This window comes from Oncorhynchus masou, chromosome 3 (assembly GCF_036934945.1).
Source record: "Oncorhynchus masou masou isolate Uvic2021 chromosome 3, UVic_Omas_1.1, whole genome shotgun sequence".
Taxonomy (NCBI): Eukaryota; Metazoa; Chordata; class Actinopteri; order Salmoniformes; family Salmonidae; genus Oncorhynchus; species Oncorhynchus masou.
In genome coordinates, this window is record NC_088214.1 from 41,819,237 (window position 1) to 41,891,325 (window position 72,089).

Genomic DNA, 72,089 nt, shown 5'->3' on the forward strand with positions numbered 1-72,089 from the left:
AAGGTAGCAGTTAGCGGACCGGGGCTAAACAAGCTGGCAGTTAGCAGGCCGAAATAGCAAGCAAGGAGATAGCAAGGGCTAGAGAGTTAGCCTATGGGGGACGTCGCGATAGGGTGAGTCTGTTTATTCCTCTTCATGCGGTGACATCGATAGACCGGTCGTGGGTCCGGGTAATTGTAGCCCAGGAGTATGCTACGGTGGTAGGTATTGTAGCCCAGGAGTAGGCTACGGTAGTAGCACAGGTGCTCTGGCGGGGCTAGCTTCAGGCTAAGTGGGTGGAAGCGCTAGCCAGCAGTAATCGTCCGGGGTTGCGGTTTAGCTAAATAACTAGTAGTGAAGATCCAGCTGAAAGATGTTCCGTTTGCGGCGGGAATCCGGTGATAAAAAATAAATAGGTCCGTTATGCTCTGGTTAGAGTCGCGTTGTTCGAACTGGCGAGAGCTTTCCGAGCTAAAGGTTAGCTGAAGACCGCTAGCATAGCTGGTAGTTAGCTGGCTAGCTTCAGTTGAGGAGTTCCGGTTCCGAAGTAAATATAAATACTAAATACTTTAGGGAAAAAAAATAGCTACATTGGGTGAGGCGGGTTGAAGGAGAGTATTTAGCAAAATGTTTTAAAAGATATGCGAAGAAAAAATATGTAAAAGACGAAATATACACGGGACAAGGGACATGACATGTCTTACTGCTACGCCATCTTGGATCAGAAGTTATTTTTTGCATTGTAGAGTAATAAGTGAAGAGATCAAAACTATGAAATAATGCATATGCAATAATGTAGTAACCAAAAAAGTGTTCAACAAAATATGTTTTCTTTTTTAGATTCTTCAAAATCTAAATATATTTTAGATTCTTCAAAGTAGCCACCCATTGCCTTGATGACAGCTTTGCACACTCTTGGCATTCCCTCAACCTGCTTCACCTGGAATGCTTTTCCAACTGTCTTGAAGGAGTTCCCACATATGCTGAGCACTGTTGGCTGCTTTTCCTTCACTCTGCAGTCCAACTCATCCCAAACCACTGTGATTGTTATTTAACCCTGCTGGTCATCTGTGAACATTTAAACATCTGGAGGAACGATCTGGCCTTAATGGCCATGTAATCTTATAATCTCCACCTGGCACAGCCAGAAGAGGACTGGCCACCTCTCAGAGCCTGGTTCCTCTCCAGGTTTCTTCCCAGGTTCCTCCCTTTTTAGGCAGTTTTTCCTAGCCACGTGCTTCTACATCTGCATGCTTGCTTTTTGGGGTTTTAGGCTGGGTTTCTGCATAAGCACTTTGTGACATCTGCTGATGTAAAAAGGGCTTTAATAAATACATTTGATTTTATTTGAGTATCATTATTGTGTTTGAGTGGTTGAACCGACAATTTTTCCACATCATACAGCAATCTGTTGACAAGTTGGCAGTAAGTAGTCAGTTTTAAGACAGTTGGCAGGTGTCAGACACATGAAACACAGATTTTTGACAGAAGGCCCAAATATTCGGTCACAGACAAGGGATAGCACTCATTTCAAGCCTGACTTTTGTATGAACTTGACTGTTAAAGTATAGCTTCAATCCATAGACCCGAGAAGTTTTCTTCCTCTGTTTTTTTGTTGTCGTCTTAGGACCCAGAAAAGGTCACACAAATCAATGTCCTATATTGTCCTTTCAGACAATACCTGAATGACTCATAAAAGCAGGACTCGGTCCATCTGAGAAAAGAGAAAACTGAGCCGGACTCCGGGAAGTGAAATAAAGGCTGCATTCTGCGGTGTGAAATATCGATTGACACGCTTTGCCAAAAACTATTGGACACAACTTGACCTTTTAGGATGAGTGCCCTTGCAAATCAAGCCTTTGAATGGAAGGGAGATGAAGGCTTGACGCTGAAAGAAAAAACAAAGTATTTTCTCTCCCGTTAATTACATGCCACACAATGAAAATTGGGAAGAGGCAGTTTATTTGCTATCACACCGAGACCTAAACCCAAATCCATTAGGAGGGAGAGCTACCTTGACAGACTCCTCAATGGCTCACATGAATACTAAAAATAGTTCCTTTTTGAAGCAGAAGTATGCTTCCATTTTCAAATTTTCCTCCTTTTTCAAAGACGTTCAAAGGAAGTTTTGACCCAAAATATGGTCCAAACATCAGTCACTGACCCAAAAAGTGAAATATCCACTTCTGTTATGCTTTTTTCTCAAGAGACTCTAATATAGAGCAGTGGCAGTAGGATTTCAGCACTATTACAGTAGAGTAACTCTACATGCCATCGCCTGTAGAACAGTTTGCACTTCTCTTTCATCCATGTTCATTACCCTCTGCATTGGTATTGTTGGTAAGCCACCCAGAAAGTTTATTTTTACCCTTGAAGTAAACCAGAGACGACTACGTCCCAGAGATAAATGAGGATGTCCCAGAGATAAATGAGGATGACTTCTGGCAGAGAATGAAAGGTATCGTTTAATCTCATCCCGCGATTCAATCTAATTGGGTTAATTAGGGCGAAGCGCCACTCCTCGCACCCAAGGGAAGATGGTAGTTTTGTACATCAACAGTGCAGCTTGGAATTGCCTGTGTTTTGAGGGGGTGACTGGCAGAGGCACTTTAGAGTTCTAGATTGAGTTGTTTAGAAGAATCTGGGCAAAGAGTTCACCACCTCGTTCTAGCTTGTTTTTCAAATGCTACTCCAGATGGCAACAGAAAACACCTGAAGGTCTAAATCTGTTTTGAGTGGTGGTTCACAAGGTATAACACTCACATTCACAGAGTGTCAAAAATCATGATCGGTTTAATGTTTTTTAAGCTTTGTTCTGACTTCAATTGCTATTGACTGTATAAATGTGGTATTTTTGCTGATTTCAGTTGTAAAACAAAGATACACTACATAACTGAGAACAGATTAAAAGCAACAGATTCACAACAGTTTCACAGTTAGATTCACAGATGTATTTTCTCATAATCAGATGTTATGAAATGCAGTAAATGGTTAATTACAACAGGTTGAACAATACATTAACCTTTGACCTTGCAAGTTAAGTAGATACTGTACATACATAACATGGTAATTGAATCACTAAAACAATGTTTCCTGTGTGTAAGAGACTATATTGAATATTATTACAAACATGCTCTCGCAACAATGGAGTAATGTATCTTAAATGTTTTTGTATAAACCTTCTGTTTGCTTTGACCTGAAAATGAACTAGAATTTACTTGGACTGCATTCTCTTTTTAAAGCTCTTTTACTTGGCCAGAAATGTGATGCAGTTATTAGCTTTTTCTAGTGTCATCTAACTTTAGCCCATATTAACATGTTAAATGAAATCACAGCTGATAATGTGTGGTCAGTGACAGCCTAATTATGCTAATTGGATTTGTGTACATAATGAATGAATTGTTAATGAGCTGCTGACAGGCACACAATGGCTTGATGAGTAATTGTCTACTTAGTACAGTGGTTGTGACACATCTCCTTTGTAAAAGTGAAACCAAAAGTGACATGTAAGTGTTGAAGTCGATAACAGCTCATTATACATCATCTATAATGAGGTACAACTTCATTTTTGGCCTTAATGACCAAAAATGAATCTTAACTGCTGATTGGATCGAATTACAGAGGCGCACCTGGGCACATCCATAATCAAAACAACAAAGCTACTGTGAATTACAATGGTCCAGCCACTCATTGTAGGGCCCTAATATGGCTCAATATAGTACACTGTACTGACCAACTCAGTGGCCTTGTTGTTAGAGTGACTGGCCAGAGACTGGAAGGTTGGGAATTTGATCACCAGCCATGTCATTCTAAAGACTCTCTTCTTGGCACTCTCTGCTTGGCATTACGGAAATAGATTTGGGGTAAAGCCCTGGGATAGACTAGTGTCCTGTCCAGAGGGTGTACTTGTGTACATCAAGCTGCCTCACTAACCAATTCTGTTGGTAGTACTTACTTACTACCCACAAAATTGCCCATATCATTAATTTGTGGCTTTAGCTGAAACCTGAAATGTGTTGAATGTAGGCCATAAAATGCTAATGATGTTTTTCTAGTGTCTCCTAAAACTGTCAGCACACACCCATCAGTTACTTCTTTGATGAGTCGGTCTCTCTAATGATGCCTGAAATGATTGCACAGGTCACACTGTATGGGGGAAATTAAGTTTCTTCTTTCTGTATTACATGTGCTCTAATGAGACCCCAGTGAATTATGTTAAACAGAGTGTTGGCCTATATCAATGGGAATAACTAACAAGGTGTGTAAGCAAGCCGGGGCAAGTTGATGTTGGAAAATATTTGCAACGTCTGTGATGAAGTGCCGTGTAATTTAACAAGGCAATCCGTTTGGCTATCCTGATAGGATAGGTCAGGAGATCTTCTGATGGACATGCAATTCATGTTTCTGGTCAGGCCCCCCCCCCCCGACCCATGTGATGTGACCTTGCCAGGGAAAACCTCCTGGTCCTATTCATAATCAATACACAACACACTCCGTTCGATCTAAGCGGTTCTGTTATTGTATAAAGTAGACCAACAGAGAAACGGAGCACACGTGACCACAGTTAAATGTCACTATTTTGACATATTTGAATGAGACCACGTTGAACACATAGAAGGAATACACGGTTTTAGCAGTAAAAGTGGACACCTTTCCACTGAGGCAGTGTTTCATCCTAACTCTCTTCGGGAAGTGTGCCGACAACACTTCTGCTTCCTGACAAATTTGGGGAAGTACCTTATGTGTAAATCATAGTCTAGCTTCAATAACATGTACTTTTTTGCTTGCCCCTCCCCCTCCCCTTAGAGAAGTATGTAAATTGCTCATATTTCATTGTTTGTAATTTGACAGACAAAATGTCAAACTAACTACATACCGTCAGAGGGCAGAAACAGCCAAATTAAATATGTCAGACTGCACTGACCGCTAGATGGTTTTTTGTCGGTGACCTGGTTTCTGTGCATATTAATCAGGTTTCTGCGCCTCCCCGGCAGTGTTGGGATTTCAGAGATAACAGTCTGCTGCTTATAATACACAGATAATCACTGGAATGTGTTTCAAAGGCCATCTTGCAAACAGCTCCCTTTAATGAGACTGGCTGCGTGATTTACATACGCTGAGAGAAAGCAGCAGTGGATCTACTGTAGACGTGGTTGGTTTTATTTGGCCCCCCAAGTTTTCTGAGCAAAAAGAAAAACAATTTTTATTGTTGGACATAAAAGACTGTAAAAACACCAGGAAATCAGCTCCAAGTGATTTTAATTGAAGACATCTGTTCCCAAGTATTCCCACGCATAGTAGAGAGACACGTGACTGTATACAAAATGATAACGATGATGTTTTCGTAAAACATTATATCTGTTCGGGCTTCTCGCGGTCAATTTGCAGTCTACAAAATTAATTTGTAATTATGTTCCGGCCCCCGACCATCCGCTGCAGAAAATGTCATCCCGCGGCTGAATCTAGTTGATGAACCCTGCTATACTGGAGAGAGAGAGAGAGGGAGAGGGGGTGAGAGATGGAGGGAGAAAGAAGAGAGCCTGGGGGAGTGAGTGGGGGACAGATCACATATCCATGTGTTACCTGCATTGTGTGTTAATATAGAAAGTCACATTTTTAGATTGAACAGACAGATTTCCATACTGAGATTTTAAAATGTACTTTGCAAATAGCGGGGAGTTACACTAAGAATCACCACAACTCTTCATAACTTTTTAAATACTGTAACTCATATATAAGAATCAATGACTGTATATGATTTATTTATACGTCTCGAAATGGATGTACCAATCAAAGATTGCACTTTATACGGTATGTATTCTATGAAATACATTATTTTAACATTTGTAAATCAAAATCATAACGCCTTAGACTAGAGCAGCTCTCTAAAACATCTGAGAGTAATTAATTGTTCCATATGACTCACTTGCTCCTAGACAGAGTAAAGTATGGCCAATCTAAACCCAATGCACATTCAGTATGGTAACTCACATGTGGGTGCCTTGGGAGTACCGAGTGTGGGTTTTAATCTTTGGTGTGGTACAGTACAACACTGGCATGCTCCCACACACACATATTTGCGATACATCCATGGACACCCATGCATTACTTTACATTCCCTGTATTGCCTCATCTGGGAACAAATATTTTTCAGGAAAAGACAGAAGAGACGAGTTGTGTTTGTTTTGTTCCTAATGTCCTGTTTGAAGAGGCACTGCCGTTAAAGCTTCAATCGAGCCACATCAATAGTCATCACAGCTGAATCATGAAACGGCACTACCATGGAAGAATGGTGTTGTTTAGATGTTCGCAGAAACCATTTTTTGTTTCGTCAAATGTTTCAGAATCTTTTGAAAGGACGTTTATTGATAGCTTGTGATATATTTGAAAGCACACAAATAGATGAGAAAGGATTTGTAGTAGTAGAAAGTGTTGTACAAAGCGGGTATAGTATTTCACGGCTCTTTCTCCTCCTGCGGTCCCTGAGGTGGCAAGCAGCCCAGACAGAAATCATTCAGCTGAAACGGATTGGTACATCATCAGAGCGATTCATCCACCAAACCATCCATCCTGTCCAGGCATTACTGAAGCAAGGCAGAAAGCGTGTCACTGTTTTGCCCTGACATTTCCTTTTTCCTCCAAGGTGTGAAACATTGACTACATACACTTCTCCGTTATGACCCTGACAGCTCTATGGGGTGTATTCGGTTTCTCTGGGGATTCAGCAAACGCTGTAAAAAAAAAAACATCCAGTTTTTTCAACTAATTCTTTTTAAGTAATTGGTTCCACAACCTTATTTTTGTTTACTCAACTTTACGGTCCAAGTGTTACCTAAACTTTTAGTTGGCACAAACTTAGCTTCAAGCTTTGGGGAAAATTCTGTCAACTTAAAATTGTGTGTTTCCTCAACTCGTCTCATATGTTCATTCAACTAGAAATTATTATTTGGGCATTTAACAAAAAAAAATACTTTTGAACTAGTTACACACACACACACACACACAGTGTGTTTTCAACTTATACGTTTGACATACATGATTATATTGTGCATGTTAATTTATACAGTAATTATTATTCAACATGTCCTCACCTGGGATTTGAACTGCATTTTGATCTTCGTGCTATGCCACCATGTCTGTGTCAGTTATCAGTTAATCTGAATATTCTCTCATCATTTACTTACTTAAGCAATTTTAGGGTTTTCTGTGTTGTTGTCTAATGTTGGTGGGACATATTACTCTTATTTTAATGTTATTCCTTAATCACTATGATAAAAACAATTATTTATATTGAGTGTACTTTTAAGTGCATTCAGAAAGTATTCACACCACATTTTGTGTTGCAGCCTGAATTTAAAATGGATTAAATTGAGATTTCGTTTTTTTCACTGGCCGACACACAATTAGCCCATCATTTTAAAATGGAATTATGTTGTTAGCAAATTTTTTACAATTAATTAAAAATGAAAAGCTGAAATGTCTTGAGTCAATAAGTATTCAACCCCTTTGTTATGGCAAGCCTAAATAAGTTCAGGAGTAAAAATGTGCTTAACAAGTCACATAATAAGTTGGATCAAACTCTGTGTGCAATAATTGTATTTAACATGATTTTTTAATGACTACCTCATCTCTCCCCTCCACACATACAGACAATTGTAAGGTTCCTCAGTCGAGCAGTGAATTTCGAACACAGATTCAACCACAAAGACCAGGGAGGTTTTCCAATGCCTCGCAAAGAAGGGCACCTATTGGTAGAGGTTTTTTTTTAAAAGCTGACATTGAATGTCCCTTTGCGCATGGTGAAGTTATTAACCACACTTTGGATGGTGTATCAATACACCCAGTCACTACAAAAAAAAGCAGGCGTACTTCCTAACTCAGTTGTCGGGGAGGAAGGAAACTGCTCAGGGATTTCACCATGAGTCCAATGATGACTTTTAAACAGTTACAGAGTTTAATGGTTGTGATAGGAGAAAACTGAGCATGGATCAACAACATTGTAGTTAATCCACAATAATAACCTAATTCACACAGTAAAAAGAAGGAAGCCTGTACAGAATAAAAATATTCCAAACTTGCTTCCTGTTTGCAGTAAGGAAACAAAGTAGTACTACAAAGAATGTGTCAAAGCAATTAACTTTTTGTCCTGAATACAAAGTGTTATGTTTGGAGCAAATCCAATACAACACATTACTAAGTACCACCCTCCACATTTTCAAGCATAGTGGTGGCTGCACCATGTTATGGGTATGTTTGTAATCACCTCTTGAAACTCTAGGGGCGCTATATCATTTTTGGATAAAAAGACGTGCCCGTTTTAAGCGCAATATTTTGTCACAAAAAGATGCTCGACTATGCATATAATTGGTAGCTTTGGAAAGAAAACTCTGACGTTTCCAGAACTGCAAAGATATTTTCTGTGCATGCCCTAGAATGTGAGCTACAGGCAAAACCAAGATGAAACGGCATCCAGGAAATGAGCAGGATTTTTGAGGCTCCGTTTTCCATTGTCTCCTTATATGGCTGTGAATGCGAGAGGAATGAGTCTGCCCTTTCTGTCGTTTCCCCAAGGTGTCTGCAGCATTGTGACGTATTTGTAGGCATATCATTGGAAGATTGACCATAAGAGACCACATTTACCAGGTGTCCGCCCGGTGTCCTGCGCCGAAATTGGTGCGCAAACCTCAGCTGCAAGTATTTTTCCATGGAATTCAGAGAAGAAAGCAGGCTTCCACGAACGATATATCAATGAAGAGATATGTGAAAAAACACCTTGAGGATTGATTCCAAACAACGTTTGCCATGTTTCGGTCGATATTATGGAGTTAATTTGGAAAAAGTTTGACGTTGTTGGTGACTGAATTTTCGGTTCGTTTCGGTAGCCAAATGTGATGTACAAAACGGAGCGATTTCTCCTACACAAAGATGCTTTCAGGAAAAACTGAACATTTGCTATGTAACTGAGAGTCTCATTGAAAACATCCGAAGCTCTTCAAAGGTAAATGATTTTATTTATTTGGTTATCTGGTTTTTGTGAAAATGTTGCATGCCAAATGCTACTCAAAATGCTAAGCTAGCTTAGCATACTCTTACACAAATTAGTGAATAGCGATGGTTCAAAAGCATATTTTGAAAATCTGAGATGACAGTGTTGTTAACAAAAGTCTAAGCTTGAGAGCAAATATTTATTTCATTTGCGGTTTTCATGAATAGTTAACGTTGCGTTATGCTAATGAGCTTGAGGCTATAAATAGAATCCCGGATCTGGGATTGCGCGACGCAACAGGTTAAGGACTCGGTGGTTTTTCAGCATAAAAAACAAAAGGAATGGAGCTAACAACAGGCAAAATCCTAAAGAGAAACCTGGTTCAGTCTGCTTTCCACCAGATACTGGGAGATTAATTCACCTTTCAGCAGGAAAATAAAATACAAGGCAAAATCTACACTAGAGTTGCTTACCAAGAAGACACTGAACGCTCTTGAGTGGACAAGTTCAAATCAAATGTATTTATTTATATAGCCCTTCGTACATCAGCTGATATCTCAAAGTGCTGTACAGAAACCCAGCCTAAAACCCCAAACAGCAAGCAATGCAGGTGTAGAAGCACGGTGGTTAGGAAAAACTCCCTAGAAAGGCCAAAACCTAGGAAGAAACCTAGAGAGGAACCAGGCTATGTGGGGTGGCCAGTCCTCTTCTGGCTGTGCTGGGTAGAGATTATAACAGAACATGGCCAAGATGTTCAAATGTTCATAAATGACCAGCATGGTCGAATAATAATAAGGTAGAACAGTTGAAACTGGAGCAGCAGCACGGCCAGGTGGACTGGGGACAGCAAGGAGTCATCATGTCAGGTAGTCCTGGGGCATGGTCCTAGGGCTCAGGTCCTCGGAGAGAGAGAAGGAGAGAATTAGAGAACGCACACTTAGATTCACACAGGACACCGAATTGGACAGGAGAAGTACTCCAGATATAACAAACTGACCCCAGCCCCCCGACACATAAACTACTGCAGCATAAATACTGGAGGCTGAGACAGGAGGGGTCAGGAGACACTGTGGCCCCATCCGATGACACCCCCGGACAGGGCCAAACAGGAAGGATATAACCCCACCCACTTTGCCAAAGCACAGCCCCCACACCACTAGAGGGATATCTTCAACCACCAACTTACCATCCTGAGACAAAGCTGAGTATAGCCCGCAAAGATCTCCGCCATGGCACAACCCAAGGGGGGGGGTGCCAACCCAGACAGGATGACCACATCAGTGAATCAACCCACTCGGGTGACGCACCCCCTCCAGGGACGGCATGAGAGAGCCCCAGTAAGCCAGTGACTCAGCCCCTGTAATAGGGTTAGTGGCAGAGAATCCCAGTGGAAATAGGGGAACCGGCCAGGCAGAGACAGCAAGGGTGGTTCGTTGCTCCAGATCCTTTCCGTTCACCTTCCCACTCCTGGGCCAGACTACACTCAATCATATGACCCACTGAAGAGATGAGTCTTCAGTAAAGACTTAAAGCTTGAGACCGAGTTTGCGTCTCTGACATGGGTAGGCAGACCGTTCCATAAAAATGGAGCTCTATAGGAGAAAGCCCTGCCTCCAGCTGTTTGCTTAGAAATTCTAGGGACAATTAGGAGGCCTGCGTCTTGTGACCGTAGCGTACGTGTAGGTATGTACGGCAGGACCAAATCAGAGAGATAGGTAGGAGCAAGCCCATGTAATGCTTAGACCTAAATATGCTTGACAATCTATGGCAAGAATTGAAAATGGTTGTTTGGCGAAGATTAACAACAATTTGACAGAGCTTGAAGAATTTTGAAAAGAGTAATGGGCAAATATTATACAATCCATGTGTGTAAAGCTCTTAGAGACTTACCCAGAAAGACTCACAGCTGTATTCACTGCCAAAAGTGATTCTAACATGTATTGACTGATGGGTGTGAATACATACGGCCTTATTCTAAAATGGATTCAGTATTTTTTTCACTCACCAGTCTACACACAATTCCCCATAATGACAAAGCAAAAACAGGTTTATAATTTTTTTAGTAAATGTAGAAAAAAAAAACTTGAATATTACATTTACTCAGTACTTTGTTTGGCAGTGTTTACATCCTTGAGTCTTCTTGGGTATGATGCTACAAGCTTGGCACACCTGTATTTGGGAGTTTCGCCCATTCTTCTCTGCAGGTCCTCTCAAGCTCTGTCAGGTTGGATGGGCACCTATTTTCAGGTCTCTCCAGAGATATTAGATCAGGTTCAGGTCCGGGCTCTGGCTGGGCCACTCTAGGACATTCAGAGACTTGTCCCGAAGCCAATCCTGCGTTGTCTTGGCTGTGTGCTTAGGGTCATTGTCCTGTTGGAAAATTAACCTTCGCTTGGTCCTGAGCTCTCTGGAGCAGGTTTTCATTAAGGATCTCTCTGCTCTTTGCGCCGTTCATCTTTCCCTCAATCCTGACTAGTCTCCCAGTCCCTGCTGCTGAAACACATCCCCACAGCATGATGCTGCCACCACCATGCTTCACCATAGTGATGGTGCCAGGTTTCCTCCAGACGTGACGCTTGGCATTCAGACCAAAGAGTTCAATCTTGGTTTCATCAGACCAGAGATGCTTGTTTCTCATGTTCTGATAGTCCTTTAGGTGCCTTTTGGCAAACTCCAAGCATGCGGTCATGTGCCTTTTACTGAGAAGTGGCTTCCGCCTGGCTATTCTACCTTAACCTGTTGCGTCGCGCAATCCCGGATCCTATTCATGAAAATCGCAAATGAAATGAAATAAATATATTTGCTCTCAAGCATAGACTTTTGTTAACAACACTGTCATCTCAGATTTTCAAAATATGCTTTTCACCCATAGCTAAACAAGCATTTGTGTAAGAGTATTGATTGCTAACATAGCTATAAGCCTAGAATTCAGCCAGCAACATTTTCACAAAAACAAGAAAATAATTCAAATAAAATCATTTACCTTTGAAGAACTTCAGATGTTTTCAATGAAACCTCAGAGTGTTGTCTTTCCAAAGCTATCAATTATATGCATAGTCGAGCATCTTTTTGTGACAAAATATTGCGCTTAAAACAGGCACGTCTTTTTATCCAAAAATGATACAGCGCCCCTAGAGTTTCAAGAGGTTAAAGACCTGATTGGTGGAGTACTGCAGAGATGGTTGTCCTTCTGGAAGATTCTCTCATCTCCACAGAGGAACTCAGGGAAGTGACCATCGAGGCTTGGTCACCTCCCTGACCAAGGCCCTTCTCCCCCGATTGCTCAGTTTGGCCGGGCGGCCAGTTCTAGGAAGTATCTTGGTGGTTCCTAACTTCTTCCGTCCACTGTGTTCCTGGGGACCTTCAATACTGCAGCCATTTTTTGTACCCTTCCCCAGATCTGTGCCTTGACACAATCCTGTATCGGAGCTCTACGGTCAATTCCTTTGACCTCATGGCTTGGTTTTTGCTCTGACATCCACTGTCAACTGTGGGACCTTAAATTGACAGGTGTGTGCCTTTCCAAATCATGTCCAATCAATTGAATTTACCACGGGTGGACTCCAATCAAGTTGTAGAACCATCTCAAGGATGATCAATGGAAATGGGATGCACCTGAGCTCAATTTCAAGTCTCATAGCAAAGGGTCTGAATTCCTATGTAAATAAAAACCTGGTTTCGTTTTGTCATTATGGGGTATTGTGTGAAGATTGATGAGGAATACAATTCATTTTAGTAATTTAAAATAAGGCTGTAATTTAACAAAATGTGGAAAAAGTGAAGGGTTCTGAATACTTTCTCAATGAACTGTATACATCAATATACACGCAGCAACAGCCCAGCTTCCATGGAATTTATTTCATCATGACAATGGAGTTGCAAACGATCCATCCTGGGTTCTAATACTCTTCAAAATATCCCAACAACATATTCCAACCACTTTCACGTACATTTCGTTCGAAGCAAGTATTCAGACATCCACTACTTGAAAAGACAAATAATTTAACACTTCAATGTACCTGGAAATACAACTGGAAAGCATTTGAAATTCTCAAATACATTCTCATGCATTCAACCCAGGCATCCAAAAATGGCACTCGAGCAAGCATCCGAAAATCCTGTAAAATACAACTTGGTTACCTTTACGGATAACGGAAGCACCCGTTTTTGGCTGTGGATTTGAAAATACTCAAATACACACGGGGCTCTAAGTTATATTTTTTTCATTGGTAGCACTAATGCTACTAACTTCAAAACGTAAGGAGGACCAGACAAAACATGTTTTTACTACAAATGACTGTCTTATCATTCTTAACTGTCATCATTTGTTACCTTGGTGATGTGAAACACATCACTAGAGAGTGGGCAAGACATTACAATAAAAACATCTTGACATAGGTGACAAACATATTGACATAGGTGATTAGTTTTGGACAAACAAGTGATGTAAAAAACACAACATTTGTAATATGATCTACCCACTAAATTAAACCCCACAGATAATAAAGACAACTATTCTGATCATAAAGTGCCTTTAGAAAGTATTCACAAGCCTTGATGTCCCAAGAACTTCCTAAAAACGTTCTTACATCCCCAGGACCAACCGGGAACTAGAGAAAACTTCCAGGGGAACATGACACAACATCCGTACGACTTTACTGTGACAATTACAGGATTACAAACAAAAAAATAGTGTATATCTTTAAATTAAAAACCAATGTGTGTCAGACTTCCAGTCATCCCAATTAAAATTGCTACACAAAGGATTTTGTATAATTTCTGAAAATGTCCATATACTGTAATACAGCATAGCTGGCAGCTAATAGCAGAATGACAGTGTTTCACAGTATTACTTACCTGCCTGCCTGTGTTGTGATTGGCTGGGATATTCTCCTATTAATTTCTCCTCTCGGAGCAGCATCTGTTGTCAAATTGGAAAAGCTGTTCTGACTTCGTGGCTGTGTTATCAATTTCAGTTTACGTGAGAAAACAAGCACTGAATGCTGTAGTGAATCATTGTACCATCTAAATCGCTGTGAAATATTATTTCAATAGCAAAAAAAATCTTTATTTACAGCTGTTTGAAGCTTGTGGACTGAAACCACTGTTTGAAGCTGGTGGACCAAAATGGAAAGTAACTTAGTAACTAAACTGTATAAAGTAGATTATTCAGTCAATGTTTCTATCAGTCCAAGACTTTGGCAACATCATCTATATGAACACAGCTGCCACTTCGTTAAAGCCATTTGAGGCCGTTTATCAGTGGTGTAAAGTACTTAATTAAAAATACTACTTAAGTAGTTTTTGGGGTATCTGTAGTTATTTTGGACTACTTTTACTTCACTGAAGAAAATAATGTACGTTTTACTCCATACATTTTCACTGACACCAGAAACACTCGTTATATTTTGAATGCATAGCAGGACAGGAAAAAGGTTCAATTCACACACTTATCATGAGAACTTCCCTGGTCATCCCTACTGCTTCTGATCTGGCGGACTCAGTAAACACAAGTGTCGGAGTGTGACCCTGCTACCCGTAATAAATTTTTAAAAACACAAGAAATTGGTGCTGTCTGATTTGCTTAATTATTTATACCTTTACTTTATCTTTTGATGCTTAAGTATATTTTAGCAATTACATTTACTTTTAATACCTAAGTATGTTTAAAAATAAATATTTTTTTACTTTTACTCAAGTAGTATTTTACTGGGTGACTTTCACTTTTACTTGAGTCATTTTCTATTAATGTACAATATCTTTATTTTCACTCAATTATTACGAGTGACAATTTTAGTACTCATCACTGCATTCTCTACCAAAAAGTATCTTGGCTCTCTTTGATGTCACATAGGTTGATACATTGCAATGTTTTCAATTACAAAGCCCTTTTATAGAAAGGCCCACTGCACCTAACATCATTACTAAACTTTAGACATACAGTACCAGTCACATCAACTCAAGGGTTTTTCTTTATTTCTTCTACGTTGTAGCATAATAGTTAAGACATCAAAGCTACGAATAACACATATGGAATCATATAGTAAGCAAAAAAAGTGTTAAACAAATCCAAATAAAATGGGGAGAACAAGTATTTGATACACTGCCGATTTTGCAGGTTTTCCTACTTACAAAACATTTCTGTAACATTTCTGTACAGGTCTGTAATTTTTATCATAGGTACACTTCAACTGTGAGAGACGGAATCTAAAACAAAAATCCAGAAAATCACATTGTATGATTTTTAAGTAGTAATTAGCTTTATTGCATGACATAAGTATTTGATACATCAGAAAAGCAGAACTTAATATTTGGTACAGAAACCTTTGTTTGCAATTACAGAGATCATACGTTACCTGTAGTTCTTGACCAGGTTTGCACACACTGCAGCAGGGATTTTGGCCCACTCCTCCATACAGACCTTCTCCAGATCCTTCAGGTTTCAGGGCTGTCACTGGGCAATACTGACTTTCAGCTCCCTCCAAAGATTTTCTTTTGTGTTCAGGTCTGGAGACTGGCTAGGCCACTCCAGGACCTTGAGATGCTTCTTACGGAGCCAATCCTTAGTTGCCCTGGCTGTGTGTTTCGGGTCGTTGTCATGCTGGAAGACCCAGCCACAACCCATCTTCAATGCTCTTACTGAGGGAAGGAGGTTGTTGGTCAAGATCTCGCGATACATTACCCCATCCATACTCCCCTCAATACAGTGCAGTCATCCTGTCCCCTTTGCAGAAAAGCATCCCCAAAGAATGATGTTTCCACCTCCATGATTCACGGTTGGGATGGTGTTCTTGGGGTTGTACTCATCCTTCTTCTTCCTCCAAACACGGCGAGTGCAGTTTAGACCAAAAAGCTCTATTTTTGTCTCATCAGACCACATGACCTTCTCCCATTCCACCTCTGGATCATCCAGATGGTCATTGGCAAACTTCAGACAGGCCTGGACATGCGATGTCTTAAGCAGGGGGACCTTGCGTGCGCTGCAGGATTTTAATCCATGACGGCATAGTGTGTTACTACTGGTTTTCTTTGAGACTGTGGTCCCAGCTCTCTTCAGGTCATTGACCAGGTCCTGCCGTGTAGTTCTGAGCTGATCCCTCACCTTCCTCATGATAATTGATGCCCCACGAGGTGAGATCTTGCATGGAGCCCCAGACCAAGGGTGATTGACCGTCATCTTGAACTTATTCCATTTTCTAATAATTGCGCCAACAGTTGTTGCCTTCTCACCAAGCTGCTTGCCTATTGTCCTGGAGCCCATCCCACCCTTGTGCAGGTCTACAATTTTATCCCTGATGTCCTTACACAGCTCTCTGGTCTTGGCCATTGTGGAGAGGTTGGAGTCTGTTTGATTGAGTGTGTGGACAGGTGTCTTTTATACAGGTAACGAGTTCAAACAGGTGCAGTTAATACAGGTAATGAGTGGAGAACAGGAGGGCTTCTTAAAGAAAAACTAACATGTCTGTGAGAGCCGGAATTCTTACTGGTTGGTAGGTGATCAAATACTTATGTCAATGCATTAAAATGCAAATGAATTAGTTAAAAATCATACAGTGTGATTTTCTGGATTTTTGTTTTAGATTCCGTCTCTCACAGTTGAAGTGTACCTATGATAAAAATTACAGACCTCTACATGCTTTGTAAGTAGGAAAACCTGCAAAATCGGCAGGGTATCAAATACTTGATCTCCCCACTGTATAATGTATATTTGAGATTTCTTCAAAGTAGCCCCCCTTTGCCTTGATGTTAGCTTTGCACACTCATGGCATTCTCTCAACCAGATTCACCTGAAATGTTCCAACCGTCTTGAAGGAGTTCCCACATATAATGAGCTTTTCCTTCACTCCACGGTCCAACTCATCCCAAAACATCTCAGTTGGGTTGAGGTCGGGTGACTGTGGAGGCCAGGTCATCTGCACTCCATCACTCTCCTTCTTGGTCAAATAGCCCTTACACAACCTGGAGGTGTGTTTTGGTTCATTGTCCCGTTGAAAAACAAGTGATAGTCCCACAAAGCGCAAACCAGATGGGATGGCATATCGCTGCAGAATGCTGTGGTAGCCATGCTGGTTAAGTGTGCCTTGAATTCTAAATAAATCACTGACAATGTCACCAGCAAGCACCCCCTCACCATTACACCTCATCCTCTATGCTTCACAGTGGGAACCACACATGCGTAGATCATCTGTTCACCTACTCTGCATCTCACAAAGACACAGTGTTTGGAACCAAAAATCTCAAATTTGGACTCCTCATACCAAAGGACAGATGTCCATCGGTCTAATGTCTTTTGCTCATGTTTCTTGGCCCAAGCAAATCTCTTCTTATTATTGATGTCCTTTAGTAGGGGTTTCTTTGTAGAAATTTGACTACGAAGGCCTGATTCACGCAGTCTCCTCTGAACAGTTGATGTTGAGATTTGTCTGTTACTTGAACTCTGTGAAGCATTTATTTGGGCTGCGATTTCTGAGGCTGGTAACTCTAATGAACTTATCCTCTACAGCAGAGGTAACTCTGGGTCTTCCTTTCCTCTGGCAGTCCTCATGTGAGCCAGTTTCATTATAGCGCTTGATGGTTTTTGCGACTGCACTTGAAGAAACTTTCAAAGTTAATGAAATTTTCCAGATTGACTGACCTTCATGTCTTAAAGTAATGATGGACATTTCTCATTGCTTATTTGAGCTGTTCTTGCCATAATATGGACTTGGTATTTTACCAAAAAGGACTATCTTCTGTATACCAACTCTACCTTGTCAAAACACAAATTATTGGCTCAAATACATTAAGAAGGAAAGCAATTCCACATATTTAAGGCACACCTGTTAAATCAATGATGATTTGGTTAATACTTATTTGGTTAGTACATGATTTCATATGTGTTATTTCATAGTTTTGATGTCTTCACTATTATTCTACAATGTAGAAAATAATGAAAATCAAGAACAACCTTTGAATGAGTAGGTGTGTCCAAACTTTTAGCTGGTACTGTACGAGTTACCACACCTGGTCTCGGGGATGTTTCACTCTGGAAATGATTTTAGTCTCTCCTTAGGTAAATCAGCTTTTAGTTTTTTTTGCACCTTATTTGTGGAACTGTCTTCAAAATGTTCTTAAATTCGATGTTTTGGTCAATTCAGAAAGCTGACTGATGACCTTTTTACTGATTAGTTTTTTTATGATCGTGTTTTTCTTTCACTTGTATTTTGTATTTTTGTATTTATTTGTTGATGTGTGTATTTTGTATGTAATTGAGGGCTCATCTGTAAAATAGACATTGGTATCAGTATGAATCCCTGATAAAGTCAAGGTTTATAAAAAAATTAACAATTAAAATGCTACAGTGGTTCCTCCTTTAAAAGTTGCGTCATACTGAGGCACACCTTGCGTGCTGCCGCAGCATTCTGTGGCACTTCATTTAATTCTCTGCCATTTTTTTCTGTTACTGCAAGTTATTTCTAGTTGACCACCAGAGGGCATCATTGAGAAGCATGATAGTATTCCGTATTGGCATTACCAGAGAATTTAAAACCTTTTTTGTAATAACGTAGTATATGGGATTGATTTAAAAAAAAATGGCTTAATTAATTTGATTAATATTATGGTGTTTCTATTCAGAGAAAAACAAAAAACAAAACCCTCAGGGTTTCCGTTAGGATGGAATGGAAAATTTGTTCCAATATTTCTGTAAATCAGTGATATTTATTCCCTTAGTAACTCATTATGGATCCATAACTAAATGAACATCTGCATTTTGAAAGAGTATTTTTTTAATCATTATTTTATTAACGAAATTGAATATTTGAACATTTTCGTTTATCCATGCTTGTCTCAGAGCAGCGTGAAACGGTGCTGAAATAGACTGTCACAGCGGGAAAGCTATGTATTCTGTGCCCACTCGTGGTATCTCTCTTCGGTTACACATCCTTGGAATAGCAGAACAGCATAACGGTCCGAACAGCCCATGCTGGGCCTGGTGAGCAGTTGGTCATGTTCTGTTGTCAGAAGAGGAATGGAAATGTCAGGGTGAACCGACGACCTGACGAACCCGCGCCACGTATGTTGACTCTGAATGTCAGAGGTGGAGTTCCAGAGCTCACAGGTGTGCCTGGCATGGACTCACTGACGAATGAAGATGATGAGCGATCGGCAAAGGCAGTGTGTAATCTGTGGGCATCATGGCTCGGTAAGAACAAACAAAGAACATTGCGTTCTGCAGGCCCAGACATGGATCAAAGCTGACGAGAAATTCAGTAACGTCATCTTCACAGACAAATCAACCGTGGCCCTTGAGCAATTTGCTCAAAATTTCTACAGAAAAAAAGGAAGATCAAGATGATTAAAGCATAAAGATGTTGATGAAAAAATGCTGTTTTGAGTTAGTAACACTTTAGAGTACTTAAGCATTGAATACATTTTCAATTAGCACCCTTATGTAGACCTAGCCACACCCACATCCGTTCGAAAGGGGTTGGAGGCGAAGGGAAAACAAATATGTGCTACCAAATATAACCATATGCATTTCATAAATATTCAAATAAAGTGTGTACATAAAACGTATTAAACACGTCTGTAAAACCCCAATGAGGACATCGACCTACCAAGCAAGTTTTCATAAATCATTGGGAACAGAGTAAGAAAAACGTCAGAGTAATCTGAAACAGGGGCATAATTCATGTTCAAATTAACAACATAACATACATATGCATCTCATCATTAGTATCTTTAGGAAATAATGTCTGGAGGGTGAAAATCCCAAAACATTCTGTTTTACTCAAAGCATTATTTATATCACCTCCCCTGTCTGTTTATCTTAACTTTTTCTATGCCACAAAATCTAAAGGTTGAAATTTCATGTTTTAGGTAATTTAAATGTACTGCGACTGGATAAACCCTGTCGTTTCTCCTAATTGAACTTTTATGTTCACTGATTCTCTGTTTGAGAGAACGAGAGGTTTTACATACATAGCCCACATGGACATTTAATAATGTAGATAACATGGGTGGTGGAGCACATAATAATGTCATTTATTTGGAACTGTTTTCTTGTATGTTGGTGGAAGAAATAATCTCACTTCATCATATTGTTGCACTGTTGCCAACCTCTGCATTTATAGCTACCATTTGGAAGATGGAGCCTGGCTGATTTTATTTTGTGACTGGCAGTTGGCACGCACCAATTTATCGCGTAAATTGCGACCTCTCCTATATACAATAAGTGGTGGATTCTTAAATTCAGCAGGCAAAGCTGGGTCCGATGATAAAACGTGCCAGTGTTTCTTGACTGCATCTCGCACTTTTCGCGAGTTTAAAGTATATGTAGGTGTGAACATTACAGAGTGTTCTTTAGCTTTCGCGGGTCTTTGTTGTAGCAGTTCATCTCGTGGTTTCCCCAATGCCAAATTTAGAGCTTCATCCACATTGTGGAGAATAGCCTCTTCTTAGAAACCTATCTCCGCTGCTTTTTCTAGATAGTCCTGAAAATGATTAATTGCAAGTTGAGGGGGGGGGGGGGTCACACCTAGCTCAAATTGGGGAGGGGGGTCACGCATAGCTCAAGTTGGGGAGGGGAGGGGGTACACACCTAGCCCGGCTTTAGACAATGCTTTAGTAGAGGTTGAATAGTCTATTGTTAAAGCTAATAGCCCATCCTGCTACGCATGTGAAAAAAAAAAATTTTTTCCCCTTTCCACGTTAAAGATTCCAATAGATAAAGTGTTTTTAGCCACAATCGGACCCAACCCCAATTAATAGATTTGGGCACAGTCGATGGCGTGCTGGACTTGAGGGTTCGAATGTTGAGGGTTCGAAACCTGCTCCCTGTTTGTTTCACTACATTATTATGCAGGTCTCAGAGCAAATAGCTAGGAGTAGGAGTGGTAAACACTGCTGAAGGGTATAATGAATGAGTTTGATACACCTGGTATTGGATATGGCTGAAAATAAACTTGGTAAATAGCGATTTTCATAAATTAACTTTATGACAAAAAAATATGCACAATCGTTTGTCTCTACATTAACTAACATATTCCTCTCAATTGTACATGTTTTTGCTTGAATCGTTATGATGTTATAACTACTTACATTTGCTTCCCCGTAATGTTTTGTCAGCCATCTTTGCTGAAGTCACTAGGGACGGGTGGCCCGCTTCAAATTCGTTATTGGAACCACTCGATATGATTGGTCATATAAAAACCTTGGGACCCAAATGCATAATGAGTGCTCTAACTCCCCCTTGTGGTGGTCTGGAGCAATGACGCTGTGACACTGGGTACGTCTAAGGTACGCAGTGTCAACTGCAAACTTTAAAGGAGGAACCACTGTATTTGCATGACAGGAAAAATCCATGCCATACAGTATGCTGCATATGCTATAGGCCTGTTGTTTACATTTTTGTTGGTGACACCATAAAATTAGGAATTAAACTGAACAAGAATACAAATGCAACATGTAAGTGTTGGACCCATGTTTCATGAGTTGAAATAAAAGATCCCAGAAATTTTTACAAACGCACAAAAGCTTATTTCTCACATATGTTGTGTACAAATGTGTTTATATCCCTGTTATGAGCATGTATCCTTTTCCAAGATAATCCACCCACCTGACAGGAGTGGTTTATCAAGAAGCTGATTAAATTATCATTACACAGGTGTACCTTGTGCTGTGGACAATAAAAGTCAACTCTAAACTGTGCAGTTTTGTCACACAACACAATGCCACAGATGTCTTAAGTTTTGACGGAGCATGTAATTGGCAGGAATGTCCACCAGAGCTGTTGCCAGATCGCTTAGTGTTCATTTCTCATCCATAAGCTGCCTCAAACGTCCTTTTAGAAAATTTGGCAGTACGTCCAACCAGCCTCACAACCACATTCAACGTGTAACCACGTCAGCCCAGGACCTCCACATCCGGCTTCTTCACCTGCGGGATTGTCTGAGACCAGCCACCTGGGCAGCTGATGAAACTGAGGAGTATTTCTGTCTGTAATAAAGCCTTTTTGTGGGGAAAAACTCATGGCTGCGCCCCTGCCCGGTCATGTGAAAATCATAGATTAGGGCCTCATTGATTTACTTCAAATGACTGATTTCCTTACATGAACTGTAACAAAGTGCTCAAGTTCAAGCATATGACTGTTAGGTCTTCGTCTTTTGTTTTATCAGCACAAATTAGATTGAGCAATTAAATCCCTACTTGGGGTCTCCTTAAAATAAACTCGTTTTTTTACAGAATGTGTGGAGCACAATACCACGGAGGAGTATACAAGAGGAGAACTCCATCAAACGTTCATTCCATAGGCTGGGATTCGCACTATGCAGCTTTTGCGAGAGTGCATTTTTCACTGGCTCTCCATGGCTCAGCGAGTGAAAAATGATGAACCGTGATTGATAGACAGCTTAGCTTACACTTCTTCAATTCAAACATTATTGTGGTAAAAATGCACCTATACATTTGTGAACAGCCATCCACAACACCCAGAATCCGTAAGGCTTGAATAATTGAGACAGCAGCAGAGTGATTAACATAATTGTAATATTGATATCAATAATAGGCCTAAGTGATATCTGTATCATCCCTCAGGCAGAACAAACTTCAATGGCACCTTTTTTCAATGCAGATTTCAATGTCGTTGAGAAAAAGAAAGGTGTCACAAAGTATCCTTTCTGAATTTCAAAGGAAGTAATCATGTAGCTTTTCTAAAGCATCAGTAATCTGATACCATTGTTTTAGCTGGCAATGTAAATGATTACAGTTAGAGTTTTTATATAATCAGTTACTCCCTAACCCTGTCCCCAGTCAGGAACACAATTCAGCCAAAAGTTTGATTCTATGTGGGCTATACTCAGCCTTGCCTCAGGATGGTAAGTTGGTGGTTGAAGGTATCCCTCTAGCGGTGTGGGGGCTGTGCTTTGGCAAAGTGGGTGGGGTTATATCCTTCCTGTTCGTCCTTGTCCGGGGGTGTCATCGGATGGGGCCACAGTGTCTCCTGACCCCTCCTGTCTCAGCCTCCAGTATTTATGCTGCATTAGTTTATGTGTCGAGGGGCTAGGGTCAGTTTGTTACATCTGGAGTACCTCTCCGGTCCTATTCGGTGTCCTGTGTGAATTTAAGTATGCTCTCTCTAATTCTCTCTTTCTCTCTTTCTTTCTCTCTCTCAGAGGACCTGAGCCCTAGGACCATGCCTCAGGACGACCGGGCATGATGACTCCTTGCTGTCCCCAGTCCACCTGGCCGTGCTGCTGCTCCAGTTTCAACTGTTCTGCCTGTGATTATTATTATTTGACCATACTGGTCATTTATGAACATTTGAACATCTTGGCCATGTTCTGTTGTAATCTCCACCCGGCACAGCCAGAAGAGGACTGGCCACCCCTCATAGCCTGGTTCCTCTCTAGGTTTCTTCCTAGGTTTTGGCCTTTCTAGGGAGTTGTTCCTAGCCACCGTGCTTCTACACCTGCATTGCTTGTTGTTTGAGGTTTTAGGCTGGGTTTCTGTACAGCACTTTGAGATATCAGCTGATGTACGAAGGGCTATATAAATACATTTGATTTGATTTGATTTGATATGTCCTACCCCGAGAGAAGACAGAAATCTCTCTTAAGGAGAACATTTTTATTGATCAAGGCGACTTGGCATGTAAATCCTTATTTGTATGTGTGGTGCTGTCTGTCCTGACTGGACAATTGGGAGAGTGAAATCCATCACTATTGGCATGTGGACTTGATTACAAGAGAGACTATGAAACATTCATGGACCTATGATAAAGAACTCTGTCTGGCCCTCTTTACTAGCGCATCACTCAAGAGTGTCTGGACAATGGGACAGTGCATCGCTACAAAACACCCTGCTCATTCTCCTCCTTTTGGCGCAGTCACCTTATCTTAGGCTAACCTCCGCCGAGCCACTACAGCCTGTGTCCCGTGCCTAAAAAGGACCAAATTAAATCCTATAATGTCTGTGATTCAATATGGGGGAACAACAACACTAAAGTTTATTTTAAGAAAATGTACTTTCTCTTAAAGTTAGGAGTTATATCCTATATTGTGCTTAGGGTAGAAAGAATCCCACTGGGCACATAATGGTTGAATCAACATTGTTTCCACGTCATTTCAATGAAATGACATTGAACCAACGTTGATATCGATGTTGAATTGACGTCTATGCCCAGTGGACTTATTGGTCTACACAGCAGTAGGTGGCAGCATCGGGTCTGTGTGCTATAGTATATGGGTCTGTGTGCTATAGTATATGGGACTGTGTGCTATAGTATATGGGTCTGTGTGCTATAGTATATGGGTCTGTGTGCTATAGTATATGGGTCTGTGTGCTATAGTATATGGGTCTGTGTGCTATAGTATATGGGTCTGTGTGCTAGCATGATAACAAAAGGACAAAGCCTTCAAGCAGAGTCTGTGAAACTGTCAAGCCTCGTCTGCTGGTCAATACTAAACATACTCGTGGCCATGGTAAGCCTGACCTTTTGGAGCCTGACTCAGCCACAAGAGTAAAAGAGAGGACTTAAGAGATACTCCTACAGAGATACTGCTACTGCTAGAGAGACCTTGATACATTTCTCTTCCACAGCCATTTCTCATAATACCACATTCTGTAAATATACTTGTGTAACTTGTATAAATATAACTTGTTTTCTTCTTCTTCTCTTCCTCCATGTACATTCCCTATTTGCACTTCTGGTTCTATGTATATACACACTGGCTGCTGCCCTTCTTTGAGACCCACACAGTATGTAAATGCCCCTGAGCTGTGGTTAGCTGCTAACCGCATGGTTTCTCAACGGAAATTATGGCAATTGAGATCAGCCACCTTGGTATCTAGGTGTCATTGTCTGCCTGTGTCAGACCCAACAAGTTGAAAGCTGAGAGAGTTTCTCTTCCTGGAAGCCTGCAGCTTTCTGGTAAGGTCTCATTTAGTAAGGGAGATCCCAGAGCTGATGGGCTATGCACACAACAGCTCAAACCAGCTCCCTTCAGATGTTTAATGTACATTCCAATGTATTTGGTGGATGATTGGAAATTGAGTCAAAGTAACTACACACATATCCAAACACTGTCTTCTTTCTCGGAAGAAGTGATCGATATACTGGTAACAGGGTGTGCGATGAAGCTACCGCAATCAACTAGCCTACTAGTTTGCTTTACCTTACATTTGCTGATGTCACTTGTTAAATAATTATAACCCGGTTTCGGGGGAAGGCACTAAGCAGCATGCTTACTTGCCATTCAGAAACGGAATACCTAATCGGGAGGATGATGAAAAGGCAGAGGGAGCGAGTGTGCCAATGAGGCCCTAGGGCCTGATGTTTTTCATAAAGGGGCGTGCAGTCAGTGTGTAGCACCATCCACTATATCTCATAACCATCCTCTCAATATGTCAATCATTGACGACAACCAAAGCAGAAAGGGTTTCTCATTCAAAATGACACAATGTCCAGGGGACCATGACACAACGCCCTGACCACTTGAGGCGACCATTTCGCCATGTTCCGGGGACATCCGGACAACAAAAAAATGTTTGCATGCAGGGATGTTCCCTCACGCAATGTCCTAATGACAAGTAAAAATGTAAGTCCTGAGAATGTCCCAAAAATGTCCTGACATGGTCCTCAGTGACGTCATGGTACCTTACAGGGAACTACGCAAAGGTCCCCCAAAGAACGTTCCATTGGGACCATTATGCTACGCCTCCTTTGGCCATCATGAATCGTCCCCTTGTGGTCATTGAATGTCCTATGGAGAGTGTCCTATCGGAACCAAATAGGAACCTTTTCATAACGTTCACTTATGGACATGAAAATACGTTATCATAACGTTATGCAGCGACCAAACTGGGATCTGTACTGAACATCCTCTTATGGTCCTGTCTTGTTTTAATGTTGCTAGAACGTTTTCCCAATGTAAGTGGTATAACATCTCGCTGAAACCCTTAAAGGATCCCAGTAGGAATGTCGCCAAATGTCTTTAGCAAGTCCCTTGTTTGCTGGGACTCTAGAAAGTTTTACAATAAGTGCATTCAACCAAGGAAGACGAGACAACCACAAATCACAGCACTTGTAACTCCATCTCCCTTTGTGTCGATCTCTGAACTTTGGTTATGTATGGTGCCAGTAACGTTTAACCCACGTTTTTTTAAATGGTGCCTTCGTATCCCCTAGTGTCTTTGCTACACTGAATCTACTCATCCACCCACCCCAGCAACTACACTCCATGTAAATGAACATTTTAAAGCATCCTGAAACGCCACAGAGACAGAAGAACAGCCTTTGCTCTCATTGAGTTTTCATGCTAACGACGTGTGGCCATATTGCTTTTGGAATGAATTGCAGGAGCTGCTAGTGAAATAATTCAACTGTAATGGTTCTCTGAATAATATTTTGAATAATGAAACAAATCAAATCATTGGTGACCAGCTGGCAGCATCTATTCGGTTCTGCAGATGCATCGATCCTCCAGACATTCGGCCCAGAATACCTAACGAGTTAATCACACCTGAGCTAACAAACTAATTTGATAGACTTTCATTTTAATTGGTTGTAATGATTTGACTGTTAGTAATAAACTTGCCACAGCAGGACGGTGCTCTTGAGTGTTGCTGCTTAAAGGCCCAGTGCAGTCAAAAATGTGATTTCCCTGTGTTATGTACATAAAAGTAGCCTACTGCTTGGGGCCTAGTGGTTAAAGCGTTGGACTAGTAACCAAAAGGTTGCAAGATCAAATCTCCAAGCTGACAAGGTAAAAAATCTATCGTTCTGCCCCTGAACAAGGCAGTTAACCCAGTGTTCCTAGGCCGTCATTGAAAATAAGAATTTGTACTTAACTTACTTGCCTAGTTAAAGGTAAAATAAAAATATTACCAGACTAGGAAGTTGGAATAATACTGTGAAATTGATGAAAATGCCCTTTTTGTGACAGAGCTGTTTGAAAAGGCTGCCTGAAATGTCAGCCTGTTTGGGATGAAGTTTTGGCCTGCCTGGTGACATCACAAGGAGGTAAATTAGTTATCAGACCAATAAAAAAGAGCGTTCCAAACTTCTCTGCCAATAACAGATACTCAGACCACTCCCAGACAGTCCGAGCAAAATTATTGCTTGAGAAATAGATTTTTGCAAATAAGCTATTTTTGTTTATTTTTGACCACTTTTAATTGTAAACAATCACAGTATGGTACTTAATTGTTACCCAGCAATGATTTAATATTGAGATAAAAACAGCTGCATTTGGACCTTTAAGTGCAAAACAGTAACTACTTACAGCAGTGGTCGACTTGTCGATCTCCAAGGGGCATTCGTAGTCGATCACCAAACATTTCTGTATAAAACAACATCGATAAAGCCTTTTTTTGTTTTTTGTTCAGTGCTGTTGGCGGTAGGTGCACTTTATTCAGCAGCATTAGCGCCGGGAAGGCAAAGTGTTCCCATTTTGAACCATTTCATGTGTCTGAAGATAGAACTCTGCCATACCCAGCAGGCCCAGATAGTAAATCAAGTGTACCTATAGGCCTACTGCTGACCCATCAGATAGCTCAGATCACTGTGACTGCACTGTTTTTTCAAGCCATAGTGTCACGCCCTGGCCATAGTTTACTTTGTATGTTTCTATGTTTTGATTGGTCAGGGTGTGAACTGAGTGGGCATTCTATGTTGGATGTCTTGTTTGTCTATTTCTGTGTTTGGCCTGATATGGTTCTCAATCAAGGGCAGGTGTTAGTCATTGCCTCTGATTGGGAACCATATTTAGGTAGCCTGGGTTTCACTGTGTTTGTGGGTGATTGTTCCTGTCTCTGTGTTTTGCACCAGATAGGGCTGTTTTCGTAGGTTTGTTATTTTGTTAGTTTATCGTGTATACTTTCCGTATCTAATAAAATGAATCAAAACTACGCTGCATTTTGGTCCGCTCCTCCTTCCCACAACGAAAGCCTTGATACATAGGCTGTAAAAAAAAAAGAATCCCCGAACGCATAACAAAGTCGATACGGTGAGATTTCAAAACTTGTAAAACCATGACTAGAGAGAGACTCAATGATAACAGCAAATAGCTGCTGTATTAGTAAGTTAATGTTTAAGTCATTATTCAGCACTGTCAACACATTGTTCAACAATTTATAAGCCATAACATGTGCATTCTCCATACTTCCACTCACACCACAACCAGCACTGCAGCTGCAATGAATGAGTATAGCAAAAATGTTTTGATAAGCTTGAATTGTTTTTTATTAGCGGCTTGTCTTTTTTAACAGCGAGGAATATTTGACATTCTCTGGTCATAGGAGTAACAACATGAATTGGTGGATGAGGCAGAGATATTGCAGTGCGACTGTGTCCCCTTGTCTCAGAGGAGGGAGAGAGAGCGGAGGGACGGGTGAGCCTCAACGCTGCTCTCTCCCTCCCTCCCCTCAGACTGACCATCAGATGCAGGCCATCGGTCCAGCAAAATTTTAAAAAGCTAATTATTATGCTCACTCAGCTGTGCCTCACAAGTAATACAACAAATTATATATTACCAGTGTTATCATATACCAAAAATGTATTTCAAAATGGTCTGAGAAGAACAACATTGGCAGGGCAATTCAAGCATAGCCAATATGCAGTGATAATGTACTGGGCCTATAGCCTACTGCACAAACCTCATTGCTACATAGCTGTTTTTAATAAGCTAATGCTGTATAGGCTTGTGTTTTATAAGTCATGTTTTTTTTTCTTTTTCTGAACAGTAGATCTCGACTTGCTTTTCTACGTTGGTGACCACTGACTTGCAGTATACACATAATGAAGTAAGGTAGCTAATAAGCTAACTCGGGTGGCAGGTAGCCTAGCTTTTAGAGTGATGGGCCAGTAACCGAAAGATCGTTGATTTGAATAACCGAGCCGACAACGTGAAAAATCTGCCGATGTGCCCTTGAGCAAGGCTGTTAACCCTAATTTGCTCCAGGGGCGCCGTACTACTATGACTGACCTTGTAAAACAACACATTTCACTGCACCTATCCGGTGTATGTAACAATTAAACGTCTATCTATGTAGTCATCTAGGTAAAATGTTATTTGAAGGGCCCAAACATAAGGGCTTCATAACTCATTCATACATCATTCATAACTCATTCATAACTCATTCATACTGCTGAAGTCCAGTTATGTCAACAACCGCAACTTGTGTTGTCTTGTGGTTATTAGGATGGCACGAGAATAGCTTATCCGCGATAAGTAGAGGAGGACTGATGATGCATTAGAGTACCATAAGATCCGTAGTTGAGTGTAGTGTCAAACAGTACTATGAACCATGCCCATGGTCTGTGTTTGCTATGGTTAAACATACAACTGCATTGTTCCCATTCACAAGTCCATTCTCTTCTCTGGGCTTCGGTGGTTGCTGTTTCTCCTACTCTCCTTTAAAACAAAGACATCACAGTTGTCTCTGTCTATCTGCGAGGGCACCTATTCCCTGTTGCTCTCCGCCGTGTCACAGTGGGTTTGTCTATCTCTATTAAAACCACTGATGCCCTGGAAACCGCTTGGACTCCATACCCAGCCTTTATGCAAACCCATTTTACTATTCATTCCACTCTATCTCTTCACTGGCTGGCTGCCGATAGCGCGGTGGAATCACAGCATTACTCTGTCATCGGGAATGACAGAGCCTTGCACTTTGAGACGACATCTTGCCGATAAGTTGCAAAACCACCACCCCTCGTATTTGAATGAGGGGATGATTTTTTCGCTCGTGGAGTGTTTAAACCTCTGGCTTCCTTTGAAGAGAATGCTAATTGGGTGTGTCAATTGTGTGCTGGCTGTTATGATGTAACATTTTTAGCAGTTTGCAGACACGCGGCCTGATAGGACACCTGTAGAAGGCAACAACGTAATCGCAGCAACACCATCGATCACTGTTAGATCCTGCACTGTCAAACAACTACCCATATAATTATCTGAGATTATCATAATAATTGACAGCGCTTTATGTTTTGATACCCGGTCAAGTCATACAATACACTGTATACAGTATAAACACTGAGTGTACAAACATTAGGAACACAGTCCTAAAATTGAGTTGCATCCCCTTTTGCCTTCAGAACAGCCTCAATTCGTCAGGTCAAAGCATTCTACAGCATTGCAGTTGACACACTCAAACTGGTGCGCCTGGCACCTGCTACCATTCACCGTTCAAAGGCACTTACATTTTGTCTTGCCCATTCACCCTCTGAATGGCACACATACACTATCCATGTCTACATTGTCTCAAGGCCTAAAAATCCTTCTGTAGTTCTTTCCTGCAGTCAAATCAAGTCACCCTTCATGGGTGGAATGTTTAAGCCCATAACCATGTGTGTGAGGTGTATACTTTTGTCTCAAAGTAGATTTGTTTAAGACTACCAAGAACCACTTTGTGTGACCCTGATTTAGCACATTGCCCCTGATTTAGCACATTGCCCCTGATTTAGCACATTGCCCCTGATTTAGCACATTGCCCCTGATTTAGCACATTGCCCCTGATTTAACACATTGCAGTAAAAGGTTATCCTGTCACCTCCCCTTCATCTACACGCATTGAAGTGGATTTAACAGGTGACATCAATAAGGGATCACCTGGATTCACCTGGTCAGTCTTTCATGGAAAGAGCAGGTGTTCCTAATGTTTTGTACACTCAGTGAATAGATATATATATATATATATATATTGTCAGATACACCAGATATGTTTAGTGAAATGTGTCATTTTACAGGGTCAGACATAGTAGTACGGCGCCCCTGGAGCAAATGAGGGTTAAGTGCCTTGCTCAAAGGCACATCGGCAGATTTTTCACTTTATCGGAACGGGTTTTCAAATCAATGACCTTCGGTTACTGGCCCAACCCTCTAACGACTAGGCTACCTGCTGCATTCAAAGCGCGGGTTTGAACAGGTTCAATACACTATTAATACAGGTTGAAAGTGCTTCAATATACCTTTGATCCAAATATTTGCAACAGTAGTTTTGCATATCAATCTATCACTTAATGCTTGATGGAGTCATAGTGTAGGCCTAATCCAGGTTTGTACAGTATTACTAATGTAAATGCACTATTTGTCTGGTAATAGGAAGTTATTGTTTTCTTTGAAGTTCATAGTTAATAGTTTTAAAGCAGGATGTTGAGCATGAGGGGGTTTTCTTGCTGCCGTAAACTCAGTAGTTCACCTAGGTCAGGAAGCAGTGTGAAAGGTACAGGGGAAATATTTTAGCTATGCGAAGCTTTAGAAAGAGATGTGGTACAAACGATGGGGTTAAACGAACACTAAGAGCTGCTCGTGGTCTGCCTTCACAAATGCTAAAGTTAGAAGGAAGCTAGCATGGAGACATTTGTTTTTCTATTTCCTCAATTCAACTTTTTGGCCCCAAAGGAGGAAGCGTATTTCAAAATGCTTGGTCCTAAGGACTTGAAGGCACCGAGAATGAAAGATAGTAATTCCAGGTAGGTTTTTTGCACTTGAAATCTTCCTATCCTTTTTTATTTGAAAGCAGATTTCGATTTTTTTGGGTGTATTTTAACAATTCTGTGAAGCTTTTAAGACCTTGTTTCATTACATCTTGTAAGAATGGCACTTCCTTTATTTGCATTGCACAACAGCAATGGGAGACAGACAGAGAAAACCTTATTGCCAGTACGAATATCTTCTCTTATAGTGTGACTTTCTCCTCCACAACTCTTCCACTCTTTAAGTGTTTGTGTTGCCTTCATAATGTAAGGGGGTCTACCATGGCACCACGCTTGACTTGTCTCTACAGAGTGAGAGGGCACATGTGCATCTGAGAGCCATTGCCATTCTCTCAATAGCAGGAGGTCAGAAAAGAAATGTTCATTCGTTAAGGCGACACCCTAGCACTAACAACCGTGAGTTCTGTACCTTGGTTCATTTATTTTGCATCTCTGAGTTCTCAACGAGACAAGAGGAGACGCAGAGTCGTTGTTAAAGTGCCACGGCGTCGTTTGTTTGAGAGTGTGAAGTCATTTGGGGCTGTCTCGGTTTGTTGATACTTTTGATGTAGAACTGTGAGGCAAATTAAATTAAATTACGCGATGGGGATGAATTGTGACATGGTAAAACATGTGTTCCTCGTGACTATCCATCATTTAACGATACAAAGTTGAACAATACAACCTCGACAGGAGGTAGAGAGGAGACGGGAAATGCAACTTTTGAATGATTTTACAACACAGTTTCAGTGTCCGTCGGTGTGAATTCCTGTCCATGCAAATCCCCTTGAATGTGTTGCAGATACTGGTTCGTTGAGAAAAGGTGCAGAAGTACATTTCCCCTTGGTTTGCCTTTGTTCTGTGTCTACAGGGCGTACGTGTGGTTGGTTCCTAGTTTCAGAATGATGGTTAGCACGCTGACACCATCTCACTTTGCTAGCATTCTCAAGGGCACTGTCCACCCCACACCGTCTCACTTTGCTATCATTCTCAAGGGCACTGTCCACCCCATGAGATGCCACTGCTGCCTTTAGTGAAACACTGCTTGCTCTGTTAACCTTTACGTCATGTGGCCCAGGTGGAAAGAAAGAAGAGGTCCTATTTATTTCAGTTATCGTGTGATCGTCCATGTTAAAGGTCCTCGGCTTGAGTAAACAATGGCCGGTTTATTACTCTGTTGTTGTGATTTTGTAGCCTGGTTCCCAGATATGTTTGCGCTGTCTTGCCGACTGAAACAATGTATAGCGTAATAATAACCATAGGAGTTGGCAAGACAGCACAAACAGGTCTGGGGCCAGGCTAGTGATTTCATTCATTATGATTAAACTGCTGTACAGTAAACCGAAAAGTAATCATTATGTAAAGTGTTCCATTAACTGTGGTTGCAGATTGAAAGACAAGAGGTGCCAACTGAGCCTTCTGCTGACCAAGTCAGGCTCCCATGAAAACATCAGTCCAGAAAAGAAGACCACCACCGCAACCAGCAAGTAAGGCGTCAGTCAAGTGTAGAGGCAAAGCAATGGAAAGAAATTGCCCTGCAGAATAACATAACATGTTTAATTGCCCCAGTTACCCAATTTGTATTGAAGAGCATTTTCAATCTCAAGGGCTTTCCACACTGTATGTCGGATTTAGTCTTTTACGATTATTACACGTCACACTCTGCGATGTGACCTAATTTACATCAACTTGGCCAGATTATATGATTTGCTTCAGTTCTGTCGTCCCATTCTGCAATTGGCTTGCGGGGCTAGGTCAGCCGGGCTGGGCTACGTTAACTGGACGTATCAAAAGCACGGCATCGAGAGAACAACAACAAGCTGACGACTGACAGACATTGCTCCTCCTACCTCTGTGAGCGTGCGCTACTCGTCATGAGGAGCTCAACTCTCAAATAGAAGAGGAACATCACAACGCTAACACTGAATATTAGGCCCATAGCTCCAATGGGATATGCGCCCCCAGCATAGTCATTGCCGGTTACACAATACAAGCGTTGACATGTTGACAGCCGATGTGTCTCTATGTTATTTGTAACTACACACAGGCCATTACTTGCGCCAAGTTTTCATTATCCAATCTGTGAATTCTAATTTTGAAGAAATAAATGCATGCAACACTGCACGACAAAGGCTCAACATTGTTGACACTGCCAGAACTTTGTTGGAGACTATGACCGCACACAGTCGTACTTAAATGGGCAAACCCAAGACCCTGTCACAGTGAGATGTCCGACAATCGTTTTACGACCTAAGAATTTGCCCACGATGTGTACATTTTGTCTGGGTGTCATATGAGACGGCTAAAATCTTATAGTCTGTGCGGGCCTTTAATGGGATAGTTCAGCGCAATTACATTTAGATCGTTGTTGCCGTACGTCCTAAGCAGCATTGCCCAGCCCATAGACTACTACAAGGAAACAAATATCGAATGTAATTTAGCTGAAATACCCCTTTAAATTCATGGACTATACAGTTTATTTTCCTCAATCAAAATACCATTGGGAAACAACAGAAGCTAGACATACTGTAGCCCACCATCAGCGTTCAACAGGCTTGCACAGAAAGATATATAAACAAATAAACAGATCATTAGCAAAGGACTTAAATGGTATCTCTGACTCTTTATTTCCGCAGCATCTCACCGGAGGCAGCTTTGAGTTGGAGTAGCACCTTTGAAGAGCTGCTCAGACATTCAGGTTAGATTGAAACCGGCGATGTCTGATTTAGTCACAAATTGCGAGTCTATTTTTGTTCAAGGCACAACTTTAATGGGAAGCCACAGTGTCTTTAGGGAAATTAAAGGTTAGAGGAGAGAACAATGGAGTTTCACTGCTATATTTTTAGTGTTAGGTAAGACTATCAAACCTGTCTAACTTCCTGATATGTCTATTGAAAGAGTGTTTCATTACAGCTGTGAATAATTTTGCTGGGCTCGCTCTATGAGTCATTGAGATCAGTGGTTGAATGTTCAATATTATCTTTCCCACTTTCCATTGAGAGCAGGTTGGGAATCTACAGAGCTTGACCATTTCTATTTTGAATCGGAATTAACCAAAATCAGCCAAATCTCAATTAATGCAGTCTGAAATTCAATCAAGTGTAAGTTACGAAGTAACTCATCTATAGTATCAGTGGGGACAGTGCAGATCCCTTTGTCGCCATTATTCTGGAGCAGTACATGTTGTTTTTTATCCATATAAGCCTCACGATTGAATCCAATAAATCCAATGGATCATTAAAGAGTATGTTCTTCTCCCCCGAGTAGATGGAGTGGAGACGTTTTCTCAGTTCCTCAGAACAGAGTTCAGTGAGGAGAACATTGAGTTCTGGTTGGCCTGTGAGGAATACAAGACCATCGACTCGGATGCCAGGCTCATCACCAAAGCCAAGCAGATGTATGCTGTCTTTATTGAAGCCGATTCCCCAAAGGAGGTATATATGGTGCTTGAGAAACTAAACTAAATAGGCCTTGCTGGAGCTTTGTAAGCTGTATAGGGTCTAGATGTTTCCCTGACCATGTGGGCCCTATTAATGGCAATTGGGGAAACTGTGGGGCCACATCAATGGGACTTCCCTAAAGCTGCTAGTTGGTCAAGCATTCACAGAAAGATCAAATCTCATTCTTGTTGATCTTCTATGGTCTTGATCTAATTCAAAAGGAGACTGGATGAAAATGCATCAACATTCACCGCTATACAGACTTCGACTTTTATAAACTACGCATTGGAATTATGCAGAGGTTTACAATGAGTGTGAGGCATGAACAAAGCCCCGAGTGCATGATAAACCTATGGTTAAGAAGATGCTCTATACCCCTAGTAAGACAGATATGACCATTACAGAAGCGGGTGGTTTCGAAGCGTTACAACCTCAGGCACCATTGGATGAAGACAGATCGTGACCGTGTGGTTTTCCTTCTCTGCGACGAGCAGCAACTGAGCAAGTGGAATAATTACCCAGACTCTTTCAGTTTGAGATGATGATGTTAGTGTCTTCTAAGCTCGGTTGAAGAATAAGTGAGCATGACTTCTAAACCAAGTATTGTGTCACAGAAGTGCATTTACATGGAGGGCTCTGCGTAACATAAACTAGGAAGAATGTCTCAAGGTGTCTTGGGCCAGTCATGAACTGTAGCTGTTTAGAGTACATTTACCCCTCTCCCACTGATCTTAAACAAGTCACACTTGCCAATAGAAAGGATTGGGTGTATAGCTAAAATAACATCTAATTTATATATAACCATGGGCATAATTTAATATATTTGCATGAAATTACTCTATTTCCAACCAGCATCTCTCTAAGGTACCGCCCCCTCACGATTTCACAATCTCCAGTAGCTTTCACCATGGATTTCACTCAAATTCTTGATTGTTTTTGTCAAATACTCTTGCATATTCAACATTAGGCGGAGACTACAGTGAGTGGCAATAGGACAAATTCACTTATATCTGCATTAAAGCAGTCAAAAGTTTAGTATTTGGTCCCATTCTCCTAGCACACAATGATTACATCAAGCTTGTGACTCTACAAACTTATTGGATGCATTTGTTGTTTGCATTTGCCCCAGACCATTATTCCCCCTCCACCAAGCTTTACAGTTGGCACTATGCATTCGGCAGGTAGCATTCCAAACCCAGATTTCTCTGCCAGACTGCCAGATGGTGAAGCGTGATTCATCACTCCAGAGAACGCGTTTCCAGTGCTTCAGAGTCCATTAGCGGCAAGTTTTATGCCACTCCAGCCACTGCTTGGCATTGCGCATGATGATCTTAGGCTTGTGTGCAGCTGCTCGGCCTTGGAACCCCGATTCATGAAGCTCCCGACAAAACAGTTATTGTGCTGACATTGCTTCCAGAGGCAGTTTGGAACTCTGTAGTGAGTGTTGCAACTGAGGACAAACGATTTTTACGCGTTATGTGCTTCAGCACTTGGCGGTCCCGTTCTGTGAGCTTGTGTGGCCTACCACTTCACGGCTGAGCCATTGTTGCTCCTATATGTTTCCACTTCACAATAACAGCACTTAAATTTGACCCAGGCAGCTCTAACAGGGCAGAAATTTGACTTGTTGGAAAGGTGGCATCCTATGACGGTGCCACGTTGAAAGTCACTGAGCTCTTCAGTAAGGCCATTCTACTGCCAATGTTTGTCTATGGAGATTGCATGACTGTGTGCTCAATTTATACACCTGTCAGCAACGGGTCTGGCTGAAATAGCCGAATCCACTATTTTGAAGCGGTGTCCGCATACTTTTGTATAGTGTAGATACAAATAAAAAAAACTGACATTTTGAAGGGAACTGGAATTTGTTTGAGCGGACATAACAGATGTTTGAGTGATCGCAAAATCAACGGGAAGATGTGCTTTGCACAAGCACCAGTTGGAATAAGTATTGCTTTTCTTTTGAAAACAATCAAATGGGAAGGAGGAGCTAGTACCATATTACCATATCTAAGGTTTGATTTGGGATTGAGCCACTTAACACAATAGTGTCACTTTACTTTTAGGTCAACATCGACTACGCAACAAAGGTGGCCATCCAGAAGACCATCACCACGCCGACGAATACCTGCTTCGATGCGGCACAGAGCAAAGTCTACAGCCTGATGAAAAAAGACTGCTACCCAAGGTTCCTCACTTCCGAAATCTACCTTCGCCTCACCAAGAGAAAAGGCCCCGGGACCACCATGTTCCGCCGGAGGTCACGGTCCTGCGTTTTCAATGAGCCGCGAGGGGAGGCCACGGGCGACTCCTATGCCTGGTTGTAGAATCTTAAACTGAGAGTAGCACAAAACACACACACACCCTTCTGATTTCTCTTGCGGTGCAATGCCTGTATCTGACTCGCTGTGTGACTCGTTGTTGTGTTTTTTAATGAGACTTTCTGAAGAGATTTGACTTTACAGCTATCAGTTAAAGTGTTCCCCATCTAGACACAGAATACTGTTTTCGAATACTAATATTCATCTCTATTACCGTTAAATGTCTTGCCACTGCTTGTATTAATTCAATAATTTATGATAATAATCTGTTATGTTGGCTTTTAGTTGTAAATTGTATATATAGTCTGGAGAGTAATTATTGGAATAAACGATGTACTATTAAAGCTTTTTCTAACGTTTATAACGGTTCAATTATGTCAAAAGAGACAAACAGAAAACATGACAAATAGCGACTATGACGTTAGTGCATTACACAATCAGAAGGTGCGATAGAAGTATTTGGAAGGGACCCGCTGTCAAATCACAAAAAAAAATGTATAGACCTCACTGAGCAAGTGAGTAACCACTCTACGGTTAGAATTATTCACGTCATTGGTATGCACACGGTATTCCTTACAAAGAAAAATATGTAATCATTCCAAGCTGCCAACGATCCCACTGAATCTATCTTGGCGGTGTCAAATTCATTACAGCAAAGTGATTAGATTGTTTCCTACCCACTAAGAGTTAAATGACGGACAGTATTGGCTTCATGGCATCTTCACCATGGGAGTTTGGTGGGATATATATATATATATATATTTATTTTTTTAACTACACATTGCCTGGACATTAAAAAAAATCACGTATTAGTAGTAGTTGAAATTCCAAGACAGTTCACAGCAATGCCAAATCTTTCGGATAGAGAAATCACTAGGCGCCACACTTGACTTGACTTAAGACTTTGCGACGAAACAACCCTAATAAATACATATGCCAGGCAGGCAACAAAAACAAATGCGATAAAGCATTTAGCATTTAGCTTCAATTTACATTAATTTAATTCAGGAATGCTAACGTTGGCTGATGTTTCCTTACCCCTCACTGATTCAAACCGATGCCCTAGAAATGAACCTACTTACAGTGGAGACAAAAAGTGTTAGGAGTGGAGGACTATGTACACTGTGGGATTCAAATCCTTGCCTTGCCTTTTTTTAAATAAAATATTTATATTTATTTCACACAGGTGGGCAGACATTGTTGCAGCACATGGGGAAAATATACTTGTTTTTTGTAGGCTGCTGAAGGTGCTCGTCGAGGATACACAGTGCCTCACTGTGGGTTACCAGAGGAAGCACCCTAACCCAGTGTGGGCCAAGAGTACTTCCTGGTCAAATCAAGTAGCCAGAAAAAATGATTGGGCCTTGTTACTATGTTACTATGGAAAACTCCTTAATGTGTGTATGAAACCTGTACATTTTAATAAACATGCCACAATGCAATGTCTACATGGCAGCTGAGGGAATAAGGGAAACCACAAATGGGGGAAAAACTGTTTTATTTATGTTTTGTGTGTGGGTAGGAATGCTTTGATAATAAACTCCTCTGGGTTAACTTGAAGAAGAATCCACCAACTTTGTAGTTTTGGGATGTATAGCAACCACACCAGCAATAGACGGGTTTTAGAGTCTGCAGTGCACCAATTGCAACACTTCTCAGCACTGTGCACATGAGAGACAAACACCTCTTTTGAAAATCAAATTTCGTCCACGCGGATGCAAATCGGGATCGCCGTGGTGTTTTCCATCACTTGGTGAGATTTCCATTCTTGGTTTTGTTTGGGAAGCACATAATATCCTGGGCTGGAGGATGATGGGGATCAGGATATGTGAGCACCACAGGAAGGACTGTCCTCGTACACCATGAAGACTGTCCTCATATGCCATGACCCGCCATCATTAATCTTCATTAGTACATTAATGGCTACACATTTGCAGTTACTGGATACATTGGGAATATTCCATTACCCCTATCCCACAATGCATCACTTGGCTGACACATGAGGATGGGTTTCCAATATGCAGAAAGGGTATACCTTGCACTGACTGCATCTGTGGTTAACCTTTGACCCTCCCATCAAGGTGGTAGATATTCAACACCATAAAAGGATCAGAGAAGGGAAATATAACCAGTACAATATTTTATATATGTAGCCCTTTTCAAGCAAACATGGACCATATTGTACTTTTAGTACTTTATTCACAAAGGCCAGTATTCCTAACACTCGGATATCACTCAAACTTTCACACAAGTCAAAATAGAGTTTACCATGTCTAAACATATGATGTGCTTTAGTGCAGGGTTAGTTTTGACAGACATAAGAAAGAAAGACTGAAGATATCACACGCATCATGCACAGAGCATAGCATAGAATAGTATTGTTGCTGTGTCATTATAATTAAATGTGGAAGATGTTCCACAACAGAGATGCAAATCCAGCGTAGTAACAGGATGTGGGATTCCCTTCATGCTCTATTTGTTTATGGTCAGCCTCCCATCTAGGTGCTTCATAAGCACTTCATCATCTGTTTACCTTTCATTTTCTATTTTGCATTTCACCTCACTCATTTGACCTCATTTCATTTTCCATCTGTAGCTTCTTCGGCTGTTCAAAAGCATAAATACAGATACCTGTATTCCAAAATCCTTCACAAATCCTTCAATATGTTTTGATGCTGTAGTTGGCTATTTTGTTACAATACAACAGCTGATGATATATTCCATGTGTAGCTTTTTAGGCTGTTCGAAAAACATAAATACACATACCTGTACTTGAAAAGTATAAAAATGCGTACTTGCGTACTTATCTTATGTTTCTGTTACTGACCAAGAACGACTATCTGAAAGAGATTTTGGTTTTACTGTAGAGTATTTATCCACTGAGAAATGATCTGGTGAAATGGTAATTACAGAGTAATAACATGTAAAAAGCTACATCTCTATAACATTCTAATAATAACTTGAAACAAGCTCTACTGGGCACCATTTGTTACCAAGTAGTACTAGTGCCATTCATCGATGGAAACGCCCTTTACCATGGTAAATGTACCATTGTGTACCATGGTACACTCTTTTTTAAATATTAGGACTATATACTCTGTCTTTCATCTTCATATCTATGATTGAAACTGAGGTGGACAGGATATCATCGAAGACATGAGGGCCACTCCTTGAAACCCAGGTGTATACTCTCTCAGGGGTCAGAGAGGCCTCGGAAGGAAGGATACCCTCTCTCGCAAACATCACTTTGCATACTGATTTTCATGTGTCCCATTCACGGAGGGAGTCTGGTCTAGATCATTCCCTGCAACTTAACTCCCTCACCTCGGAACAATCAAAATCTTAGCCTCACATTGGCAGGAACGATTTTCTCTCTCCCAGACAGACAACGCTGCCATGGCAATAAAGTGAGTTTGATTATCACTGATTCTGTAGATGAATGCCGCTATGTTTCAAGTTACGACTTATTGCAAGAATGAGGAGTCTACTATGTGCATTTTGTATCTAAGTTAATATAATGTATTGGATAACAGGTTATTTGAATTTTTTTTAAAGATCTTTTCACTGGACTATAAAACATATTTTTTAAATGCAAAACCATTGATGGACCGTATTCATCTATTTTCTTTCCAGGTGTGAGGCAGATTTGATATTGTGTTTTGAAAATCATTGATTACTGGGCTAGTGATGGATCTCAACGCTCTTTTCAAGGGTAGATTTTGTTGCTTTCTCAAGGACCCACTTGAAGAGGCTGAGACTTGGGGAGAGTCTGTGGACAAACTCCTGTGTAGTAAACGTAAGGACAACGTTTTTATCCTTTTACTATACTGCCTGTCTAGAAGGCATCACCGACAGTGCCAAGCTGATTATGCCATCCTCAGGATGTGATTTAGAAAATCACAGGCAAATTACGATTGTCTGTTACAAGTAACTAAAATGTATCAAGTTAGGATTACTACCTTTGTCTTGCGACAGAACTCACGCTCATATGCTTTCTTACAATAACAAACATAGAGACATCTCATTTCCCTTCTTTTCCTATTTTTCCATATGTCCAGCTGGGCAGGCAGCTTTCCGACAATTCCTGAAGTCCGAGTATAGTGAGGAGAATATCCTGTTTTGGCTGGCCTGTGAGGACTACAAGAAGATCAAGTCTCTTCCAGAGATGATCTCCTCTGCAAACAGGATCTACTCTGAGTTTGTGGAATGTGAAGCACCCAGACAGGTAAGTAGCTACCTGAGGCCGTATGTATCAAGCATCTCAGAGTAGGAGTGCTGATCTAGGCTGATCAGTTTAGCCTTTAAGATCATAATGAATACGATTAAATGGACAAGAGATGCCTGATCCTAGATCAGCATCCGTACTCTGATACACTCGACACATACAACCCCCGATGACAATCTGCTGGATTTCATAACAACTCAGAACAAACAAATGAATTAATAAGGACCTGGTTGGATCTAGACCTGTTTATACTTTTGTCTGCCTTTATACATTCAGTGGACATCAGACGTAGAAATGTGTCTGGGAAAAAAACAACATGTATTTACTGGGCTTATATCTTGGTTGAAGATCAACATTGATTGTGGGACCAGAGAAAATATCACCAAGAACATCTCCCAGCCGAGCCTGACTTCCTTTGACGTGGCACAGAAGCTGATTTACAGTCTGATGGCCAGGGATTGTTACCCACGATTCCTCAAGTCAGACATCTACCAGGATTTGCTTAGGAGAGCAGATGCAAGGTGACTCTCTTAAATGACAAACGCTCTAAGTGTTTCTCAATGTTTTATGTACCACACACAAGCTATAGTCCCTCCATCCATGGAGGACCACTTTGATTAAAGGGATGGTTTTGTTTATTTTTTACCTTATTTTCGACTTACCTAGGGTGATGTTACCTAGGGTTTAGTTTAGCAATATCCAGAATCTCCTGGCTAGACTGTTTTTAAATGTAGCAATGCACGTGGAAATGGATTGTATCGTTCCTTAAAACTAGCACCTGAGAACTGACTAAATGGCTGCCAGCTCACCATTTAACCAGGAACTGGTCAAGAACAACCCAGAAGTTGAGAAACACATTCTTTCAACTCTTTCATCTACGCTATGCTTACCATGTTATTGCAATCCATGTCCAAACAATATCAGATATATATTTTCTTTAACCGGTGACTACATTTAATGGGTTGATTCCATTCTCAATTAATGTATATAGTATAATGTGTGCAATGTTGTTTTATTTAACTAAGTTATTTGTAGAGACTAAAATGCCAAAATGTTGCCGCTTTGACTATAAATTAGATGATGAATAAGTTCTTAATTTGTATCAATAGTATTATCACTTCTGTATGTAATCAGATGCCGTCTCAAATTGAAATTAAAATGATCTGAATGAATCAAGCATCAAATTTGAAATAAAAAACTATACAAATGAGTTGCCAAGCTCCTGTCCTTCTTCTGCGTGGATATTTTTGGGAAAGCCAGATGCAACCATTATGTGCCTGCTTTTTACAGGTGCACTGGCTACTGCAATTCAAAGTTGTATGCATTCTAACCTTTTAAGTTCCCAGATATTCAGGGAGACAAAGGGAGGGCATTTTTTGTGAATGGTGGATAACATGTGGTGGAAAACTTTGAGTCGGGTGATGAATGAGAATGATCTGAAATCTCTATTGTCATTTGTTTATTTGGTCTGTTCATATGTGCAGTTGAAGTCGGAAGATTACATAGACCTTAGCCAAATACATTTAAACTCAGTTTTTCACAATTCCTGACATTCAATCCTAGTAAACATAGGTCAGTTAGGATCACCACTTTATTTTAAGAATGTGAAATGTCAGAATAATAGTAGAGAGACTGATTTATTTCAGCTATAATTTCATCCCATTCCCAGTGGGTCAGAAGTTTACATACACAAAATTAGTATTTGGTAGCATTGCCTTTAAATTGTTTAACGTGTGTCAAACATTTCAGGTAACCTTCCACAAGCTTCCCACAATAAGGAAGTGCGCCAGTCCCACCTGCAGCAAACACCCCCACAACATGATGCTGCCACCCCCGTGCTTCACGGTTGGAATGGTGTTCTTCGGCTTGCAAGACCCCCCCCAAACAGTTATATTTTTGTTTCATCAGACCAGAGGACATTTCTCCAAAAAGTACGATCTGTGTCCCCATGTGCAGTTGCAAACCGTAGTCTGGCTTTTTTATGGCAGTTTTGGAGCAATGGCTTCTTCCTTGCCGAGTGGCCCTTCAGGTAATGGCGATATAGGACTCGTTTTACTGTGGATAGAGCTACTTTTGTACCTGTTTCCTCCAGGATCTTCACAAGATCCTTTGCTGTTGTTCTGCAATTGATTTACACTTTTCGCACCAAAGTACGTCAATCTCTATGAGACAGAATGCGTCACCTTCCTGAGCAGTATGAAGGCTGCATGGTCCCATGTTGTTTATACGTGCGTACTATTGTTTGTACAGATGAACGTGGTACCTTCAGGCGTTTGGAAATTGCTCCCAAGGATGAACCAGACTTGTGGAGGTCTACAATTATTTTTCTGAGGTCTGATTTCTTTTGATTTTCCCATGATGTCAAGCCAAGAGGCACTGAGTTTGAAGGTAGGCCTTGAAATACATCCAAAGGCATATCTCCAATTGACTCAAATTATGTTAATTAGCCTATCAGAAGCTTCTAAAGCCATGACATCGTTTTCTGAGATTTTACAAGCTGTTTAAAGGCACAGTCAAGTTAGTGTAAGTAAACTTCTGACCCACCGGAATTGTGATACAGTGAAATAATCTGTTTGTAAACAATTGTTGGAAAAATGACTTGTGTCATGCACAAAATAGATGTCCAAACTGACTTGCCAAGACTATAGTTTGTTAACAAGAAATTTATGGAGTGGTTGAAAAATGGGTTTTAATGACTCCATCCTAAGTGTATGTAAACTTCCGACTTCAACGGTATGTATTTAAAATCAGATATCTCTTTTGAAGAAAACATTTAATCAGCAGCAATTTTGCTCTCATGTAAATTGTGCGTAGTGCAGTCAGGGTGTCTCTGTGCTATCATTTTGAATTCGATGCAAAACATCCCGATTGTTTTGATTGACCATGATTGCGATCCGATTAACTTTCCGTTTCCCCGAAGAGTGCACACGTTCACTCCCCATCCATGGATAAATATGAAATATTTGAAATTTGATGGAAACTCCCTCTAGCCCATGCTGGCATCAATCCAGTATTTCAAAAAACAACTCTGAACACTTTAAGGAGATGGGTTAGAAGGGTGTTGGAACAGAGGGTGTGGTCCCTGAAGTGTGTACAGCTCTCCAACTCCAGGTGGCAGCAAAGCTCACACATTGACTTATGTTCTTGTTTTGTAAACAAATTAAACTTGGCCCTGCACCAGAACTTGGGTGGCAGGTAGCCTAGTGGTTCGGCCAGCCTAGCAGTTAAAAGCGTTAGGCCAGTAGCTGAAAAGTCACAATGATTCGAATCCCTGAGCTGACTAGGTGAAAAATCTGTCAATGTGCCCTTGAGCAAAGCACTTAACCCTACATTCTCCTGTAACTCACTCTGGATAAGTGCCTGCTAAATTATTCAAATGTCCTACAGTAAATTGTATGTATATATTAGGGGCGGTTGGGGGGCCGGAACAAATTACAAATGATTTGTAGACTACAAATTGACCGCAAGAAACCCAAACAGATATAATGTTTGATTAAAACATAATAATTTCAAACCCTGATTACATTTGTCTCTTTATTATGTGTGGGATTTCTTAAATTAAAATCACTTAGCGCTGATTTCCTGGTGTTTTTACAGTCTTTTATGTCCAACAATGAAAATTACACACTCAGATATATATATTTGTTCTTGGTCAGAAAACCTGGGGGGCCAAATAAAACCACCCGAGGGCCCCCAGTTGGGGAATTATGGAATAGATAAAACAGAAGCTGCACAGGTTTCATGTTGACAGTCATGACTATACAACCACATAGTATCAGACAACTTGCACTATTATCATCAAGTCGGTTTGGGTTTTGTTGTTGATTGGTGTAATCCCATGACTCTTGATCAGAAGTTTTTGTGTTCAATCCCAGTGTCACGCCCTGACCTTAGAGATCCTTTTTATGTCTCTATTTTGGTCTGGTCGAGGCGTGAGTTCGGTAGGGCATTCTATGTTTTGTGTTCTATGTTTTCTATTTCTGTGTTTTTGGCCGGGTGTGGTTCTCAATCAGAGGCAGCTGACTATCGTTGTCTCTAATTGAGAACCATACTTAGGTAGCCTTTTCCCACCTGTGTTTTGTGGGTAGTTGTTTTCTGTTTTTGTGTCTGCACTAGACAGAACTGTTTTGGTTTCGTTCGTTCTCTTTGTTGTTTTTGTTATTCAGTGTTCAGTTCTATTAATAAATCATGAACACTTACCACGCTGCGCTTTGGTCCACTTCTTCATGCAACGATGACCGTAACAGAACTACCCACCACCAAAGGACCAAGCAGCGTGGCCAGGAGAGGCAGCCCCAATACGGGACGGTCGGCACACGGGACGGTCGGCGGAGCCCGAGGATGGAACCAGAGCCAGTCGGGGTGAAATTGGAGGTGAGCAAAGGAAGCAAAGCAGAGACAGTGAAGGAGTTGATGGGGAGATTGGAGGAGAGATTAATGAGAGAGTTGCTGTGTTGGTGCATAAGGCATGACATCCACCCGACGGAGCGTGTCCTCGATTTGATGTCACCTGAGTCAGCTCTCCATACTCGTCCTGGGGTGCGTGCTACCCGCCTGGTGAAGACTGTGCCAGACCCACGCACAAGGCCTCCTGTGCGCCTCCCCAGCCCTGCACGTCTTGTGCCAGCTTGGCGCTACAGTTCTCCAGTACGCGTTCTTAGCCCGGTGCGCTACATTCCAGGTCCCCGCATCTGCCGGGCTCGGGTAAGGATCCAGCCAGGAAGGATGGTGCCAGCCTTGCTCTCCAGACCTCCAAGTGCATCTCCTCGGGCCAGGATATCCCGCGCCAGCTCTAGGCACGGTTTCCCCAGGTCACCAGGAGATCCCAGTGTGCCCTGTTCCAGCTCCCTGCACGTGCCGGGCTAGAGTGGGCATTCAGCCTGGAAGAGTGGTGTCAAGGCTACGCACCAGATCTCCAGTGCTCCCCCACAGCCCGGTCTATCCTGTGCCTCCTCCACGGACCAGGCCTCCAGTAGGTCTCCCCAGCCTGGTGAGTCCTGTGCCTGTGTCCTGTCCAGAGCTGCCAGAGTCTCCCTCCTGTCCGGAGCTGCCAGAGTCTCCCTCCTGTCCGGAGCTGCCAGAGTCTCCCTCCTGTCCGGAGCTGCCAGAGTCTCCCTCCTGTCCGGAGCTGCCAGAGTCTCCCTCCTGTCCGGAGCTGCCAGAGTCTCCCTCCTGTCCGGAGCTGCCAGAGTCTCCCTCCTGTCCGGAGCTGCCAGAGTCTCCCTCCTGTCCGGAGCTGCCAGAGTCTCCCTCCTGTGTTGAGCTGCCATTGTCTCCCTCCTGTCCGGAGCTGCCAGAGTCTCCCTCCTGTCCGGGGCCCGCTGCGAGGGTCCCCAGTCTGGGTGTCGGCGGTGAGGGCCAGTAAGTGGGCCAAGCCTAAGGTGAAGCTGGGTCCACGTCCCGCACCAAAGCCACCACCGCGGATAGATGCCCACCCAGACCCTCCCCTATAGGTTTAGGGGCCTGTCTCTATTTTGGTTTGGTCAGGGCGTGAGTTGGGGTGGGCATTCTATGTTTTGTGTTCTATGTTTCTTATTTCTGTGTGTTTGGCTTCTTCATGCAACGATGCAACGATGACCATAGCACTCAGCCATGGACATTTGTTTTTGGTTTTAACCATATCTCAAACCTTAACCCTTACCAGTGGCAAATTTAGGTACAGGCGACATTTGGAATGGTCACATTTGAGGGATCGGTTATCTTCCGCTAATTTGCACGTCAGGTCAATGATATCATGTCACCGTGTGGGAATGTGGGTCAATTAACCTTGTCAGAGTGGGTGCCCTGATTCTAGTTTGTGAGCTCGGCAGGTTCCTGCCTGGGAAGTTCTCCCACTTAGAAGTATGAGATGGCGAGGGTAGGTGTACCTCAGGTCTCCCCCACTTGAAGCCCGAGGTTGAGGGAGTGGGGAAATCTATCAAATAGCGCACCTATAATTTTTTACAGTACTAATACAATTAGTAAAATCAGTCACATCACATTATCAAATAAACCACAATTCATGTGAATATATAGTTTCACAGACATATTGTTGCATTTCTTTTCTGGTTTGTGTGAAATCGTTAAGAATAATATAAAACCAGTCTGCACACCACCAAGGTGAATGGGTTTAGTCTTGACTCTTGGTTGACAGTGTTGGTGGAAGGATAATGTATTGATGCTCGAGTGCCAAATCAACAAATATGTATTTCCATTTGTCTTTGTTACTTCTTTTTGATATATCGGAGTCTTATTTTTATATTTATATTGTTTTAAACGTTATGATTATTTATTTGTGTTGTTCCAAATGTCTGAATAAAAATGACAGTTGGTGCAGTATGGGGAGCTGAAAGGGGGGTTTGCCCAGGGAGCCGAAAGGGAGGGGGGATTCGCCCAGGGAGCTGAAAGGGGGGGATTCGCCCAGGGAGCCATACAACAAGCTAGAACCGCCACGGACCCTTACCATAACAATTTGGAATGAGCACCTAAATGTAATGTTTATCCCAAACCTTAACCCTTACCTTAACTGTTCGGATATAGTGCCTAAACTTAAGCCTTAACCTCAAATGTATGTTTTGAAGAAATGGAACAGTACAGAGAAGCAGGAGCAGCAAAAACACTTTTGGAGAACGTGGAGAGCTTGTGGTGTGCTCAACATCTTTGAAGGACTGTGCAAAGAGAAGCGCAGTAATGAACAATATTGTATACACTGAGAATACCCCTTTCATATGATCAACACTCATCCAGTGGAAGCTTTAAACCACGGTGTCTAGATGCACTGACAATGCTTGTTCATTGTGCGTAGGGCCAAAAGGTGCATTACTGAACCTTGGCCTGATGGATGAAACTTTGCATACCTTCTGTAACCATGGTGAAGGCATGCAAAGTAAGCCTAGGTAGACAGAGAGGGCATGTTGCCCAAAATATAGTACATCTGGTATCATAGAAAGTCTCCAATGTCTTCTTACGACTGCTTTATCTTCTGTTCGGCTTGAATTCTACACTGGGCTCAAACAATTTAAACTTCTCCCACGGCCATCAAAATACTTTTGGACAGCTTGAGCAAGCACACAAATATTACTCAGGAATTGTATTTTTCTAGTTATGTATAATTGGTTCTAATCATGTATACAATTCAGAATAATCCCATCTAAATGGCGAGTCGTTCCATATCATTTCAGCAAGCCATGACACCCACCATCTCAGATGGTTCTGAAATCGTTTCTCTGGTCAGAAACAGGAAAGATTAGCATTTCTGCAACATTATTTTGTTGAAACATAATTTGATCTCTGAGAAATGAAGATAATTCATTCCGACAAAATTGGCCATTTTAATTCATGAGATTCATATAATATTCAATAAATACAGTAGCTAACATCCCATTTCCAACAAACGTTTTTCTAACAATGAGTAACTCGTGAAAAGTCCAAAGGAATGGTCACTAAATTACTATGTAGCTAGCTACCAATGTCTTCAGCATAGCTAGCTGAAGCATGTCAGAGTGAGCACTGCGAGAGATGTAACCAAGGTCGACAGCTTGTCATATAAACATCCATGGAAGACCAATACCGGGGACATAGCTACGTTTGACGTTAGCCAGAGCAGCCGACCTTACATGATACAAACAAAACATACTGACAGTACTTTCAGAAAGTATTCACACCCCTAGACGTTTTCCACATTTTGTGGGAAAATATCCCATAATGACATTATCCCATAATGTCAAAGTGGAATTATGTAAATAAAATGTAAAAAGTAAGCTGAAATGTCAATAAATATTTCAGTAAGCTGAAAAGTCAATAAATATTCAACCCCTTTGTTTTATGGCAAGCTTAAATAAGTTCAGGAGTAAAAATGTGCATAACAAGTCACATAATAAGTTGCATGGACTGTGTGCAATAATAGTGTTTAACATAATTTTTTGAATAACTACCTCAGCTCTGTACCCCACACATACTGTAAGGTCCCTCAGTGGAGCAGTGCATTTCAAACAAAGATTCAACCACAAAGACCAGGAATGTTTTTCAATGCCTCGCAAAGAAGGGCAGGGTAGAAGGGTAGATGGGTAAAAAAATAAAAAGCAGACATTGCATATCCCTTTGAGCATGGTTTGAAGTTATTAATTACAATTTGGTTGGTGTATCAATACACCCAGTCACTACAAAGATGCAGATGTCCTTCCTAACTCATTTGCCAGAGAAGAAGCAAACCACTCAGGGATTTCACCATGAGACATATTTTAATGGCTGTGATAGGAGAAAACTGAGAATGGATCAACAACATTGTAGTTACTCCACAATACTAACCTAAATTACAGAGTGAAAAGGAAGCTTGTACAGAATAAAACTATTCCAAAACATGCATCCTGTTTGCAACAAGGCAATAAAGTAATACTGCAAAAAATGTGGCAAAGCAATTAACATTTTGTCCTGAATACAAAGTGTTATATTTGGGGAAAATACAATAAAACACATTACTGAGTACCACTCTCCATATTTGCAAGCATAGTGGTAGCTGCATCATGTTATGGGTATGCTTGTACTCGTTAAGGACTGGGGAGTTTTCGAGATAAAAAAGAAACGAGATAAAAAAGAAACGTAATGGAGCTAAACACAGGAAAAATCCTAGAGGAAAACCTTTCTACCAGACACTGGGATATGAATTCACCTTTCAGCAGGACAATAACCTAAAATACAAGGCCAAATCTATACTGGAGTTGCTTACAAAGAAGACCGTGAATGAGTGTCCAAGTTACTGTTTGTACTTTAATCTACTTGAAAATCTATGACAAGGCCTGAAAATGGTTGTCTAACAACAATCTACAACCAATTTGACAGAGCGTGAAGAATTTTGAAAAGAATATTGGGCAAAATGTTGCAAAATCCAGGTGTGTAAAGCTTTTACAGACTTTTACAGACTCACAGCTGTAATCGCTGCCAAAGGTGCTTCTACAAAGTATTGATTCAGGGGTGTGAATACTTATGTATATTAGATATTTCTGTATTGAATTCTAAATAAATGAGCTATCATTTCTTTTCAGAGGACATTCCTGAACCTACAGACCCAGAGAAAGCTGCATGCTCTAATGGTGAAGCCACAACCTCAGAGCCCAGCACCCACAGACACCCAGGTTCCATTCTCGGTTTGGAAACAGTTCAATATCAATTGATTGTCATGTTCACTTGTTAAGCCCTTATCACACAATTTAGCTGTCTCAAACAGAGCAAGCTCATCTACAGAGGGCTTTTGTCATGGCAGGGTTATGATCCTAAACATTATTCAAGGAGACCCAAGACCATTATTATTTGCATCTTTGGTGTATCTGCTTGGTAAATCTGATTGGTCGCATACTGGCCTTTGCTGGATAAGATGTAATACATTTTATGAGATAATACATGGTTGGAGAACAAGACTGCGCTCACACTGGTTGCCCTCAGGTTTGCTATGAAGTCTGTACCTTATAATTCCTGTACTGTACATTTCATTACTTTTGCCTATATATTTTCCCAGGGAAGAGGAAACACTGCGAGCACAACCAGCGAATACCTGAACTTCATGAGGGAGACCGAGGCCTCATACCTGGAGACACTTGAGGCCCAGCGTCAGTAGCGGGATCAGCACTTCAATCAACTGTGTGAAGATGAGTCAGCAGCCAGAGAGCCGGTGTTCTTAATGTTTTGTATACTCAGTGTATACTTGTTGGGGTGGGATTGGTATTGGGTGTGTCTAACTCATTGTTATAAAAAAAAGTTTGGTTCAAATATGATTTTGGTACTATATTTATTCAATATTATATGAATCCTATAAATGAAAATGGCCAACTTGGATGCAATCAATCAGCTTACATTTTCAGAGATCAAATTAGGTTTCAACAAAGTAATGTTACAGGAATGCTAATCCTATCTGTTTCTAACAGCAGAAACAATTCCAGAACAATCTGATATGGTGGGTGTCGAAATCCTCTTTCTTTTGTGGTGTAACTGTAACGTCTGCTTCCAACTCACACTCTCAAACACATACAGTAGATCCCCTGAACAAAGCTCACTTTCCATCCCACTTTCCAGCTCACACTCTCAAACACATCGATTCCCTGAACGCAGCTCACTCTCCAGATCCCAATCACCTGAAGTCTGATCACCTGTTCACACACCTGTATGTCAGTTACACACACTATTTAGTTCAGTTCTTTGCACCCCATCATTGTGAGGTATTGTTTGTTTTGATACACAGTCTAGTCGGAGCGCTGTTTAGGTCCGTATGAGTCCTCCCATGTATCGTAGTTTTTGGCCATCCTCACGAATAATGCTCTTTTATTATTATGCATCAGTCATCATTATTAGTCATCAATCTCTTGCCTGATCTCCCAGACTATGTTATTAGCCTTTTCCCTGACTGTACTGTTACCTTGTTGGATGACCTTCTGCCTGCCCCAGGACCCAGCTACCGACCTTCTCCTGTGGTCCTTTACTAATAAACACGTGTTGCGCCCTGCGCTTGAAACCAGCACTCTGTCTCACATCGTACTCATTACAGCAACAACCCTGCAGGCTCTGCATGGTCTGCAGTTAGGAGGTATGTTCGGTGTACAACACTATGAAAATGTGTTAGTGTTATTTTTTCCAAAAGATTTACAAAATATATATAGTCAATGTGTTAACATGCCAATCCTGTCAGTGAAATTCACTGTCTACCAACCTCATGTCGAATGCACCGACTCCCATATATTTAATTTCTGGGATATTTCATGTATTTGTTTTGTTTTGTTTTTAGTCATGTCATTATATAACACATTTCAGTTGGCTGCTAAGGAAAGAGGAAGTGGAAGTAGATGTGGTTTGTTTCAAAAAGTGACACAAGCGCACACGCATGCCCACCCACGCATGCAGTTGGAAAATGCATTGCTTAGATCAAATATTCAATTACAATGTTGATTTAAATATGGATATACAATGTTAATACGATCTATTCATTTGAAATCATGTATATCATAATGTATAGCAGGAAACGATGTATTCCCGAGGACTGTATTGGAAGTAGGATGTTATATGCTGCAGGTCAGCCTGTGCATGAGATCGGTGACATTAACTGTGAGCAACACTGTGACTGCTAGTTTTGTCTGCTTAGTTGTCATCTGATAAAGATCTGCCATTTTGATGGAAATAAACTAACAATATGTTTAGTCATCTAGTCAAGACAAAATCGTCTTTTCGTAACTATTGTGATCTGGCCCCGATCTGTCCATCTATCTAACATACTATATATGATTGGTTCTCAGTGACGGAAAAATACATGTCAGAGGCCACTACTGATGTCATACAGTAAGGTGAAGTGTACCATAAGGAGAAGTGAGACTTAAAGGTGGACAGTGGGATTTTCACTGACGAATCCGGCAAATTCTTCTGCTTGCATGGTTTGACCTATTTCAATTGTTCTCGTCTGCCAAAAACTCCAGATAAAATTATTAGGGTTATACTTGTGAAAAGGCAAGTTTATATTGGTAAAAAAAAAAAAAAAAAAAAACGGGACATGAAAGCAAAAGACCTAATGAAAGTATCACTTCCACCTGACAAATGTGTTTAAAAAATTAAACAAAGGACCTTGTTCTTTACTTGAGCCCACAGAGTGAAGGTAAGAATTTGCTTATCGGTTGTTTAATTTTCCACGTTACATTTGCATACCCTGGCCTTAATATCGGTAGGTGATGACCTGTGCAGGTTTCTGAACGCAGACAGTCAGTTGCATTGCGCTGGTGTGAACAAGCTAGCGTCATCCCCTACTTCCTCTATTTCTGTGGTTAGAGGCCAACGAAACGGGTGACGCTACACACACTAACATCACAGTAGCCGTCGCTTGTATAAAGGAGGGTGTTTGGAGGACCGTCAAAACAGACACAATTTGACAAGCTAGCAGAGAACTCCAACATTGAGTAATACATACAAAGAACCCAATGACCGTGTTCCCCCAAACATGCTTATCTTAGTCACATCACCATCAAGGGAACTGCATCCACTCAACATTGACATGGAGGACAACAGAAGAAAGCAGACAAAGTGAGTATTCGCTGATAAAGTATTGCTTGCATTCCACATTGATTTATTGGTTTGTTGGTCATTCGGCACAATTGCAGATTCTTAAAAACAATTGTTCTTTAAAAACACTAAATTATGTTGCTGGCTGCCTTTGCATTTAGGAGCAAGAGAACTTTGAGGTTTTCTGTGCATGTGCGTGTTTTGTGTGTATGCTTGTGTATTTACCTATTTACTTTGTTTCAGGGGATGCGACTTGAGGTCCCGACTACAACGCAGATCTTCCCATGCCCCTAACACTGAACGGTAAATAGCCTAAGGAGAGACTCTCCATATCCATGAGCCTTTCCTATCAGGACCCATCCACCATCCACATTAACATCCAGTGTATTGATCTGAAAATAACTGTCCTCCTCCTTTACAGACTTAGTACTGAGGAAATTATCCTGTGGTCCCAGTCTTTGGAGAGACTTCTCACATCAAAATGTAAGCATTTCATGTTCGTCAAAACAATGTTTAAACAGACAAAAGGAGGTTGAACCATTGAAGATATGATGATCATATGTCAATTTTCGTAGGTTTGCAGGTTTTAAAGCCTAGCTAAGTATGTCTTCTCATGCCCCTTTTAGATGGCATGGCAACATTTCAGGCCTTTCTGAAATCAGAGTTCAGCGATGAGAACATTGAATTCTGGCTGATCTGTGAAGACTACAAGAAGATTAAGTCCTCCTTCAGGCTGTCCTCCAGGGCCAAGAAGATCTACAAGACATACATTGAAGCTGAGGCTCCAAAAGAGGCATGTTGTACTCACAAACATAGCATAATACTTCACAAAAACATGTACATCTTTGATCACGTATGTATCTACGTTTTATTGCCACATTTGCTTTGTATGAGCACATCTACTCCTTGTATCCACTAAGTCTCATCAATTCCCTCTAAATCTCTCCAGATCAACATTGACCACAAGACCAGAGATCTCATCGGGCAGAATGTGAAGACGCCCTCCACAGTTTGCTTCGACGAGGCCCAGAGGATTGTGTACAGCCTGATGGAGAAAGACTCCTACCCCAGGTTCCTCAGATCCAACATCTACAGGACCTTATTGGACTCCGCATCAGACTACACGAAGATGTGAATGAATACCGATGATAGAAACTGAACTGAGGCTTCCAGCAATGGACTGCAATGTTTCACAGCCAGGGAGCTTCTACAAACAGGATTCATAAGAAGATGCTTCCGAGTGTGAATTATACTGGGTACAGATGTACGAGGCCGAAGGGAATGCTGGGAGGAACATACAGAAGTGACTGTGCTTGGCAAGCCTTCTTGACATTTGTGTTTAGTCTATGTACTTTCACTTGAAAGAGGAACATATGTCACATAGAAGGGGACTAAAGAGATCATAGAAATATAATGTTGATTCTATTTCTATGACAGAGACATGGTGGTGTCAGGAGATTACCTTGCATGGCATGTTATTGCTAGGGACTTTCTGTGTCAAAGTTCCGGGGATGTTTACTATGTAGGATCTAAACAGTCTGGGCTGTAACTGTATGAAGAGGTATCTGCAGGTCCACATAATCTGCAGGTCATCAGTTGAGTTATAAGGCATTTGATAAGATAATCTACTAAATTTGACTTTTTTTAAAACCACAATTTTAGAATGGGTAATTTTGTTTACTTTAACACAATGAGGCATGTTTGTGATGTAAGCTTTAAAAAAATAACATTATGGATAATTGATTTTGTGTAGAAATTACTGAATGTAAAAAAATGCTGTTGATACACTGGAAATTTGTAAAAAAAAAAAAAAAAAAAAAAGATTTCTATAGGTGTATTTATAAAATGGCACATGGTTTCCAAATTCTAACAGCTAAATTATACATTTAGTAAAAACACAAATTCACAAAAATGTAAATGCTTCAAACATTCAAAGCACTTTTAAAATATCCTAATATTTGACTGCATTTGTTTAAGACGCTTCCCAAACTTTACTGAAAGGGTAGAAGGGTGGAAATATGACAGGTACTTTTGGATCTGGGTTGAGCAGGCAAAAGCAGGAAACAAGGGACTAGTTTCACCATTTAATACATAATAAGTAATGGTTTACACGTTTACCTTTTCATCCGTGGCCTTTCTCATGGCCCAAGAACATTTACAAACCATGCAATTTAAAATGACACTAACAAACAAATCAAAGTAAGCAAAAGGCACAGGAAGTGGGGCAGTCCAGGAGGCAGGTGTCCATCTTGTTTTCGTCAAACTCACAAGAATCCATTTCCCTCCATGATCCCACTGGGCACAAACTGGTTGAATCAACATTGTTTCAATGTAATTTGTCAACTTAATGTGATGTGGAATCTACGTGGAAAATACATTGGATTCTAACAAACTGTTGTTTTGTGAAATGTATACCACGGGATTATGTCATCATCGTAGTCAATTTTCAACATAGTCACACTTTATATGAAATATGTTGAATTTGTACCATTGAAACAACGTCAGATCTTCAACATAATATCCCCTCTAAGAAGAAAAAAACAATAGTCTGGGCTGTACCTCCTACTGGAGAGTTGATCTATCTAACCAAGCCCTGTTTAGATATTTGCCACTGACTACTTACTACCGATGTGCTATTGTGAGAAGGATTGTTGAGAAATCTCTACTGTTTCATGTTTTGGTTGATTTCAAATGGAATTTACAAGTTAATAATACATATTTTGGATTCACTTCTTTATCTCAACCAAAAATCTAAGTTAAAGAATAGAACTAAATTAAATCAAACTGTATTTAAAGTGCATTTCAAATTTGATTTAGTCCCATTCTTTAACTTTGATGTTTGGTTGAAATGGAGATGTGAATCCAACATATCTATTAACTTGTAGACAAACTAGGATTAAAGACAGACTCAGTGGCACAGATGGAACTATCCAAGCAGAAGATACTGTACATCTCCTTCAAATGTTGATATTTGGTTGCATTGACAACAAAACAATATTCATTATCACTTTTGCAATAGAGTAAATAGCCAGTTAACAAGTTAACAAATTATTAGTTGGATCCACTTCTCCATCTCAACCAAAAATACCATTTCAAGAATAGGATGAAACCAGTGGCTCAGATGGAACTATCCAAGCATTAGACACATCTCCTTTAAATGTTGATATTTGGTTATGTTGTCAACCAAACTCAATATTACCAGTGCAATACAGTAAATAGCATATAGTTAAGGCTATTTTACAAACTAATGTAACCATATTTATTCAACCTTAAAATTAATAACACATCATGGCCACATGTTGTGATAGAAAGCATGCATGTTCAAGATAGCATGCAAAGGAAATCTTCACAAATTCTAGAATAATCTGCAACGGCACTGATCATTTGCACCATGTACTTTAATGTAATCTCAACTGCAATCCAGGTTATTTGGTTGTGCTATTAGATGTGACAAAATATAAAGTTGTTCAAAATATCTCACATTGTATACCCATTGAGCTTTGTTGTGCTTTTAAATGGTTAAAAGCGCAGTGATAACACGTTAAGGTGAAAACTAAACCAAAAATCGGACATTTACATCTTCCATTGGAATTTGGTTTTGCTTTTAGATCAGGGATAGGCAACATTGATGGGGTGGGGGCCCACAAAAAATGAGGGGCCACGGTGGATCGCGGGTCTGCATACCCACACATGCTTTCAGAGCACTAGCGCGCAAATCATTTTAGCGGCACTTCACTTGACAGCGGAGAGTAAAAATGTACGTTTCGGAGTTTCCTTAAATTCTACACGTCGCCACGGGGCGTAGAGAAAATGTTCTACACATTTCACCAGCTACGAACTCTCACACGAAAATACACACACAGTTGATAAGAAAAATGGCACCGACAGAGATGGTCGACCTCACTTCAGGTCCTTAGAAAACTATGCAGTTTTGTTTTTCTCTGTATTATTTCTCACGTTGTTAGCCCAGAAAATCTCAAGTGTTATTTCCAAGTGTTTTCAAGTGTTATTACAACCCGGAAGAACTATTGGATATAAAAGCGATGTCAACTTACCATCTCTACGACCATCTCTACGTCTTTCCCGAAGCGAACCCTTTGTTCGGAACTTCCACCATGGACATGCGATCTTATCCCAGAGGCCGACAGAAAACAATGCGGTCGCCGCAGGAGAGGCAGATAGAGCGGCCTACTGGTCAGACTCAGAAGGTGAGCACACCATCCACCGCTTCCGAGCATATTACTCGCCAATCTTCATGCATTGCGCCGATAGAAACAAACATCTCTCTGGTAAGAAGAAGGGCAGGAGTGTAGGCCTTATGATTAACAACTCATGGTGTAATCGCAACAACATACAGGAACTCAAGTCCTTTTGTTCACCCTACCTAGAATTCCTTACAATCAAATGGCAACCGCTTTATCTTCCAAGAGAATTCTCTTCAATTATAGTCACAGCCGTGTATACCCCCCCAAGCAGATCTCTCGTCGGCCCTGAAAGAACTTCACTGGACTATGTAAACTGGAAACCACACATCCTGAGGATGCATTATTGTAGCTGGGGGTTTTAACAAAGCTAACTTAAGAACCATACTTCCTCAATTCTATCAGCATATCGAATGTGCAACAAGAAATGGTAGCTTTCTGGATCATTGCTACTCAAACTTCCGTGATGCATACAAAGCCCTCCTCCGGCCTGCCTTCGGCAAATCTGACCATGACTCCATTTTGTTGCTCCCAGCCTATAGACAGGAACTTAAACAGGAAGCGCCCGTGCTCAGGTCAATACAACGGTGGTCAATTGGATTCCAAGCTTCAAGATCGCTTTGATCACGTGGACTGGGATATGTTCCGGATAGCCTCAGACAATAACATTGATGTATACGCTGACTCGGTGAGCGAGTTTATTAGCTAGTGCATCTGAGATGTCGTACCCTCTGTGACCATTAAAACCTTCCTTAACCAGAAACCATGGATTGATGGCAGCATTCGAGCATAACTGAAAGTGCAAATCATCGCTTTTAATCATGGCAAGGCAACCGGAAATACAACCGAATACAAAGAGCGCAGATATTCCCTCCGCAAGGCAAGCAAAGCGTCAGTATAGATAAAAAGTAGTCACAATTCAACGGCTTTCGAACACGAGACGTATGTAGCAGGGTCTACAGTTAATCACGGATTTACAACGAAAAAAACAGCCCTGTCGCGGACATAGACGTCTTGCTCCCAGACAAATCAAACAACTTCTTTGCTTCCTATTTTGCTACCTGACAACTTTACGGTTTTTACTTTTTAATTACTGTTTATATATATATATATATATATATATATATATATATATTTTCCCCCCCAACTTTTTCACTCCGGACGCTTTATCTGGATACGATTCGTCAGGACCTCCAACAGCCGAAGCTAAGTAGTAACATTAACATGATGCCTTCTAATTGCAGTCGCTGTACTCGCCTTACGACGAGGATAGCTGTGCTACAAGCCCAGCTTCAGACGCAATCGTTAGGCAAGGGTAATTTCAGTGTAGGAAAGGATGAAACAGCGTCTGTGCCACCAGTAAGTACAGATAGTAGTATAAATCCCCTGGCACAGTCCCCGCAGCCGGACAACTTTCTCACGGTTTCTGGAAGGAAATGCTGTAGGAACGCTCAACCGGTGTCGCTCATTCAGCCGACAGAAACTTTCAACCGGTTTTCCCCATTAAGCAGCGAGTCGGAGTCAGAGGCCGAGCCTTCTCTGGTCTCTACTCCTCGCCCTACGGGGTCTGAGACGCCGAAGCTTCCCACCATTAGCTCTGACAAATTGAAAACTCTAGTCATTGGCGACTCCATTACCCGCAGTATTAGACTTAAAACGAATCATCCAGCGATCATACACTGTTTACCGGGGGGCACGGCTACCGACGTTAAGGCTAATCTGAAGATGGTGCTGGCTAAAGCTAAAACTGGCGAGTGTAGAGAGTATAGAGATATTGTTATCCACGTCGGCACCAACGATGTTAGGATGAAACAGTCAGAGATCACCAAGCGCAACATAGCTTCTGCGTGTAAATCAGCTAGAAAGATGTGTCGGCATCGAGTAATTGTCTCTGGCCCCCTCCCAGTTAGGGGGAGTGATGAGCTCTACAGCAGAGACTCACAACTCAATCGCTGATTGAAAACTGTTTTCTGCCCCTCCCAAAAGTTAGAATTTGTAGATAATTGGACCCTCTTTCTGGGACTCACCCACAAACAGGACCAAGCCTGACCTGCTGAGGAGTGACGGACTCCATCCAAGCTGGAGGGGTGCTCTCATCTTATCTACCAACATAGACATGGCTCTAACTCCTCTAGCTCCACAATGAAATAGGGTGCAGGCCAGGCAGCAGGCTGTTAGCCAGCCTGCCAGCATAGTGGAGTCTGCCACTAGCACAGTCAGTGTAGTCAGCTCAGCTATCACCATTGAGACCGTGTCTGTGCCTCGACCTAGGTTGGGCAAAACTAAACATGGCGGTGTTTGCCTTAGCAATCTCACGAGGATAAAGACCACCTCCATTCCTGTCATTATTGAAAGAGATCATGATACCTCACATCTCAAGATAGGGCTACTTAAATGTTAGATCCCTTACTTCAAAGGCAATTATAGTCAATGAACTAATCACTGATCATAATCTTGATGTGATTGGCCTGACTGAAACATGGCTTAAGCCTGATGAATTTACTGTGTTAAATGAGGCCTCACCTCCTGGCTACACTAGTGACCATATCCCCCGTGCATCCCGCAAAGGCGGAGGTGTTGCTAACATTTACGATAGCAAATTTCAATTTACAAAAACAAATCACGTTTTCGTCTTTTGAGCTTCTAGTCATGAAATCTATGCAGCCTACTCAATCACTTTTTATAGCTACTGTTTACAGGCCTCCTGGGCCATATACAGCATTCCTCACTGAGTTCCCTGAATTCCTATCGGACCTTGTAGTCATAGCAGATAATATTCTAATCTTTGGTGACTTTAATATTCACATGGAAAAGTCCACAGACCCACTCCAAAAGGCTTTCGGAGCCATCATCGACTCAGTGGGTTTTGTCCAACATGTCTCTGGACCCACTCACTGTCACAGTCATACGCTGGACCTAGTTTTGTCCCATGGAATAAATGTTGTGGATCTTAATGTTTTTCCTCATAATCCTGGAATTTCGGACCACCATTTTATTACGTTTGCAATTGCAACAAATAATCTGCTCAGACCCCAACCAAGGAACATCAAAAGTTGTGCTATAAATTCACAGACAACACAAAGATTCCTTGATGTCCTTCCAGATTCCCTCTGTCTACCCAATGACGCCAGAGGACAAAAATCAGTTAACCACCTAACTGAGGAACTCAATTTAACCTTGCGCAATACCCTAGATGCAGTTGCACCCCTAAAAACTAAAAACATTTCTCATAAGAAACTAGCTCCCTGGTACACAGAAAATACCCGAGCTCTGAAGCAAGCTTCCAGAAAATTGGAACGGAAATGGCGCCACACTAAACTGGAAGTCTTCCGTCTAGCTTGGAAAGACAGTACCGTGCAGTACCGAAGAGCCCTTACTGCTGCTCGATCATCCTATTTTTCTAACTTAATTGAGGAAAATAAGAACAATCCGAAATTTCTTTTTGATACTGTCGCAAAGCTAACTAAAAAGCAGCATTCCCCAAGAGATGATGACTTTCACTTTAGCAGTGATAAATTCATGAACTTCTTTGAGGAAAGAATTATGATTATTAGAAAGCAAATTACAGACTCCTCTTTAAATCTGCGTATTCCTTCAAAGCTCAGTTGTCCTGAGTCTGCACAACTCTGCCTGGACCTAGGATCAAGAGAGACGCTCAAGTGTTTTAGTACTATATCTCTTGACACAATGATGAAAATAATCATGGCCTCTAAACCTTCAAGCTGCATACTGGACCCTATTCCAACTAAACTACTGAAAGAGCTGCTTCCTGTGCTTGGCCCTCCTATGTTGAACATAATAAACGGCTCTCTATCCACCGGATGTGTACCGAACTCACTAAAAGTGGCAATAATAAAGCCTCTCTTGAAAAAGCCAAACCTTGACCCAGAAAATATAAAAAACTATCGGCCTATATCGAATCTTCCATTCCTCTCAAAAATCTTAGAAAAGGCTGCTGCGCAGCAACTCACTGCCTTCCTGAAGACAAACAATGTATACGAAATGCTTCAGTCTGGTTTTAGACCCCATCATAGCACTGAGACGGCACTTGTGAAGGTGGTAAATGACATTTTAATGGCATCGGACCGAGGCTCTGCATCTGTCCTCGTGCTCCTAGACCTTAGTGCTGCTTTTGATACCATCGATCACCACATTCTTTTGGAGAGATTGGAAACCCAAATTGGTCTACACGGACAAGTTCTGGCCTGGTTTAGATCTTATCTGTCGGAAAGATATCAGTTTGTCTCTGTGAATGGTTTGTCCTCTGACAAATCCACTGTAAATTCCGGTGTTCCTCAAGGTTCCGTTTTAGGACCACTATTGTTTTCACTATATATTTTACCTCTTGGGGATGTTATTCGAAAACATAATGTTAACTTTCACTGCTATGCGGATGACACACAGCTGTACATTTCAATGAAACATGGTGAAGCCCCAAAATTGCCCTTGCTAGAAGCATGTGTTTCAGACATAAGGAAGTGGATGGCTGCAAACTTTCTACTTTTAAACTCGGACAAAACAGAGATGCTTGTTCTAGGTCCCAAGAAACAAAGAGATCTTCTGTTGAATCTGACAATTAATCTTAATGGTTGTACAGTCGTCTCAAATAAAACTGTGAAGGACCTCGGCGTTACTCTGGACCCTGATCTCTCTTTTGAAGAACATATCAAGACCATTTCAAGGACAGTTTTTTTCCATCTACGTAACATTGCAAAAATCAGAAACTTTCTATCCAAAAACGATGCAGAAAAATTAATCCATGCTTTTGTCACTTCTAGGTTAGACTACTGCAATGCTCTACTTTCCGGCTACCCGGATAAAGCACTAAATAAACTTCAGTTAGTGCTAAATACGGCTGCTAGAATCCTGACTAGAACCAAAATATTTGATCATATTACTCCAGTGCTAGCCTCCCTACACTGGCTTCCTGTCAAAGCAAGGGCTGATTTCAAGGTTTTACTGCTAACCTACAAAGAATTACATGGGCTTGCTCCTACCTATCTCTCTGATTTGGTCCTGCCGTACATACCTACACGTACGCTACGGTCACAAGACGCAGGCCTCCTAATTGTCCCTAGAATTTCTAAGCAAACAGCTGGAGGCAGGGCTTTCTCCTATAGAGCTCCATTTTTATGGAACGGTCTGCCTACCCATGTCAGAGACGCAAACTCAGTCTCAATCTTTAAGTCTTTACTGAAGACTCATCTCTTCAGTGGGTCATATGATTGAGTGTAGTCTGGCCCAGGAGTGGGAAGGTGAACGGAAAGGCTCTGGAGCAACGAACCACCCTTGCTGTCTCTACCTGGCCGGTTCCCCTCTTTTCACTGGGATTCTCTGCCTCTAACCCTATTACAGGGGCTGAGTCACTGGCTTACTGGGGCTCTCTCATGCCGTCCCTGGAAGGGGTGCGTCACCTGAGTGGATTGATTCACTGATGTGGTCATCCTGTCTGGGTTGGCGCCCCTCCCCCCTTGGGTTGTGCCATGGCGGATATCTTTGCGGGCTATACTCAGCTTTGTCTCAGGATGGTAAGTTGGTGGTTGTGGGGGCTCTAGTGGTGTGGGGGCTGTGCTTTGGCAAAGTGGGTGGGGTTATATCCTTCCTGTTTGGCCCTGTCCGGGGGTGTCCTCGGATGGGGCCACAGTGTCTCCTGACCCCTCCTGTCTCAGCCTCCAGTATTTATGCTGCAGTAGTTTATGTGTCGGGGGGCTGGGGTCAGTTTGTTATATCTGGAGTACTTCTCCTGTCCAATTCGGTGTCCTGTGTGAATCTAAGTGTGCATTCTCTAATTCTCTCCTTCTCTCTCTCGGAGGACCTGAGCCCTAGGACCATGCCCCAGGACTACCTGACATGATGACTCCTTGCTGTCCCCAGTCCACCTGGCCGTGCTGCTGCTCCAGTTTCAACTGTTCTGCCTTATTATTATTCGACCATGCTGGTCATTTATGAACATTTGAACATCTTGGCCATGTTCTGTTACAATCTCCACCCGGCACAGCCGGAAGAGGACTGGCCACCCCACATATGCTCTCTCTAATTCTCTTTCTTTCTCTCTCTCGGAGGACCTGAGCCCTAGAACCATGCCCCAGGACTACCTGACATGATGACTCCTTGCTGTCCCCAGTCCACCTGGCCGTGCTGCTGCTCCAGTTTCAAATGTTCTGCCTTTTTATTATTCGACCATGCTGGTCATTTATGAACATTTGAACATCTTGGCCATGTTCTGTTATAATCTCTACCCGGCACAGCCAGAAGAGGACTGGCCACCCCATATAGCCTGCTTCCTCTCTAGGTTTCTTCCTAGGTTTAGGCCTTTCTAGGGAGTTTTTCCTAACCACCGTGCTTCGACACCTGCATTGCTTGCTGTTTGGGGTTTTAGACTGGGTTTCTGTACAGCACTTTGAGATATCAGCTGATGTACGAAGGGCTATATAAATAAATTTGATTTGATTTGATTTGATTTGAAGACAGTATTGTGCAACTGACCCGGCCCGCTACCAAAGCCTGTGGGCTCTCCTTCTCAGTGACCAACAGGAGTAAAACATTTAAACATGTTAACCCTCACAAGGATGCCAGCCCAGATGCGACCTCAGAGCATGCGCGTTTACGGACATATTCAACTAATCCCTATCCCAGTCTGCTGTCACCACATGCTTCAAGATGGCCACCATTGTTCCTGTTCCCAAGAAACCTAAGGTAACTGAACTAAATGACTATCGCCCCATTGCACTCACTTCTGTCATCATGAAATGCTTTGAGAGACTAGTTAAGGACCATATCACCTCCACCCTACCTGTCACCCTAGACCCACTCCAAGTTGCTTACCGCCTCAATAGGTCCTCAGTCGATGCAATCGTCATCACACTGCACACTGTTCTATCCCATCTGGACAAGAGTAAGAATGATATTGATTGACTACAGTTCAGCATTTAACACCACAGTACCCTCCAAACTCAACATTAAGCTTGCGACCCTGGGTCTCGACAACACCCTGTGCAACTGGGTCCTGGACTTTCTGACGGGCCACCCCCAGGTGGTGAAGATAGGAAACAACATCTCCACCCCACTGATCCTCAACACTGAAAAGCCATAGTCAATCAATCAATAATATAATTATTATTTTAGCAAAAAAAATATTTTTCATTTACAATCTGTAGAAGCTATCAGAATAGAAAGGTTAAATTATTTTGTGAAGCATCACAGCACAGTTGAAAAATTTATGGCAAATAGAAATCCGAAATGGATGATGTTGAGAGATAGATGGGAGGGTTTAAATGGAGCTGAAGTGTGGCACTGAAACAAGATAATGTCACGTCCTGACCATAGAAAACCTGTATTTTCTATGGTAGAGTAGGTCAGGGCGTGACTAGGGGTTTTAGTCTATTATTTCTATGTGGGGTTCTAGGTTTGATTTTCTATGTTGGTTTGTGTATGATTCCCAATTAGATGCAGCTGGTAATTGTTGTCTCTAATTGGGGATCATACTTCATTTGCATTTTTCCACCTGTGGGTTATGGGATATTGTTTATGTTTAGTTGCCTGTTCGCACTGCATTGTCACGGTTTGTTAATTCTTTATTTGTTTTGTATTTGCTTAAGTTTCACTTTATTCATTAAAAGTATGTGGAACTCAAAGTACGCTGCGCCTTGGTCCGATCATTATTACGAACAACGTGACATCAGAAATAGAGGAAGGACTAAAAACAACCAAAAAATAACTATTGTGAAATAGACTGTGTCTGTAAAATGTGTTTAGATGTATAAATTGAAGGTAAAAGCCGAAGTGTTTATTAGTTTACTCCAATTGGGGGATCGGTGGTAGGGTTTGCGGGGAATAATAATAAAGGTATATCATTTTTTAACGCTAGGCGCTCGCAGTCGCCGGCCTACTAGCTGCCATCGATTCCCTTTCCTTTTGTTTCTGTTAGTTGGGTCTAATTGGTTACACCTGTTTTGAGTTTAGTTTTGTTTGTAGGCTATTTAAGGGCACTAGGCCCGCGGGTTGTTGTGCGGGCTTGTTCTCTGTTTTATGGTGTTGGTTGATTATTGTGATCTCTATTTTACCGGACAGTTTTAGTCCTGTTTATTTTGGACGGGTTTTTTCATGCGCCATTGTGTTTTGAATGTCCGATTTTCCGCTGTCATTGGAATAAGAGACCCACCTACGGAACTACCTGCTCTCTGCGCTTGACTCCTCCACCCACCATTTATAGAAGTTATAACAGAAGCCAGCACCCTACTGAATGGAGTCAGCAGGAGCAGCGACCACCCCTCTCCCAACTATGGAAGAGCGCGTCCATCACCATACAGCTGTCCTCCATCGGATCGGTTCAGCGATGGACCAGATGATGGACAGGAGACGAGGAGTGCGCAGGACTTCGCGTTTGAGTTCCGGACCCTGGCTGCTGGTGCAGAGTGGAATGACAGGGCCCTGATGGACCATTACCGATGCCGCCTCCGGGAGGACGTCCGCCGAGAGCTAGCTTGTCGGGACACCACACTCTCCCTCGATGAACTTATAGACATGTCGATTCGACTGGACAACCTGCTAGATGCACGCGGGCGTTCAGAAGGGGTCCTGTCAATTCCAACTTCCAGCCCTCCCGCTCCCTCCGATGGAGTTGGGAGGACCTGCATCTAGGGGGACCGGAGGAGGAGGCTCCTCCTGCGTCTACTGTGGCCGGAGAGGACACACTTCGGACCGGTGCTGGAGGAGTCCCTCTAGGAGTCGAGCTGGCAGGCGGAACACTTCTCAGCCACCCCAGGTGAGTAGGCACAAAACTCACCCAGAGCTCCCTGTTGGTCACATGTTTTTGTTTATTTTTTTCCCTGCGTTTTCCCTCTCTCCAGCATAAGGCACAAGTCGATTCAGGCGCAGCTGGGAGTTTTATGGATCGTGGACTTGCCCGTAAGTTGGGTATTCCTTTGGTGCAGATAGACCCAACTTTCCCCGTGCACTCCTTAGATAGCCGACCGTTAGGGTCAGGGCTGGTCAGGGAGGCCACGATTCCGCTGGACATGGTAACGCAGAGGGATCATAGGGAGCAGATTAGTTTCTACCTTATTGATTCACCTGGGTTTCCAGTGGTGTTGGGGGTTCCCTGGCTAGCTATTCACAATCCACTCATTTCCTGGAGACAGGGGTGGTCAGACGAGTATTCAGGTAGGTGTATAGGAGTTCCATCGGTGCCACGACGGTGGAGAGTCCAGACCAGGTTTCCACCGTGCGCATTCCCCCAGAATATGCCGATTTGGCTATCACTTTTAGTAGGAAAAAGGCGACAAAATTACCACCCCATCGACGGTGGGATTGCGTGATAAACTTCCAGGAGAACGCTGCACTTCCCCGGAGTCACGTGTACCCATTGTCACAGGAGGAGACTTTGGCTATGGAGACATATGTCACGAAAGCTCTGAGACAGGGGTACATTCGGCCCTCCATGTCACCCGTCTCCTCGCCCTCCATGCGTCCGTGCATTGATTATCGAGGTCTCAATTTGATCACAGTGGGATTTAGTTATCCGCTACCTCTCATCGCTACGGCGGTGGAATCATTCCACGGAGTGCGTTTCTTCACAAAACTGGACCTCAGGAGCGCGTATAATCTGGTGCGTATTCGGGGAGGAGACGAGTGGAAAACAGCGTTTAGTACCACATCAGGCCACTATGAGTACCTCGTCATGCCTTATGGGTTGAAGAATGCTCCAGCCGTCTTCCAATCCTTTGTAGATGAGATTATCAGGGATTTGCACGGGCAGGGTGTAGTAGTCTATATTGATGACATCTTGATTTATTCTGCCACATGCCCCGCGCATGTCTCCCTGGTGTGCAAGGTCCTTGGGCGACTGCTGGAGCATGACCTATACGTCAAGGCTGAGAAATGTGTGTTCTTCAAACAAGCCGTTTCCTTCCTGGGTTATCGCATTTCCACCTCGGGGTGATGATGGAGTGTGACCGCGTTAACGGCGTGCGTAATTGGCCGACTCCGACCACGGTAAAGGAGGTGCAGCGGTTTTTAAGGTTTGCCAATTACTACCGGAGGTTTATCCGGGGTTTTGGCCAAGTGGCGGCGCCCATTACCTCACTGCTGAAAGGGGGGCCGGTGTGTCTACGGTGGTCGGCAGAGGCCGATGGGGCCTTCAACCAGTTGAAGGCGCTGTTTACTGAAGCTCCCGTGTTGGCGCATCCGGACCCTTCGTTAGCATTCATAGTGGAGGTGGATGCGTCCGAGGCTGGGGTTGGAGCCGTGCTGTCACAGCGCTCGGGTACGCCACCGAAGCTCCGTCCCTGCGCTTTCTTTTCCAAGAAGCTGGGTCCGGCGGAGCGGAACTATGATGTGGGGGACCGGGAGTTACTAGCTATCGTAAAATCCCTAAAGGTGTGGAGAGACTGGCTAGAGGGGGCTAAACACCCTTTCCTCATCTGGACTGACCACCACAATCTGGAGTATATTCGAGCAGCGAGGAGCAGTGGTATGGGAGATGGACGCAGACATCAAGCGGGCGTTGAGGGTTGAACCTGTGCCTTCACAGTGTCTGACCGGTCTTCGGTACGTGCCGCTTGGTGTCCGTGATAAATTGATTAGGTGGGCTCACACACTACCTTCTTCGGGTCATCCGGGGATTGATAGGACAGTGCAGGGTCTTAGGGGGAAATACTGGTGGCCCACCTTAGTTAAGGATGTGAAGCTCTATGTCTCTTCCTGTTCGGTATCCGCTCAGAGTAAGGCTCCTAGGCATCTACCTAGAGGGAAGTTACAACCCCTCCCAGTTCCACAACAGCCATGGTCTCATCTCTCGGTATATTTTCTTACTGATCTTCCCCCATCTCAGGGGAACACTACCGTTCTGGTCGTTGTGGATCGGTTCTCTAAGTCCTGCCGTCTCCTCCCATTGCCTGGTCTCCCTATGGCCCTACAGACTGCTGAGGTTCTATTTACCCACGTCTTCCGGCACTACGGGGTTTCAGAGGACATCGTATCTGATCGAGGTCCCCAGTTCACGTCCCGGGTTTGGAGGGCGTTTATGGAGCGTCTGGGGGTCTCGGTCAGCCTTACCTCTGGTTATCACCCCGAAAGTAATGGGCAGGTGGAGAGAGCAAACCAGGAAGTGGGTAGGTTTCTGGGGTCGTATTGCCAGGACTGGCAAGGAGAATGGGCGAGGTACGTCCCGTGGGCAGAGTTGGCCCAGAACTCACTTCGTCACTCATCCACGAACATGTCGCCATTCGAATGCGTACTGGGCTACCAGCCGGTCCTGGCTCCGTGGCATCAGAGTCAAACCGAAGCTCCTTCGGTGGAGGAGTGGGTACAGCGCTCTACAGAGACCTGGTGGGCAGTCCAGGATTATCTCAGGCAGGCCAGTGAACGGCAGAAAAAGAACGCTGAACGCCACCTCAGTGAGGCCCCTGTGTTCGCACCAGGTGACAGGGTCTGGCTCTCGCCCGAAACCTGCCCTTCCACCTGCCCTGCCAGAAGCTGGGGCCGCAGTGTGTAGGGCCATTTAAAGTCCTGAGGAGGATAAACGAGGTGTGTTAGAGATTGCAACTTCCTTCTTACTATCGTATTAACCCCTCGTTTCATGCGTCTCTCCTCAGGCCGGTGGTAGCTGGTCCCCTACAAGAAGGTGAGGTACCGGAGGTCCCTCCGCCCCCTCTGGACATCGAGGGGTCCCCGGCGTACACAGTACGAGTTATTCTGGACTCGAGATGCCGGGTGAGGCATCTCGCCTCCACCCGGATCGCCCCGCGCTTCGTCCTCCGGGTCGTCCTCGAGCCCGGGGTCGGCACGCTGCAGGAGGGTGCTGCTATGGTGACGAGCGAGCTAGATAGGGTGATAACCTTTAGCCAGTGGGTTTGGCGACGAGTATGAAGCGAGGGCTAGCCAACGAGAGCGTACAGGTCGCAGTGGTGGGTAGTTATATGGGGCTTTGGTGACAAAACGGATGGCACTGTGAGAGACTGCATCCAATTTGCTAAGTAGAGTGTTGGAGCCTTTTTTATAGATGACATCGCCGAAGTCAAGGATCGGTAGGATGGTCAGTTTTACGAGGGTATGTTTGGCAGCATGAGTGAAGGAAGGTTTGTTGCGAAATAGGAAGCCGATTCTAGATTTAATTTTTGATTGGAGATGCTTAATGTGAGTCTGGAAGGAGAGTTTACAGTCGAGCCAGACACCTAGGTATTTGTAGTTATCCACGTATTCTAAGTCAGAGCCGTCCAGAGTAGTGATGATGGATGGGCGGGCAGGTGCGGGCAATGATCGGTTGAATAGCATGCATTTAGTTTTAGTGCGTTTAAGAGCAGTTGGAGGCCACGGAAGGAGAGTTGTATGGCATTGAAGCTCGTCTGGAGGTTAGTTAACACTGTGTCCAAAGAAGTGCCAGAAGTATAGAGAATGGTGTCGTCTGCGTAGAGGTGGATCAGAGAATCACCAGCAGCAAGAGCGACATCATTGATGTATAGAGAGAAGAGAGTTGGCCCGAGAATTGAACCCTGTGGCACCCCCCATAGAGACCGCCAGAGGTCCGAACAACAGCAGCTTTACAATCTTTGAGAGTCTCAGACGATACGAAAGAGAGGTTGAACAGGCTAGTAATAGGGGTTGCAACAATTTCGGCAGATCATTTTAGAAAGAGAGGGTCCAGATTGTCTAGCCCGGCTGATTTGTAAGGGTCCAGATTTTGCAGCTCTTTCAGAACATCAGCTATCTGGATATGGGCGAAGGAGAAATGGTGGGGGCTTGGGCGGGTTGCTGTGGAGGGTGCCAGGCAGTAGCCCGGGGTAGGGGTAGCCAGGTGGAAAGCGTGGCCAGGGGTAGAGAAATGCTTAATTGAAATTCTCAATTATAGTGGATTTGTCGGTTGTAACAGTGTTTCCTAGCCTCAGAGCAGTGGGTAGCTGGGATGAGGTGCTCTTATTCTCCATGGACTTTACAGTGTCCCAGAACTTTTTTGAGTTTGTACTGCAAGATGCAAATTTCTGTTTAAAAAAGCTAGCCTTAGCTTTCCTAACTGCCTGTGTATATTGGTTCCTAACTTCCCTGAAAAGTTGCATATCACAGGGGCTATTCGATGCTAATGCGGAACGCCACAGGATGTTTTTGTGCTGGTCAAGGGCAGACAGGTCTGGAGTGAACCACGGGCTTTATCTATTCCTGGTTCTACATTTTTTGAATGGGGCATGCCTATTTAAGATGTTGAGGAAACAATTTAAAGAATAACCAGGCATCCTCTACTGTCGGGATGAGGTCAATGTCATTCCAGGGTATCCCGGGCCAGGTCGATTAGAAAGGCCTGCTCGCAGAAGTGTTTTATGGAGCGTTTGACAGTGATGAGGGGTGGTCGTTTGCTCGCCGACCGATTACGGATGCAGGCAATGAGGCAGTGATCGCTGAGATCTTGGTTGAAAACAGCAGATGTGTATTTGGAGGGTGAGTTAGTTAGGATGATATCTATGAGGGTGCCCGTGTTTATGGATTTGGGGTTATTTCTGGTAGGTTCATTGATAAATTGTGTGAGATTGAGGGCATCAAGCTTAGATTGTAGGATGGCCGGGGTGTTAAGCATGTCGCAGTTTAGGTCACCTAGCAGCACGAGCTCAGAAGATAGATGGGAGGCAATCAAATCACATATGGTGTCGAGGGCACAGCTGGGGGCAGAGGGTGGTCTATAGCAAGCGTTTCTGGAAAGGTACATTTTTAGTAGTAAAATCTCAAATTGCTTGGGTACAGACCTGGATAGTAAGACAGAACTCTGCAGGTTATCTTTGCAGTAAATTGCAACACCACCCACTTCTATCTCGCCGGAAAATGTTATAGTTAGGAATGGAAATGTCAAGGTTTTTGGTGGTCTTCCTAAGCCAGGATTCAGACATGGCTAGGACATCCGGATTGGTGGAATGTGCTAGGGCAGTGAATAAAACAAACTTAGGGAGGAGGCTTCTAATGTTAACATGCATGACACCAAGGCTTTTACGATGTTCGATCGGGTTCAAGTCCGGGCTCTGGCTGGGCCATTCAAGAACATTCAGAGAATTTCCCGAAGCAACTCCTGCGTTGTCTTGGCTGTGTGATATCGGTTGTTATCCTGTTGGAAAGTGAACCTTCACCTCAGTCTGAGGTCCGAGCACTCTTGAGCAAGGGCCGGATTCACAAAACCTTCTTAAGAAATGTCTTCTTAACTGCCCTTTTTTCCTTAACTATAGACTTGCTATTCCTCAATAAAGTTATTGGAAATTTTCTTAAGGTTTTTCCTAAGTTTCTTAAAAAAGTTAAGAAGAAATGGGATTCTTGAAAATAATGCTTTAGGATTTCTTCTTGGAAATGTACTTAACTTTAGGACAGCTAAACCCTTGTCTTGAGACTAATGGATACTTTGTAACCGTGAATGTTTTCTTGCGCCACAGACACGGTTGGCTACCGGATATTTAAATACAGCACAGATGCAAATTAAACACGCACTATCTAGATAGCTA

General features: G+C 42.3%; 3 protein-coding genes across 4 annotated transcripts; all 3 read left to right on the forward strand.

Annotated features, from left to right (window-relative positions):
• Positions 1-31,164: 31,164 nt before the first annotated feature.
• On the forward strand, positions 31,165-37,526 carry LOC135517049 (regulator of G-protein signaling 21-like). The gene is made up of 5 exons (XM_064941076.1): positions 31,165-31,418; positions 32,810-32,908; positions 34,058-34,119; positions 34,689-34,855; positions 36,928-37,526. The coding sequence occupies exons 1-5, from the start codon at positions 31,297-31,299 to the stop codon at positions 37,186-37,188; spliced, it is 711 nt and encodes a 236-aa protein (XP_064797148.1). The 5' UTR covers positions 31,165-31,296; the 3' UTR covers positions 37,189-37,526.
• A 2,864-nt stretch (positions 37,527-40,390) lies between these two features.
• Positions 40,391-42,541, forward strand: LOC135508274 (regulator of G-protein signaling 21-like). Of its 2 annotated transcripts, none has more exons than XM_064928351.1 (4): positions 40,391-40,589; positions 40,816-40,978; positions 41,241-41,407; positions 41,756-42,541. In XM_064928351.1, the coding sequence occupies exons 2-4, from the start codon at positions 40,870-40,872 to the stop codon at positions 41,930-41,932; spliced, it is 453 nt and encodes a 150-aa protein (XP_064784423.1). In that variant the 5' UTR covers positions 40,391-40,589; positions 40,816-40,869; the 3' UTR covers positions 41,933-42,541. The 2 variants fall into 2 exon arrangements, with proteins under 2 accessions (XP_064784423.1, XP_064784431.1); XM_064928359.1 differs by having other exon boundaries at positions 40,899-40,978.
• Positions 42,542-53,205: 10,664 nt separating this feature from the next.
• LOC135517059 (regulator of G-protein signaling 21-like) lies at positions 53,206-56,992 on the forward strand. The gene is made up of 5 exons (XM_064941085.1): positions 53,206-53,437; positions 53,660-53,719; positions 53,838-53,899; positions 54,043-54,209; positions 54,366-56,992. The coding sequence occupies exons 1-5, from the start codon at positions 53,355-53,357 to the stop codon at positions 54,549-54,551; spliced, it is 558 nt and encodes a 185-aa protein (XP_064797157.1). The 5' UTR covers positions 53,206-53,354; the 3' UTR covers positions 54,552-56,992.
• The last annotated feature ends 15,097 nt before the right edge of the window (positions 56,993-72,089 follow it).

Excerpts from the sequence above, each read along its gene's own strand:
- LOC135517049 (XM_064941076.1), top strand. The coding sequence starts at position 31,297 with ATGGAGACATTTGTTTTTCTATTTCCTCAATTCAACTTTTTGGCCCCA. Across the intron at positions 32,909-34,057 it reads ACCACCACCGCAACCAGCAA|CATCTCACCGGAGGCAGCTT; the intron begins GTAAGGCGTCAG and ends TTATTTCCGCAG. Across the intron at positions 34,856-36,927 it reads AAGCCGATTCCCCAAAGGAG|GTCAACATCGACTACGCAAC; the intron begins GTATATATGGTG and ends CTTTACTTTTAG.
- LOC135508274 (XM_064928351.1), top strand. The coding sequence starts at position 40,870 with ATGGATCTCAACGCTCTTTTCAAGGGTAGATTTTGTTGCTTTCTCAAG. Across the intron at positions 40,979-41,240 it reads CAAACTCCTGTGTAGTAAAC|CTGGGCAGGCAGCTTTCCGA; the intron begins GTAAGGACAACG and ends CCATATGTCCAG. Across the intron at positions 41,408-41,755 it reads AATGTGAAGCACCCAGACAG|ATCAACATTGATTGTGGGAC; the intron begins GTAAGTAGCTAC and ends TCTTGGTTGAAG.
- LOC135517059 (XM_064941085.1), top strand. The coding sequence starts at position 53,355 with ATGCTTATCTTAGTCACATCACCATCAAGGGAACTGCATCCACTCAAC. Across the intron at positions 53,900-54,042 it reads GAGACTTCTCACATCAAAAT|ATGGCATGGCAACATTTCAG; the intron begins GTAAGCATTTCA and ends TGCCCCTTTTAG. Across the intron at positions 54,210-54,365 it reads AAGCTGAGGCTCCAAAAGAG|ATCAACATTGACCACAAGAC; the intron begins GCATGTTGTACT and ends AAATCTCTCCAG.